General features: G+C 39.1%; 6 protein-coding genes across 6 annotated transcripts; 3 read left to right on the top strand and 3 right to left on the bottom strand.

The window, feature by feature from the left end:
• Positions 1-10178: 10178 nt before the first annotated feature.
• Positions 10179-12604, bottom strand: LOC135786181 (lectin-like). The gene is made up of 6 exons (XM_065295863.2): positions 12528-12604; positions 12110-12191; positions 11861-12006; positions 11615-11755; positions 10716-10830; positions 10179-10355 (listed from the first exon to the last, which is right to left on the bottom strand). The coding sequence occupies exons 1-6, from the start codon at positions 12528-12530 to the stop codon at positions 10270-10272; spliced, it is 573 nt and encodes a 190-aa protein (XP_065151935.2). The 5' UTR covers positions 12531-12604; the 3' UTR covers positions 10179-10269.
• Positions 12605-15436: 2832 nt separating this feature from the next.
• On the bottom strand, positions 15437-18884 carry LOC135746664 (lectin-like). The gene is made up of 6 exons (XM_065265320.2): positions 18823-18884; positions 18025-18106; positions 17806-17951; positions 17536-17676; positions 16386-16500; positions 15437-15651 (listed from the first exon to the last, which is right to left on the bottom strand). Exons 1-6 carry the CDS (start codon positions 18823-18825, stop codon positions 15566-15568), a joined length of 573 nt encoding a protein of 190 aa, XP_065121392.1. The 5' UTR covers positions 18826-18884; the 3' UTR covers positions 15437-15565.
• Positions 18885-27929: 9045 nt separating this feature from the next.
• LOC135746667 (galactose-specific lectin nattectin-like) lies at positions 27930-29944 on the top strand. Its single transcript, XM_065265322.1, has 6 exons — positions 27930-27982; positions 28707-28788; positions 28889-29034; positions 29138-29278; positions 29413-29527; positions 29757-29944. The coding sequence occupies exons 1-6, from the start codon at positions 27980-27982 to the stop codon at positions 29840-29842; spliced, it is 573 nt and encodes a 190-aa protein (XP_065121394.1). The 5' UTR covers positions 27930-27979; the 3' UTR covers positions 29843-29944.
• Positions 29945-35994: 6050 nt separating this feature from the next.
• LOC135786178 (lectin-like) lies at positions 35995-38315 on the top strand. Its single transcript, XM_065295861.2, has 6 exons — positions 35995-36048; positions 36382-36463; positions 36564-36709; positions 36815-36955; positions 37077-37191; positions 38102-38315. The coding sequence occupies exons 1-6, from the start codon at positions 36046-36048 to the stop codon at positions 38185-38187; spliced, it is 573 nt and encodes a 190-aa protein (XP_065151933.1). The 5' UTR covers positions 35995-36045; the 3' UTR covers positions 38188-38315.
• A 3046-nt stretch (positions 38316-41361) lies between these two features.
• Positions 41362-45976, top strand: LOC135746670 (lectin-like). The gene is made up of 6 exons (XM_065265326.2): positions 41362-41398; positions 42877-42958; positions 43058-43200; positions 43302-43442; positions 43571-43685; positions 44769-45976. Exons 1-6 carry the CDS (start codon positions 41396-41398, stop codon positions 44852-44854), a joined length of 570 nt encoding a protein of 189 aa, XP_065121398.1. The 5' UTR covers positions 41362-41395; the 3' UTR covers positions 44855-45976.
• A 2469-nt stretch (positions 45977-48445) lies between these two features.
• Positions 48446-51636, bottom strand: LOC135746668 (lectin-like). The gene is made up of 6 exons (XM_065265323.2): positions 51545-51636; positions 50862-50943; positions 50630-50772; positions 50389-50529; positions 49603-49717; positions 48446-48606 (listed from the first exon to the last, which is right to left on the bottom strand). The coding sequence occupies exons 1-6, from the start codon at positions 51545-51547 to the stop codon at positions 48521-48523; spliced, it is 570 nt and encodes a 189-aa protein (XP_065121395.1). The 5' UTR covers positions 51548-51636; the 3' UTR covers positions 48446-48520.
• Between the last annotated feature and the right edge of the window lie 19736 nt (positions 51637-71372).

Consider the following 71372-nt stretch of genomic DNA (forward strand, 5'->3'; position numbering starts at 1 on the left):
GTTGTTTACTGACGCTCTGAAGCAGTGTGGAATTATGGGATTTGTAGTCTTTAACTCAACCACTGATGGCCATCAATCAGACGCGAACGAGAAATCACGTAAGGTTATCAAGTCTTATAAATGTTGCGTTTGATGACATCGTTTATTTCATTATGTAAGTTTATATGTGATGTTCAAAACGAAATTGTTAGTCATATTGATATTACAGTATTAGTCCAAATTCGATGGTAAACACAGCACAGAATTAAGTTTTCAACTTACAATCTACAATGATTTTTGACATAATGTATTGACAGTACAAATCTTATTGTGAAGTGTCTTAAAATGACCATTTATATTGCTGTACAATACCTTTTGATGTGCACATCGTCCGCGGGAAGACGCGCTGATTACAATCTACACACTAATGTTGTGATCAATATAATAGCATACGTTTTTTGAAGGGTTACGAATCAAAACAACTCACCCATCGCGTAAAACACAAGCAGGATCAGAATCTCGGTCTAGTTAAATGTTGTCGTGAAGCTCTCTCCATCCAGATAATACAACAACAAATTGATCCTCCCTCGTTTTGTTCCAAACTCTTCTTGGGTCGTTTGGTTGGCCCGTACGCTTACAGGAGCTGACACAACCAGCGGCAGACGGTGCAGAGATATCCATAAGTTCATAAGCAAGCGCGTAGCCCGACAGGCGCTATCGCATAGTTCCGCATTTGTCCACAACACTGGCTCGCTGCGTCCGAAAACTCAAGGCAGTGAGGACTTGTTGCCTCGCTGCCTCTTGAGGAAATGACTTCGGCATCGGAGGCCTGAAGGCCGCTCAGAGAAAGGCTTTCCGACGCACTTCAAAGGGAGCGTGTTTGAAATATAAACAGAGAGCGCCTTTGTGATAACTAATCACATATTTGAAAACTACAATACTAATTTCTCGCTAGAAATGCAATTAAAATGCTTAAAAAGTGAAAATATACGTTTATTTTCACTAAATTTGTGCTCCAGCTGCTTCCTTGGCCGCCATTTTATTTTTTCGAGCTCGACCACTGTTGTCATGTGGTTTACGTCAGTAAAGGCGGTGACAAAGGGTCACATGGATATTAACGTCATTGACAGGAGACTGCACTGCCCCGTGTCAATGTTTTGAATGGAAATTTTCTCATGATTTACAAGTAGTTGAAAACATTACAGATATTGATAGTAATCAGCTGGACAAAATATATAACACTGGCCTAGTGGTTTTTGGACATTTTACTGCAAATATCTTACAAATTGCACCTTTAAAGTGGAGGGACAGTTAGATGCCTGTGATGTCATAAGCATCAGTTTTTCAGATTGGGCCGTTTTCTGGCTGACATTTCTAAAAGAGGAATTTCTATGAGACTCAGATGTTTAAAATGTCTAGCACTTTTTGTATGTTTGTGAATGTTTATTCAACAAAGACAAGGTAAAAATGGTTTTTCATTCTCTGTCCCCTTTAAGATACACCCCCTCTCCAACATAACATTCAAGGTAAATACAGCAAGTGCAATAAGAATTGAACACGTCACCATTTTTCTCAGTGAATATATTTCCAATTGACATGAAATTTTCACCAGATGCTGGTAACAACTAGCCTGGTATAACCAGACTCTCGTACATTCATTTCATTTGTACAGAGAGTCTGGCCACGCTCCATAGCAAAGCGTTACTTCCGTTAAGGAGGGTCCATTGTTGAAGTTTAAAACTATTGGATATGCCCAGAGTCACTCAGGATCTGCCAAAGCCAATCGCTAACATGTGGTCGTGACGTATATCATGCACCGAAACCGTCCGGAAACAACAAGTCAGAATAATCAGACAAACAAAATTTAGCAAACCTGGTTCTTGCTCCGGCTTTAACTTCTGTATATTCGGCAGTTTTGCAACAACGGACCGAATAGCTTTTCTCACGTCTTTCTCCGCTGCCATTACTGAACTACAACTCAAACTGACGCACGACCTCAACGTCATCGTTCTTAGCCACCCCCATCTGTTCGCTGATTGGTCCTGCAGATTTTTGCAGGAGAAAACGAAACTCTATAGAGAAATCCCAGACGTACTGTTGAAGCGAAATGAAAAATAAGCGGAAGCACGTAGGAGGGCGGAGCCAGGCTAGGTAACAACACAAGTAATTCATAAATACCAAGAAACCTAAACAAATAAGTTCAGAAATTAAGTTTCTTCATTAGTGAAATGACACAGGGATAAAGTATTGGACACATGAAAAAAGGGAGATGCAAAAAGGCATAGAAAGCTGAAATCTATCAGTAATTAAAAATCAATCCACCCCTCCCCCCGTCAGTGCAAATTAATGAATGAACTGGTTCAGCCCCAACTGATGCCCTACAAAAAGTGGACATGTTGGGAAAAAACAAAGAGCTATCTGAAGAGTTGCAAAACATAATGATTGCAATGGTTATTAGTCCAGGCAAAATAGCGTTTTACGACAGACTAATTGTAAAATAATTTTTTTCAGCATAGATCATTTCTATGAGGTGTCCAGAACAACATACTAAAAGTCCTAAGAAATCCTAGTTGAGGAAATATGTTAATTTCTCATCAATCCGAAATGTGTGCCAATAAGGCCAGACTACAATACAACCCAATAGGGCTATTTTTTCCTTTACTCCTATCAAAATTAAACTTTACACAATGAAAGTACCCATGAAAAGTAATTTTTTTTGTATTACAAGTTGCTTTGAAAATTAATTTTAATATGCAAATGAGGTATACACTAATCGAATATGCCCAAAATACACCCAAAAGTAGCTTTTTGGTATTACAAGTTTCTTTTGAAATGAATTGTTTCTGCCAGCTGTATAACCCCCGCCGGTATAATCTTCAGGGTCACGGAGGAACACAAGCCTCCCCACCACAACAAGGTAGCAACAGAAGGGGAGGCCTTTTTTGGTGTTTTTGTTTTTTGGTGATTTTGTTTTTACATCTTTTTTTAAATCCAGCCTGGATCCTCGACCCCTTCTCTGTGGCTCTTGGTTCTGGCACCTCCTATATCAGTTCCTGGTTTGTTCTTTGCTTAGTTCTTCCCCTCTGGGTCATATTCATCTGATAAATCAGGCAACTGTGAGTTTGTAAAGCTATTACCACAACATTCTCCACAAATGTTAGTGCAAGGGGGTCCATGTTTTTTGCATGTGCATCTCTTTGTGCTGCAGTCTTTCTTGCAACTACAGTGGACGTAACTATCAACTACAAAAGTGCAGCAGTAAGTAAACATGATTTTAAATGGTATGGATCAATCTTTCTGCGTATGTAATGATTGAGCTGAAGTTTAGAGCTACTGTGTGCATCATGCCATCCAGAACTGAAGCCCGGAAAATGCCGCTATAAAGTATAATGTGGTTATAATGTAACGCTATAGCCTATAATGTAAGTGAGCATCTTATTTATGTATTTAATTTTTTTCAATTCAATTTTATTTATATAGCGCTTTTCACAATTTGGTACCTTTTAGACCCATGCGTATGTGTTTAGTCATAGCAGTGATTAACGATCGCTACTGAAAAATTCAGCTAAGACCAGCATAAGCTGGTAACTGGTTTTTGCTGATTTAAGGTAGTAGCTGGTTTAGGCTGGTCCTCCCAGCCTGGGAAAAAATTGACATGGTGTTGGCTCGTTACGCTGCTTGGCTGATCAGTCATTATTGGCATTAATGTCCCATCCAAAACATGGCACCCCCAAGGTTTTGGGTCCATAGGTTCACTTCCCCCTTTCCACTTCATCATTTGGTAAAAGACCTGACAACTATGGAACTTTGCAGCTGCTGACGTTGGAGGGAGAGATTGAGCTTCCACTGGAGATGAGTTCTGAGTTAATTTAATAAAGAATTGCCTGTATCTTAGCATGTCCAGTGATTCATCCTTTTGCCCCCATACAGTGATACTAGAGCTTTTTCACCTGCAATGATGATGCCTTTTCCCACATTTTCCTGTGACTGGCTAAACACCTTAGCTTGTTTGAGAAAGCTAGTGTCATTCTTTACCTTTTTCAGTGCCATCCCTTTCCTATGCCAAATAGATGAGATGTAGAATTACAGCCTCAAAATGATTGTGGTTGGATTGTTTGAAGAGCTCGATGTGTCATCTTGAATGGAAAAAGTCTGAAATCATTTAGTTGCTTTTAAATAAAAATCTATAATACGGTAGTGTTTTCGTTCCCTGATTAAAATGTAAGTATGGAAAACAATCAGTTACACATTCTTAATAAAAATGTCATTTAAATTCAGAAACATAAGAGGATTTTATATAAACTGTTTCAGCACTGACCCATAATAGTGCCCCAACAAAATAAATGGCCAATTGCACTGCATTGTAATGAATGTATTTTGCAATGCAATTTTTTTTACCCATATCAATGCTGCAAGGAAACCTCAGGTACATTTATGCTGTTATACTATTGACCTTAAGAAAAAAGGAATCAGTCTTTCTTGTGTTTTGTTAATGCATTTACTATATTGATCTATTTTCTTAACTTAACATGCATTTAAATTGTACAGATTTTGCTAGTGCTGCAATTCAGATGAGGCAATTTATCAGATGAATATAACCCAGAGGGGAAGAACCAAGTAAAGAACAAACCAGGAAATTATATGGGGGTGCCCGAACCAAAAGCCACAAAGAAGGGGTTGAGGATCCAGGCTGGATAAAAAACATAAAAAATGTAAAAACAAAAACACACACAAAAAAAGCATAACCCTCCCCTTCTGTTCAGGCTTGTGTTCCTCCGTGACCCTGAAGATTATACCGGCGGGGGTTATACAGCTGGCAGGAACTACCAAGCCAGGCAGTTTTCAGGTTAGAGGCCAGTCTAAAAGCAGCAGATGATTGGATGAACATTGGGCCGATATATTTATCAAACATATGAATGGTGTTTCTGCCTATGCAAATTAGGACATATTAAATAAGTGTAAAGCTCATGTGGATATTCAAATTCATTTCAAAAGAAACTTGTAATACCAAAAAGTTACTTTTGGGTGTATTTTGGGCATATTCGATTAGCTCATTTGCATATTAAATTTAATTTTCAAAGCAACTTGTAATACAAAAAATTTTACTTTTCATGGGTACTTTCATTGTGTAAAGTTTCATTTTGATAGGAGTAAAGGAAAAAATAGCCCCATTGGGTTGTATTGTAGTCTGGCCTTATTGGCACACATTTCGGATTGATGAGAAGTTAACATATTTCCTCAACTAGGATTTCTTAGGACTTTTAATATGTTGTTCTGGACACCTCATAGAAATGATCTATGCTAAAAAAAAATCTTTTACAATTACTTCTATTTTTTGCTCCAAAATGAGTTAGTTTGCCTGGACTATATAGGCACATTTCTACGCTTCTGAATGTTCACTGTTAAGTGTGCACTTGGGGCCATAATAAGGAAGTGGAAAGACAATAATTTCACCACCAAAGTTACTTCAGATCAGGCGCGGAACTGCCACAACCGGTGCCAAAACCGTCTATACCAGATTCACATGGGCTGCTGTATCGCCTAAAAATAACAGAATTACACCTATGACTGTTTGCTTCGGTTTCTAGGGTTTTGTTTCCAATTAATATGTGCTAAAATTCAAACGAAGGTACCTCTCTCCGTAGTTAAGACGTAACCACTGTCCCAAAGAAGTGCTAACAGCAAAAAGCAAACAGATTTCACTCCTCTTTTATACTGTGAAAGAGAAAATGTAATCATGCTCTAGTAATGCTTTCTTAAAACTATAGCACTAGAAATTGAAGTAATATCTCTGAGTATGAAATATGGGGCCAATTCCAAACTGAGGCTTTAAAGGATCATCCCAGATATAAAAAGAGACAGGTTCAGTGTGTAACATCCAAATAAGTCTAATTATCTAGATTCAAGGAATGTATTTGTCAGAAAAGGACTTACCATTGCAACTCTCTCAGGTTTGTCTTTTTTCTCTTCCTTATTGAACCATTTGGATTTGCCTCACCTAATACCACCCATTTTATACAGTTTATTTATTAATAACTCCTCCCTCCTTAACAGTGCCCATCACACAAGATTTTTTTTCCACAGTAGCTCTGTTGTAAATTATTTTGAGAGGATTAAAGAAGAGTTGACACAGCGTAATATGGAGGATATAATAAAATGAGAAATCAATTTAATAATTCAAACATAAAAATGTAAATAAATAAAAAATAATATCGACAAATTAAAAGACAGTTTTTTAAATGTATATAATGTATGATATGAAACATAATTAAAACAATAAATAGTTTAATTAAATGATGTTTTATAAAAAAGGTTTGGGAGGAGACGATCAGTCAATGAACACGGCTGACTCTCGATCACTCATCACCATAACAACACAACACCAGCTCTATAAATAAACAAGATTCCTTACCCTCATTCTCCGGATCTATCGGAAAACACCCCTCACCCTACATACAAATCAACAATAACCCGCGTCAGGGCAGCCCCAAGCCCGGGGATCCTTCCCCGGTCAAGGGACGAGCATCCCGAAACTCGGGGGTATTTTCTGAGCTCAGAACCCTCACCCGGGACAGCACGCCAAACACGCATATCAGCAGTCCAACTATTTGTCAGTGAGGAGAACTTGTAAATAAATAACTTAAATGGCCATTTAAAATGTGTTTTTTAAAAATCATTTGCCAATTGCAAATACAGTTACACAGAGTACACAGTTACAAGTCAGTTTTAAGATACAAACCCTCTCCAACACGACATTTAAGGTAAATACAGCGAGTGCAATAAGTATTGAACACATCACCATTTTTCTCTGCTATTGACATGAAATTTTCACCAGATGTTGGTAACAACCCACGTAATCCATACATACCAAGAAACCAAAACATATAAGTTCAGAAATGAAGTTATGTGTAATAATGTGAAATGACACAGGCAGCAGCGTAACGAGCCAACACCCAGCCCCTAAGCAGGATTATCAAGGCGGGCCCTTTACTACACCACGTGATGACGCAATGTCCACAAGCAGGCTAAAATTTATAGGACAGGATCATAGAACCTTAGATGACTGACAATATCAGAAATAGCCTACGCGCACCACAACAAAAACATAGCACTGGTGACAGCGCACCATAACATATGAAAAAACACTGCTGGTGACAGCACACTATATTATATTGTTACTCACTGCTAGGACTACACACACATACACCTAGGTTTACTAACATAAAAAAGATGCTCACTTACATTATAGGCTATAGCGTTACATTATAACCACATTATAATTTATAGCGGCATTTTCCGGGCTTCAGTTCTGGATGGCATGATGCACACAGGAGCTCTAAACTTCAGACAAAACACAGCTCAATCATTACATACGCAGGATCGATCCATACCGTTTAAAATCATGTGTTTACTTACTGCTGCACTTTGTGCTTTGCTTTAGGTGTCTGGTGTAGTGTTTGGGTACTTAAAGCGTTATCGTTTCTTGTTTGTGCTAAGAAACCAAAAGATACAAACCAGCCGATTCAAACGTGAACAGAAACTCTTGGCTGTGGTTGGTTGGGCTCTATCGCTAGCTGTGATTTCATTGGGCGATGGCTTGTTCGACTTCATGCGACGCATGAATTGACAGCCGGGTGACGTCAAACTACCGCGAAAGTGATTCGCGAAACCATATGAAGGAGTTTGCTTTTAAATTGCTCTCGCGGAACTTTGACATCATCCGGCTGCGGGTTCTTGTGGCGCCGCATGAAGTCGAACAAGCCTATTGAAAACCCATGAGAAAGCCTGGGAACACCGGATAGTAACGAATATGTGATAGGGCCTGCCGACTGTCAATCAAATTCTTCCAGTCGGGCGAGCCCCTGATTGGTCCGGGCCCTTAAGCAACGCTTACCCTGCTTACCGATAGTTACGCCCCTGGACACAGGGAAAAGTATTGAACACATGAAGAAAGGGAGGTACAAAAAAGCATGGAAAGCTGAAAACTACCAGTAATTAAAATCCACCCCCTGTCATTGCAAATGAATATCAGCTGGTTCAGCCCTACAAAAAGGTCTCATTGCCAAGGTGTCACAGAGGACAAATCTTATGATGGGAAAAAACAAAGAGCTGTCTCAAGACCTTTGCAACCCAATTGTTGCGAAACATGATTGCAATGGTTATAGGTGCATTTCTAAGCTTCTGAATGTTCAATGTGCACTGTTGTGGCCATAATACGGAAGTGGAAAGACAATTATTTCACCACCGAAGTTATTTCAGTTTAGGCGCGTAACCGCCACAACATGTGAGCATCTGATAAAACCGTCTATACAAGAGATATACCAGAGCAGTTTATAATTATATTACATAATGGAGGATTTTGGTCCAGAATGACTTATTTGATGCAATAATCCAAAAGATGTCACTAGCGATGAAAAACTCCACTGGTAAATGACATTGCCAGAGGGGCAAAAAATACTTTAATACTATGATGTACAAAAATCGCTGCAAAAGATGCTTTCCAACAGGGTTTATCGTAGTTTTTGTCCAACTCCATTGACTTGAGATGTGCTGTGAGGAACGGTATTACTCCGCGGCGGGAACTTTGTTTGTATTCCTGCAATTGGCAAAGGCGGATTATCGCCACCAACTGGGCTGGAGTGTCTATTAGTTAATCTCACAGCGGAAGAATGTACGGGTGTGAGGCGTTTGGAAAAATAGGTCCACAAGTTTACAACGAATGCTAAAACACCTGTTGGAAAGCATCTTTTGCAGCGATTTTTGTGTGAGCATATCAGTGAACACCCCTGACCACTCGGTGAGCTTCACGTCTTTGTAAACGAAAGTTTAATGCATTTTAGGAAGGATTGTTCCAGTGCACCTATGCAGCCATTGTGAGGGTGGGGGCTGATACAACAGAAACCGAAAATTCTCGGGCCAGCATCATATGTCCAAATTTCAGTCAAAACCATTCTATTTCATCATAAACAATCTGAAAACAGGGCTTTAAGTGCAAAATACCGAACCTGTCCTTTAAGTGTGTTTTTTTCAGGTGAAATTTCCAAAAACAGACGGAACTCACACTGAAGTGTTTTCAGATTAATACAAAGCTGAAATAAGAGACTATTTACACTCAAATGGTCCTTGGGGTCTATATGACCCCAAACAACATTTCATTCGTTAACAAAAGGTTCCCTTCATCTCAGAGATCAAAAATGTTGTGACTTTTCCTAAATAATCTATCTATACATACACAAAAACACACACACTTACATTCAGTCAAATTTCTGTGGCATTCTGTAAAACCCGACAAAATGCATCCAAAACTACAAAAAATTCTACTATTTGATATAATATTTATTTTTAATGTCCTTTCTAATGTTTATATAAACATAAATTCACAAAATGTATCACTAAAGTAGTGATGTGAGCAGTTGCCCATATCCAGTAAAATGAATGGCTTTCTATGGCCCTCTGCTGGTCAAAGCTATTTCTTTCTTAAACTGTAATTCCTTTAGGTTTATCGCTAACCACAAAAAGGTGGAATTCTACACCTAACACCTAGATCAATATACAGAAACAATTTAAATTAAATTTTGATAAACATTTAAGTGATTTTTTTATATAAAAAAACTAAATTTCACATGCAAGCTAACGGTGTAGGTGAGGATTTTTGTGGTAAATGGATACAAATGTACATAAATCTCTCAAAACACAGCTTCATTGTATAGATGAGAAGAAAAAAGATAATATTATTTGTATTATTAAAAATGTATATTTTTCTTACAATTATGCTTTCAATTTTGGGGTCACATACTGTAGAACCCAATGGCCAGTAGTGTAAACAGAAAACAAGGACTGTTTGAGGGTTAAATGATAAAGATTTGCTGTCTGTAACTGTGGAAGAATCTAAAATAGCTAAAAGATGTTTAAATTTGTGTTTCTGACTAAAATGGTCAAATTCATTTTAAGGTTGATTTGAAAAGATGGAGGAAGTTAAAGTGTAAAAACTGTAAAATATCTTTTATCATAGGCCTAGATCAACAAACTAACATTAACACATGTGTTACAAACATTGCTAGACACAGTGACAGTATTCAATCTTCAATACTCAGTAGCACGACATCAGACAAAAAGTCATTTTGATTCCAACAGTAAAAGTCTTTATTATGATTTTAAAATGTAATTTGAAGAATTTATTTTTTATTTTTGTATGTATATATATATATATATATATACATTATACAGAGGAGAAAACAGAGGAGAAAACATTTACGCTCAAGGTTTTATGGGGTGATAAATCATCTCAGTCTATTCATCTATGATCCCCTTGCGTTTGAAGGCACATATGTAGCCTTTTTTGTTGAAACAAGAGTCATCATTCCATTTGCCAGCACCTGAAAATATGAGTGAGAGATCATGGATTACATTGTTTTGTGCCTAATATAAAACATTTACATCTATCACTATATGAATACACATGAATTAAATAAAATTGTGAAGTCAATTTGTTTATGCATTTGCATTTTCTGTAAATGTATTAATTTGTGACCTGGCTTGTGAAAACCCAGCTACATAAAATTACTAAGACCATTTCAAAGATGAAAATTAAAAGTAAAAATCAACTTTTGATGTTCCTAATCTCATACATATATGATCAGGCTTTAGCCCAAACAGGGTCATATTTACAAACTAATCTGGCTCCACATATAAGTCTACCACTTTTTCATTGAATTTCTTTTCCCTTCCCCTCTTACCTTTCCAGTTCATCTCCACACATTCTTCTAAGCTAGAGTAGAGGTTTATGGGCTCACCGGGTGTCCAAACAGCATAGTCCCAGAAGGAACCATCCGTCCAAAGAAATTTACCAGACTGAAAGAGTGAAAGAAACAGATTATTCTGTATATGCATCTTTTATGTAAGGGATAATGTAGAGGCAGCCGGTAGTTATCGGGAAATAAGCCCCGACAGTGTGATCAGGACCCGTCACGAAGCGCTTATTACACGGCTACTTGCCACATAAGAAAAAAACTGGACATGAATATGAATTTGAAACATTTTATTGGCATATTTGTTTTAAATTAACATTTTTATCCTTCCGCGAAACTTTGCACAGATGCATAAAATAATCGTAATACCTTATTAAGATCCTCTGCTTCATACTTGTCTGTCTCCATTTTTTTCTCTTTTAGCCAGTCTTTGAGAAGTTTTAATGCCCATTCTGTATTTTTTTGTGTGTTGGCTTCGTAGCTGTCATGCTCTATTTTGTCAAGTTCAGTCTCAGTAAGCTCTCTGTGTCTTGTCGTTGTTCATTCTTCTATCCACTGTTTAAATGTTTTGTTTTTTCCGTACATGTTAAAATTAAAGTCAAAATGTTCCATTCTTAATTGTGGTTGTCCAGTGTTTGTCACAAGATGGCGGCAAACACTAATCTTTATTGGCGTGGAGCGATTTTAATCGTACAAGTAGTACCGGCTATGCGTTATTACTTTGGAGCGGTTATTATTTGAAAAGAACGAACCTGCAAATGTCTCAACTGACCAATCAGAATCAAGCATTCCAGAGAGCCGTGTAATAAAATGAATTAACAGAGATAATAATTTGACACTGAAAATATTTTATTTCTCCTAACTTCTGAACCTTCTGAAATTTTTACCTGAAAAAATTCATATCCCCCGAGCCACATGCGCAAGTTTTTTGGGTTCATCTTCTTCACAATGGAGAGTAAGTCATTATTAGCTCCGGCATTGTGCACTGACACCAGGTGTCCACCTGGGACTGTTTTTTTACAGCTGTTCTGTGTATAAAAACAGAAATAAACTGATGCATTATACAGTATTAAACTAAAGTTATATAAAAAAAATCTATGATAATCACATTATTTGCAGAATAAAAGTGTTACCTCTGCGTCAGTGAAGTTTAGAGGTTTGCTGAAGTATTTGACACAGTACTTGTCCACTTTGAACCAATCTTTATTAAAGCCATCCACGTTACATCGGTTAGGTAGACGATGAAATGCTGTGAGATTCACATGGGCTGCAGTATCGCCTAAATGACAGAATTACACCTATGACTGTTTGCTTCTGTTTCTAGGGTTCATATCATCACACTTTTTCAATGAATATGAACATTAAATACAAGTAAAAAGTACCTCTCTCCATAGTTATGACGTAACCACTGTCCCAAAGAAGTGCCAGCAGCAAAAAGCAAACAGATTTTGTTCCTCTTTTATACTGTGAAAGAGAAAATTTAATCATGCTTGTTTTTTGAACAACTAGATTGCTGTTCAGATTATGTACTGTACTTTATGTATTATTATTTCTGCTACACCACAGAGTTTGCAGTGATATCACTGTTACAGATTTGCTCAATCTTACATCTGTAGCACTACTAGAAATTGAAGAAGTATCTCTGAGTATGAGATATGGGCCCAATTCCAAACTGCGGCTTTAAAGAATCATCCCAGATCAACAAAGAGATCAGACCCCAGGTCATTGTGTAACATCAAAATAAAATAATTCTAATTATTTTCAAGATGCAAGGAATATATTTGTCCGAAAATGACTTACCATTTCAACTCTTTCAGGTTTGTCTCTTTTCAATTCCTTACTGTACCATTTGCATTCCCCCCCCCTAATACCACCCATTTTATACAGTTTTATTTATTAACAACTCCTCCCTCTTCTCTGAATCAATCACACTGTCTTTAGGGCATAGAAATGTTTTTCTTAACATAAGAAACACGTTTTTTTCCCCCACAGAAATAATAGAGATTAATATAACAAATGAGTGTTGTAAATTATTTTGTCCCCTGTAAATAATGCAATGAATGAGCTGGTGAGGTGTCCTATTTTTTTATTATTATTATTATTTAGAAGATATATACAGAAAATTCACAAACATAGAGAATAGTGCACTTTATGTGTCTTCTATAGAAAGTAAGTGAAAGACATATTTTGTGTGTGTTGTGTCTGCTATACTGTTTACTACATTTGCATATATTGTCACCTTATGCATGATACCACATCCTTCATCATCTATAGAACTTCCCCTTTCTTCTCTCACTTTTTTACATCTCAGCCTCACATTTTACTGCTTTCAAAGTTCACCAGTCTTCATCACACCTCATAAAATACAAATGCTGCCAGTTTACATTTGCAGACATTTTAATGCAAAGTGACTTGCAGTGTACATTTTATCAGTATGTAGGCCTATGTGTTCTCTGAGATTGAACCTATGACCTTGGTGTTGCAAGCAGCATGCTCTACCAGATGATCTTGTAGTGTGATGTCACAATTTACCTTACATGTTTATGATAGGGCTACGCAGGGGCACCACTAGCAATTTGGGGCCCTATGAAAGAATATGAGGGTGGGCCCCCTACCACACCCATTTCGCTTCAAAAGCCAACCTAGCTATCTAAAATCTTTGTCTGAAATGTAATAATACAGACCTGTTACTATTGCTTTTGACCACTATTATCTTTAGTCAGAGACCTACCATGTCGGTATAAGGTGATTTATTGTTACAGTAACCAAATATTCAGAGAAAGTGCAACATTCTTAAACAAAGATAAAACATACACGATATAATGTCTATGAACCTTAACCCAAACACCTTTAGCTTCATACACTAGATAACTGCGACCCTGCCTGGGAAAACCTAGCTAAAGTCTTTTTTTTTGTAGTGCACTGTTTTCTACATGCAATCATTAAACATAATGTATAGAAAATTCTGTAAAAATATAAACTTGATATCTTGAACTGAGTTCATGTCAGCATTTAAAAACATAGTGAAATAAATGTTTGAAATCAAACTGTGATGCTTTTTATCTCACACTTAGATTTAAGACTTTAGTCTGTTTTTTTACAAAGTCTCGCATGTGTATGAGTCTGCTAGCATACATGGTGGTAGTTAGCAAAAAGTCTGCTAGCATAATTTGCTAACAGAAGAATGCTGGCAAGTGGCTACAAATTCTCTCTGGATCTATATATGGACAAACAATTCTCATTTTCAGTGTTGATTTACGTAACTTACTGAACTTACTATTAGATAACTGTTAGCTGTTGGCTATAACTGCCGCTAATATTACAGGTAAAGAAGGCTCCGTGAATAAATAATATACAGTATAGGGGAGAACCGGGGTGAAAGTTACGCGGGAACAAAGTAACAAAGTGATTTTCTCCAAGCCCTGACTACATTTGCATTCCAAACTATCTCTGTGTCTCAATCTGTTCACTAGCTTCCGCGGTCGTGAATCAGTATATCGTCTACGCAGATTTGGGAACCGGTAAGGACTATAGGGCTGCATCTGAAACCGCCTACTTCCAAACTAAATAGTAGACAAAAAGCAGTAGGCGAGGCGAGTAGTGTCCGAATTCATAGTATTCCAAAAACAGCATGCGAAAAGTAACCGGATAACCTACTACTTAAATCAGAGACTAGGATAAAGCGGTAACGCTTTAGATTACAGCCCGGAAAGTACTACGTAAGTACAGCGAATTTACAGCGTATGTTATTGTAATTATAGTTTACTTATGAAGTACGTACGTGTAATTATAGGGGAACAATTTATAATATTTGGGGAATAAAGGGGTAACAACCAGGAACAATACAAATAATATATGCAGTAAAGTACTGCGTAAGTACAGCGAATTTACACCGTATGTTTCTGTAATTATAGTATATTTATGAAGTACGTACGTGTAATTATAAGGGAACAAATTATAATATTTGGGGATCAAAGGGGTAACAACCAGGAAAAATACAAATAATATATGCAGTAAGTATTTTAGATTACTAAACAACAAAAATTAAAGTGGCACTTGTTACCCCCTTGTTTCACGTAGTTAAAGAGTAAATACAACATCTGCGGGCTGTAAATTAAAGTGGCACTTGTTACCCCTTTGTTCCGAAAATATTATAAATTGTTTCCTTAAAATTACATGTATGTACTTTATAAGTGCACTATAAATACAGAAATCCATGCTGTTAATTCGCTGTACTTACGCAGTATTTTACTGCATATATTATTTGTATTTTTCCTGGTTGTTACCTCTTTATTCCCCAAATATTATAAATTGTTCCCTTATAATTACACGTACATACTTCATAAGTAAACTATAATTACAGAAACATACGCTGTAAATTCGCTGTACTTAACCAGTACTTTCCGGGCTGTAATCTAAAGTGTTACCGATAAAGCTACTGTCTGCAACTGAGAAAAATTTAAAAGTTAAAAGATGTTTAAGTTTGTGTTTCTGACTGAAATTACCCAATTCATTGAGGTTGATTTAAAAAGATGGAGAAGTTGAAGTATAATAACTGTTGTTTAGCTTCTAACACAGGCCTACACTAACATTCTAACACTAACACATGTGTTACAAACATTGCTAGACACAGTGACAGTATTCAATCTTCAGTACTCAAATGATACGACATTAGACAAAAAAGAAAATCACAAAGTCATTTTGATTGCAATGGTAAAATTCTTTATTATGATTTTAAAATATTTATTGAAGAAATGTTTTTACTTTTGTACATTTTTTTTGTTGATGCAGAGGAAAAAACACACCAAATGTTTTATTGGGTGATCAATCGTCTCAGTCTATTTATCCATGATGCCCTTGCGTTTAAAGGCACATATGTAGCCTTTTTTGTTGAAGCAAGAGTCATCATTCCATTTGCCAGCACCTGAAAATGTGAGAAAGAAAAAAGAAGTTACTTTGTTTTTTGCCAGTGGTGGCCAGTGACTTCTCTTCCATGGGACACAAATTTAAAATATGTGTTTGTTGCGTCATGTGAACCTATGTCATTATGTGTAATGTCAAAATACGTGCCTGCTGCATATGCGTCGAAAGTGTTTATGATGGAGATGCTCACGTTCACAAAATACTTGCAAGACACCTAACTAAACTCTGATTACACATGAGATTAAGTGAGTATTTTGTATATCAAATATTTTGACATGACACCTGATGTATAGGCTTACATGAGCTCAACACGCCAACATATATTTTGACATGACGAGCCATACACATGACAGGCTAAATACGAGCTTCGCATCGTGCACCCTCGAAAAAGAAGTCACCAACCACCACTGTTTTGTGCCTTATATAAAAGACTAACTTCTATCACTATGAAATAAAAAAAACCATGACGGAAATAAAATTGTGACGTCAATTTGCTTATGCATTTTCTGTAAATGTATTCATTTTTGACTTGGCTTGTGAAAACCAGCTACATAAAATCATCTTTCATAATGTAAAAATAGCCTTGATATATTTAACATTGCCTCAATAAGACCATTTCAAAGATTAAAATTAAAGCAAAATCAACATTTGATAATTAGATTATGTCACTTAAGCCTGAATTACACAGACAGGGTCACATTTACAAACTATAAGTCTTCCATTGTTTCCATTTACCTTTCCAGTTCATCTCCACGCATTCTTCCTTGCTAGAGTAGAGGTTAATGGGCTCACCGTCAGTCCAATCCTCAAAGTCCCAGAAGGAACCATCCGTCCAAAGAAATTTACCAGACTGAAAGAGTGAAAGAAAGATATTATAACCAGCAAATACAGAGCAATCGGTTTTTGGTTCCCTTTTGGTTATTTTATCTGAGAACCAAATAATAACATTCTGAGAACGTTGTTTTTAGGTTTTATTTTTGCATCCATAAAATAACGTTAAATAACCTAAAAATAACTCATACAGAACGTTCTGTAATGCTGGATTCACACCAAACACGGTAGAGGCAGCAAAACCGCACTATTCGCACACATAGTTGTACACTTGAACATTTTGAGTTTACTTGCCTCATTTGCGCCTAAAAGCCATGCGTGAAATTCTATAATCATTCGAGAAATTCACATGGAAATTCGCATCATGGGAGGGACTTCTGTGACTCCGCTCACTCCCTTTGATCACCTCACTACTAGAGCAAGCTCCTGATTGGTTAATGCGGCGAGAGTATTCGCCAAAGTTCAGATTTTTCAACTCGCGCGTTTCCAGCGGCAACGCTCAATTCGCGCGGAAAACACGGCATTCGTGTGTACCGCACCGCAAGATGCCAATTCGCGTCTTTGCATTGACTTTCAGGCTCTTCCGCGTCTGGTGTGAATGCCACATAATGCTATGTACACACCAAATCGTTACAAGCGTTACTTGTCTAGATTACTCCCGGGATTCAACTTCGTGTGATGCAAATTTTTCTCTTGAGTTGAATATTTTCAACTTGATCGGAGACGCGTTTGAGGCGAATAGCGCGTGTTTTCGTGACAAACGTGCCACTTATATCGCATCATTCGCATCGCCCCACGCAAGCACGCATCTGATTGAATCTTTGCGTTGACTTTGTATGCAATCTACTCGTGCAAATCGTTGAACTCGCATCTGGTGTGAACCCACAGTAATGTTTTTTTTTTTTTTGAAACCATAAAATAACATTCCCATAATTTTGCCGGATGGTTATGGATGGAATTCTGTAATGATTTTTTGGAACCATAATGTTCCATATGTTGGATAATAATTTGACATTTCTATTTCTGAACCTTAACACAATTCTGAAAATTTTACCCGGAAAAATTCAAATCCTCCGAGCCAGATGCGCAAGTTTTTTGGGTTCATCTTTGTCACAATGGAGAGCACGTCATTATTAGCCCCGGCATCGTGCACTGACACCAGGTGTCCACCAGGGACTGTTCTTTTACAGCTGTTCTGTGTATAAAAATAGAAAATAACTGATGCATTATACAGTATTAAAAACTAGTTATTAATAAATGAATTAATAAATAAACGATTAATAAGTGAATGATAATCAAATCATTTGCAGAAAAAAAGTGTTACCTCTGCGTCAGTGAAGTTTAGAGGTGTACTGAAGTATTTGACGCAGTACTTGTCCACTTTGAACCAATCTTTATTAAAGCCATCCACGTTACATTGGTTAGGTAGACGATGAAATGCCGTGAGATTTACATGGGCTGCAATATTGCCTAAATGACAGAATTACACCTATGATTGTTTGCTTCATATCATCACCGATGATACAAAATAATGAAAATGTACCTCTTTTTATAGTTAAGACGTAACCACTGTCCAAAAGAAGTGCCAACAGCAAAAAGCAAACAGATTTCGTTCCTCTTTCATACTGTGAAAGAGAAAATCATGTATGTTTTTTGACCAGCTATCCTTTGTGTGCTGTTCAGATAATGTACTGTACTTTGTTTTTGATTATTATTATGACAGAGTTTGCAGTGATACCCCTTTGATATGGGTTACCATACATTGGTCATTGGGTAACTTTCACTTCACTTTCACTATATGTGACCCTGCCTGTGAAAACCCAGCTAACCTCATTTTGTATGATGTATTGTTTTCTAAATAAAATCATACTAAATAATGTAAAAAGCATTCTGTGAAAATACAACCTTGATATATTTAACATTGATTGAGTAAGACTATGACAAATTTTTTAATTAAAGTGAAATCAGACTTTGATTAATTAGATTTTGAGACACATATTATGAGTCCCAATGGCTTCCTCCCTCCTCAGAGAGAAATAGTGAAGCTCACTTCTGATTGGAATTCACCCTGTTAACTTTTGTAATCTGATCTTACCTACAATTTGGTAGTTACCTACATGTAGTTGTGATAACTTTAGAAAGCCTTTTTCATGATATTTGCTTATGTGTTAAGATTCAACCTTTGCTGTCAAGTAACAAATTAGTATAAAAAATAAATTTTAACAGCTATGATTTGCTATTAGTCTTAACAGAATTTTGTATGCTGAAAGAGACAGGTTCAGATGCCAGGTCATTGTGTTACATCAAAATAAGTCAAATAATTTATTGGAGAATGACTTACCATTGCAACTCTTTCAGGTTTGTTCTTCTTTTCTCTTCCCTACTTTACCATTTGCATTTTTCTCACCTTATACCACCTATTTTATACAGTTTTATTTATAACAACTCCTCCCTTTTCTCTGAATCAATCACACTGACTTCAAGGCATATAGGTGTTTTCTCACATCAGAAACTATTTCACACAAACTGTACACGTACAGTGCCTGAACAAGCAATGATTTGCACTGTTGCTATTATTTCAATATAACTTCTATCACTATCTATTATGTATACCAGGGGTACCCAAACTGGAGGGCCAGTGTCCTGCAGTGTTTACTCGAACCTTAAACACCTAAAGCAGCTAATTCTATGCATATTAAAAACATTCAGGCAGGTGTGCAAGTTGGAGCTAAACTCTTCAGGACACTGTCTTCCAGGACCCAGTTTGGGTATCCCTGATGTATATTGTTTTTCATCTTCAAAAGAAAGGTCTTCTGCAATGATAGAAATCTATATTTTTATTTATATAGCACTTTTCACAATTGTTTCAAAGCATTTGTTTCAAAGCAGCTTTACATTAATAAATGTCCTCGGGATCGAGGACGAGACAGGGAGAGATAGAAACAAAATCCTATTAGCGTAGGGGCCGTTCGGATGTAATGACAGTGTCAAACAGTATTGTGGTTTAATATCGATTCCAGACAGACTAACTATTGCGGCATAAGTATATTACTTAGACGAGTTATTAACTATTGCGTGATAAGTACATTTACTAGAAAAATTATGTGAATGCTTTGTTAAAGAGAAATGTCTTTAGACTTAAATTGATTGACTGTGTCAAATTTTTGAAAGGTTTTTTTTGTAAATCAGCCTGGGATACACTGCACAATTATTGGCTGTCCCAGCCGAAAGATTGCCATCGTGAAACAATCGCTGCGATTTCTGTTATCGTGGCTCTTTATCGGTGGTCCTATGTTGTACAGTGAGAGAGGTTCAAAGACGGCCGTTTTCCCGGTCTTGCGTCCAAAGATAGCCTACGATAATTTTCAGCAATTTCAGAAATTCAGCATGATAACCGCACAGTGTGTTTGCTGCTACGACCTGCTTACTGGTATTTGTTTACCACGAGCGCATGCTGGTGACGTCGCGCAACGTGTGATGCTGCCGCCGAAGCTTCTGTGTCATCATCATACAGTCTACATGCCTGTCCTACCCGAGTTTAAACAATCCATGTCGCACAGTGGGATAAGTTAATGATCTTATAAGAGGTCAAAAAATCCTGCAGTGTATTCCGGGCTTTAGGGGCTAAGTAGGAAAACGATCGACCACCTTTAGGCATTTTTGATATACTAGGGATAATTAAGTAACCAGAATTTTGTGACTGTAGTGTACATGATGGGTTGTATTCTGGCCATTTAAGGCTTTATAGGTGATTAGCAATATTTTAAAATGTATGCAATATTTGACTGGTAACCAGTGTAAAGATGCCAAAATAGGGCTTTTGTGGTCATACTTCTTAGATCAAATGAACACTCTTGCGGCTGCATTTTGAACCAGCTGAAGCCTGTTTACCTGATTTGCGAGACATATCTCCCGAGTAATGAGTTACAATAGTCTATTCCTGGGGTCATTAAAGCGTGGATAAGCTTCTCTGCATCTGATACAGACAGCATATGGCGTATTTTTTAAATATTTTTAAGATGGAAGAATGCTGTGTGGCAAACATTAGAGATATGGCTATGGAAGGATAGACTGCTGACAAACATCACACCTATCTTGACTGTGGAAAATGGCACCACAGTGCAGCCATCTATGGGCAACTTGTAATCTGACATATTTAGTTTGGAGCAATTCGGTTCAATAATAAGTATCTCTGTCTTATTGGAGTTTAGCATAAGGAAGTTATTTGCCATCCAGTCACTAATATCGCTAATACAGTCTCTTGGCTTAGAGAACTGGTGTGTTTCATTAGGATGTGAGGAGATGTAAAGCTGGGTATCATCTGCATAACAGTGAAAACTTATGTTATGTTTCCTGATAATGTCTCCTAGAGGTAACATATATAATGAGAACAGGGTAGGACCTAGAACTGATCCCTGCGGTATGCCGTATTTAACTGGGGAGTGATATGACTCTTCCTCACTTACATAAACAAAGTGATAGCGGTTGATTAGATACGATCTAAACCAGATCGCCTAACGCCTGACCGCTGATCTATTGTGTCAAAGGCTGCACTAAGGTCTAGTAATATAAGTATCGAGATTTCACCATGATCGAATGTTAAAGGAGGTCATTTGTAACTCTAAGCAGTCCTGTCTCTGTGCTATTGTGGGGCTTGAATCCTGATTGGAACTATTCACACATACTATTATTCACTAAGAATGTGCATAGTTGGCTTGCCACTACTTTTTCTAATACTTTAGAACGGTAAATGTTCAAAAGGGTTCAAGTCAGGGCTCTGTCTAGACCAGGGATGGGCAACTTCGGTCCTGGAGGACCGGTGTCCTGCAGAGTTTAGCTCCAACCATAATTAAACACACCTGAAGCAGCCAATTAAGGTCTTCCTAGGCATACTAGAAACTTTTAGGCAGGTGAGCTGAGGCAAGTTGGAACCAAACTCTGCAGGACACCGGCCCTCCAGGACCGAAGTTGCCCATCCCTGGTCTAGGCCACTTTATCACAGAGTTGTCCCTACTGTATATAAGCCACTCTGGTGTCGTCTTATCCGTGTAATTAGGGTCATTGTCTAGTTGAAAGGTGAACTTTGCTATTTGCATCAGAAGATTTTAACGTGGTCATGCAATGGGATATATGTCCAACTTACTTCTGCATTCCTGTTAACCATAGTAGAGATTGCTTCTGGTTCTGTATGCTCTACCTACGCTTACATGGTGCTGTTTTCATACATGAAGCATTCAGGTGCTTCCAAAGATGAGAATAAACCTTAGTAATCTTAAACCTAAGTAAAAGAAAATGTACTAACTTTTTTGATAGCCTACTTTATAGCTTAAAGGCATTTTCTTATCACATACATTCAGATATTAGAATAAAAAAAAACATAACACAAATAATTATAATATTATGAATAACAATAACAAGCAACAATAGCACATACTGGTAAGACTAAATTTAAGCTTTCTGTTGGTAGTGAAATGGTTAAACACTGCTAACACAAGAGTACATACCAACAAAGGCTTTTGTACGATGTATTAAATACATTTCAGTAAGCATTTTATTACTTTATCCATACAGTACACACAACTTCATGTTCATTTTCATGTACATCACAAATTCATGTACATCTATGTTTTGATTTCTTGAATTTGTGGATTGTGGTTGTCAGTCACCAACATCTTGTGTAAATTACATTAATTGTCACCTTGTCAACTTTAGAAATATGTTAACCGAGAAAAATGGTGACTTGTTCAATACTTTATTTTACCTGCAGAATAACTGTAGAATCTATTTTCATGAGAGATTGAGAGGCCTTAGATACTAAAGCTTTTATCTGTATTTTAACACAGTGAATATATTGTCACCTTATGCATGATACCACATCCTTCATCATCTATACAACTCCCCCTTCTTTTCTCACATTTCTTACATCTGAAACTCACATTTACTGCTATTAAAGTTCATCAGTCTTCATCACTCCCCATAAAATACAAATGCTGCCAGTTAACATTGCATTTTGCAGACATTTTAATACAAAGTGCAAGGTACATTTTATTAGTATGTAAGCCTGTGTTTCCTGAAAGTGAACCTCTTGGTGTTGCAAGTAGCAAGCTCTACCAGATGATCTACAGGAGCACAATGATATCTTGATAGATATCTGTATTTATATTTTTAGCCATTTTTTATTCTCTTCTTGAAACATAAACATTCAAGAACCAAAAGACAGCTAATGCCAAAAAGCCAACCAAGTTTTTGGCCCGTGTTTTTATTATAGATGCTTCGTCTGTTAGTGTGCATTAAAGTCACAGTCATTTTCCTACTCAGTAAGAACGTTTATGTGTGAACTGAAACTGAACATAATGCTCTAAATGCATTTTAAAGCTTTTGTGTTGTCTTATCTAGACATTAGTAAGAGTTTTTAAAAAAAATTTATTAAGTGCACTTTATTACTTTAAAGGGGTGACCCATGTTGATGCATGTAAAGGTAAATCTCCTTTATGTTGATTTTTATGGCAGGTCCTCAAACGTGCATATTTTTTTTATTTTTATTTTAAAACATCTTATGTTAGAAAGTCAGATTACAACTAAGTTAACTGGTTCTTCAACATTGTTTAAAAGAACTTGTAGGCCATTTCAACAAACTAAAGACATAACAGCTTTGGTATTAAACTATCCTGTTACCATATAAAGACAATAAAGACACCACAGTGGTGTCCCCAGTGTTGTGTGTGTGAATCACAAGACCTCAAACACCACATTAACAAGCCACACAGTAGCTTTGTCTTTTTAAGTGTCTAATTTTAAATACTTTGCAAGACCCTATATTTTAATAAATAACAATCAAAGTATGTTTGTGCCTGGTTGGGGGTGTTTAAAATAAATTAAGGAATGAAAGTTAAAAGTGAATGAAATCAAAAGTCCACCTAAAAATAATGAATTCATGAGTCAAAACTAGTTTCTGTCCTCCCATCTAGTGGCTGATTTAATAATTGCAGATGAGATAAAGCCACCACAAATTAGAAAGTTACACATTTCTGTCAAACCCCATTGAAGAATAGAATATTTAAATTTCCTTTTTTTATATAAATTTACCATTTGTATGTCCCCATCATGTGCTTTCATGCTAATGTAAAAATACAAATCATTAACGATTTTTTGTCCAATCTTTTTCATAATATATGTATACCGCTAAGTTGTAGAGCACTGCGTTCATGCACTGTAAAAATACTTTGCTGCCTTAAAAAATTTTGTTAAATCAACTCAGATTTACAAGTCATGTCCACAGAGATGAGATGTCACAACTTATAAAATATAGTTGAGAAAAGTCAACTTAATTTTATAAGTTATAACAACTCACCTGTAGTTATAACAACTCATCTCTAGTCAAGATAAATTTTTTAAGGCAGCAAAGTATTTTTTACAGTGTGGGTTTGAACCCAGAGAACACACACACTTATAAAAAATGTATACTTTGTAAGGCACTGCAAGTCGCTTTGGATTAAAGCATCTGACAAATGTATAAATGTAAAAGTATTGTGTACCTGTTTCATGTCCTCACATCAGCTGACCGTAGTAGCAGTGTAAAATTAAAGGAGCACAAAGCGTGCAATGCATTTTTTTTTCTTCAATGGGGTTTGACAGAAATTGCTAACCTTCTAATGGTGAGTTTATCTCATCTGCATTAATCAAATCAGTCACTAGATGGCAGGACAGAAACTAGTTTTAAAACTTTAATAAGACAACACAGCTTTGCAAGGCATTTGGAGCTTTATGTTTAGTTTTACACTATATGTTCACACAGACTTCTTTTTGAGTAGAAGAAAAAATGACTGTGACATTAATGCATGTAAGGCAAATTATAACACCACACTATTATATCCCTTGCATTGTAAAATAAAGAAAAAGTGACAAAGTGAAGATTGCAAACAAGACAATGATGATTATAAAGTAGACATAATGTTTTATAAGTTATAATACAGATATTTATCATTATATAATTGTGCTCCCAACTGGTAGACCATGCTGCAACACCAAAGTCATAGTTGTCATGATCCTGTCCTCCTTGTCATAGTTTTCCATCTTATTCTTACAGGATCATGGCAGTGCCACGAGTTATGTATGGAGCATGTGCTTTCCTGTCTTGTCTCCAGACCCCGCACTCTCGTCTCCTCCTTAATTGACTGATTCTCTTTGAAAGCAGTAAAATGTTATGTTGATATTTAAGAAAAGTGAGAGAAGAAGGAGGAGTTGTATAGATGATGAAGGATGTGGTAAAGGGTCGTAGCAGCTATTTTAAAAGTGTGGGGGGGGCAGTTAAATCATAACATGAAAACTTTATCGCGTGATTAATGTCATCACGACATACTGTAACATTATGGGCTCTATCTTACACCCGGCGCAATGCAGTGCAATGCGCGACGCAAGTGTCTTTTGCTAGTTTCCACCCTGCGCAATTATAATTTTCACGTTTAGCGCCACGTTGTTTAAATATCAAATGCATTTGCGCCCCCTTTTGCGCCCATGGGCCTCTGGTCTGAAAACGAGGTGTGTTCAGGCGCATTGTTGGCGCGTTGCTATTTTGAGGCAACTAAAATAGACAACGCCATGACCAACAAAAACCAGTCAATGCTGCAATATGTTTTTTTTTGTTATTTAAAGAGCACATTATTAATATGCGCCTATAAACGAGACGACGACGCGGGTTTGCTTATCACATACATAAATGCGCAGTAGCACAAAAACGCTTTTAAATATGAAAGATTAAAGGATTGAATGTAAAAGATTACTATTAAGTCTTGGACATAAATGAGGACTAAATATGAGACATTAGAAGACAAAAAGAGCTGCTTCACCTGCAGCCTGGTAAGTAAATAAATGCTTTGCTTTACACAAATGCATCTCTTTTTAAATGTTTTTTTTTTAAATGATACCTCACGGATTTATTGTATATGATGACTCTGTACCTGCACTGTAAAAAAAATGCCGGTAATTTACCATAGATTTAAATTTATGTTATTTACTGGCAAGAGTTCGTTCAAAGTTAAATACATTTTAAATATTAACAAGTCTTTATCTTTACAAAATAAAACTATACAATAACAGCCTCATGCAAAGCATTCTGGGAACCAGAAATCATCATCAACCTTTTTCTGTTTTTTGCTTTAGATTTTGTTTCCCAGAATGTTTTGCTTGATGCTGCTTTTTTAGTTTTACTCTGTAAAGACAAAGACTTGTAAATGTTTAATGTTTATTTAACTTTGAACAAAATGTTGCCAGTAAAAAAACATAAATTTAAATCTACGGTAAGTTACCGGCAACCCAGCTGCAATTTATATGGAATTTTTTAACAGTGATGTGGATATGGTGGGATGAGAAATATTTTTAAGTAACTGACGCTGTCCAAGTGCTGAAACGTGCAGAGAGCCGTTTGTAAATTCTTTATCTTCTGTTTGTTACAAATAAAGTATTTTTAGAGTACAAACCTTTTCTTACATACTTGTAAATAATTTTTGATGATATTGGATAGCCATACATTTAAAGCAATTAAAAGCCTGCTTTTTTACTTCCATGACTAAAAGAAAACAGGTTTTAAAAGTTTTAATAAAAAAAATAACAATTTCAATACAAGTGAAAAACAACACAATTATTTAACATTATTCTTAAACTGGTGGTCTTCTTCCTCCGCTTAGTTTTTCAGTTTACAAAGTCCGTCATCTAAATAGGGATTAGACATAGCGCCAGCGCAACTAGCTTTTAAAGGGGATGCGAGCTGAGACTCTCATTGGTTTATTGCACGTTACGCCCAAAACACACCCATTACTCGTTAGGAAAATATGTACAACCCTTTTTGACCCTGTGCTCGGGACACAAACTTTATTTCCCGTTGTTAAATTAGCAAAAGTGGCATCGGACACGCCCATTTAGACCGTGTGCCGTGCGCTTAAGACGATGCGCTTAGATCCTTAAAATAGGGCCCTATTGTGTGTTTGAAAAAATGATGTAGGCTAATCATCCTTTGCTTTTTCTGGGGTGCATTTTATCCCAGACTGCGTAATAGTAAAGGTGAATAAAAAAAAAACGAAAATTCACAAAAGCAACAAGAGATTTGAAACTCATGCAGACGCGCCCAAGAGATGATTCGCTCTGTGATTGGCTGAATGTTAGTTCACTCAAATCTAAGTAACAAATCAGAGAGCACTGAACACATGATGCGTGGCGCTGCTGCTCGCCGGAGCTCTCATTAAAAATTATGACTTCTGGCCACTTTGACGGTGGCCTTGTGAACGCAGACTCCCGGTTGCTATGCCCTGCATAAGGTGATATTTATCGTGTTAAAATACTGATAAGAGCTTTACTATCTAAGGCCTCTTAATCTTTTATGAAAATAGGGTAAAATAATAAGGTTGTATTTGTTAACAATTAGTTAATGCATTAGCTAACATTAACTAGCAATGAACAATACTTTCACAGCATTTATTAATCTTAGTTTATGTTAATTTCAGCATTTGCTAACACATTAATAAATCAAGCTTTGTAACCGTTCATAGATATATACACTAGATGTCACCTTGGGGTTCTAAGCATGCGTCAAAACCGCCGCCATCTTGAAACAGGGGTCTTGTCATAGGAAGTAGCTAGGTAAAGCTGCTATCTCCGCCTGTACTTTGAATTCATGGACGATGCCGGACTTTTGTGCCTCGTATAGATGTTAGGCCTACTAGCACTATGCATTATAGTAAGAAAAAGTAGATTTTCATAATATCAAAACTTTATTTTTTTCTGGACTCAATGCTAAACACATGTCTGACTGTAAAAATGAACCAAAAGAAAACCAAGAAAATCGCATTCATGACAATTTATGATGATTTTATTTCCGTTACACCATTGCCTACTATGACGCTGATGCTGGGCTTCCCTGTCTCAAGATGGCAGCTCTGTTTAAAGCATTCGGTTCAATGAACTGCCGTAGCCAGGCGACTTCTGAATTTTGTCATCATTTTCTTATCCTCATGTTGTTCTAAACCTGTATGAGTTTCTTTTCTTTGATGAACACAAAAGAAGATATTTTGATAAATGATGGGAAGCACACAGCTGATTGTAACCATTGACAATTCAATGGGTCCCGTCAACTGTATGCTTACCATCATTTATCACAATACTTCCATAATATTTGTTGTCCTACTACGAAAGTCAGAGGTTATCAGCTGTGTGCTTACCATCAATTATCAAAATATCTTCATTGCCTTATTTAGAGAGGACAAAATAATGGACAACACCCATTTGTTGACCATATTGGTCAGTATTATTTGTGTAGGCTACTGTGAAAAAAATGTGTGATGGACAATGTTGAGAAAAACACTTCTATGACCTAAAGTGTGATTGTTTCAGAGAAAAAGGAGGAGTTGTAAATAAATAAAACTGTATAAAATAGGTGGTGTTAGGTGAGACAAATTCAAACGGTACAGTAAGGAAGAGAAAAGGAGGAAAAACCTGAAAGAGTTGCAATGGTAAGTCATTCTCCAACAAATAATTAAACTTATTTTGATGTAAGACAATGACCTGGCATCTGAACTAACACAGCATACAAAACTTCTGTTAAGCCTTATAAAACCATACCAGCTGATAAAATGTATGTTTTTAGATTTACTTATTTGTTATAGGCTCTGAACACATGAGAATAAGACTTATCACAACTACTTGTGGGTTAGGCTACTACCAAATTACAGGTCAGATCGGGTAACGGGGTGAATTCCAGTCAGGAGTGAGCTTCACCATTTCTCTCTGAGGAGGGAGAAAGCTATCGGGACTCATATATATTTCCCTGAAATCCAGTCTAAAGTCTCAACTTTTAGGCATGACACTTGAACAGGCAACACTCAGGATACAAGCCAGACTTTCTAACCATTAGGACATGACTGCCCCATATAGCCATTCAGAATGATCTCAGAGTTATAAATTATGGGAGTAACAATAAAAAACATTATTTTCTGTTTATATGTGATGTCCCTTTAACGCCGCAGTTTGGAAATGGCTATATCTCATACTCAGAGATATTACTTCAATATATGCTATAGATGTAAAATTAAGCAAATCTGTAACGGTGATATCACTGCAAACTCTGTGGTGTAGCAGAAATAATAAAAAACTAAATACGGTTCATTATCAAACAGCATTTAAAGGATGTAGTTGGTCAAAAAAGTAAGCATGATGATTACATTTTCTCTTTCACAGTATAAAAGAGGAACAAAATCTGTTTGCTTTTTGCTGTTGGCACTTCTTTGGGACAGTGGTTACGCCTTAACTATAAAAAGAGGTAATTTTTCATTTGTATTTTAATATGTTCATATTCATTAGAAAAATGTTGATGCAACCAAACAGAAGCAAACATTCATAAGTGTAATTCTGTCATTTAGGCGAAACTGCAGCCCATGTGAATCTCACGGCATTTCATCGTCTACCTTACCGATGTAACGTGGATGGCTTTAATAAAAATTGGTTCAAAGTGGACAACTACTGCGTCAAATACTTTTGGAGACCTCTAAACTTCACTGACGCAGAGGTAACACTTTTATTCTCCAAATTATTTGATTATCATTCATTTATTAATAACTTTAGTTTTAATACTGTATAACGCATCAGTTATTTTCTGTTTTTATACACAGAACAGCTGTAGAAGAACAGTTCCTGGTGGACACCTGGTGTCAGTGCACAATTTCAGGGCTAATTATGATTTGCTCTCCATTGTGAGAAAGATGAACCCAAGAAACTTGCGCATGTGGCTTGGGGGATATGAAATATTTCAGGTAAAAAATTTTGAAATGCGTGAAGGTTCAGAAGTGGAAAAAGGAAATATTTACTGTGTCAAATTATTATCCCAGTTAATTCATTATACTGTAAAAGATGCATATACAGAATAATCTTTCTTTCACTCTTTCAGTCTGGTAAATTTCTTTGGATGGATGGTTCCTTCTGGAACTATGAGGATTGGACACCCGGTGAGCCCAGACACATCTACTCCAGCAGAGAAGAATGCGTGGAGATGAACTGGAAAGGTAAGAGGGGAGTGGTGACGAAATTCAGTGAATAAATGGTAGGCTTAAATGGAGTCAGATAAGTGTGTAAATTTGACTCTGTCTGTGAAATAAAGGCCAAAGTCGCTTTTAATTTAATAAAAAAAGTCAGTCAATATTATATATCCATAGTTATTGTTTTGTTTGTAACACAAAACACAAGGTTCAATAATCTCTCTTTTCTCTCTTTCACTCTCTCTCATATTTTCAGGTGCTGGCAAATGGAATGATGACTCTTGTAGCAAAAGAAAAGGCTACATATGTGCCTTCAAACACAAGGGCATCATGGATGAGTAGACTGAGATGATTTATCACCCCATAATACATTCAGCGTAAATGTTTTCTCCTCTGCATAAAAAAACAAACAAAAAAATCTTTAAATCATACTTCAAAATCATAATAAAGACTTTTGCTTTTGCAATCAAAATGCCTGTGTGATTTTCTTTTTGTCTGATGTCGTATCACTAAGTAATACAAATGTAATATTGTTGCTGTTTCTAGCCATGTTTGTAGCACATTAGTGTTATGTTAGTCTAGATCTGTGTTAGAAGCAGGGGCGGACTGTGACTAATAAGTGGCACTGGACTTTCTCACCCAGAGTGACCCACCACACCCTGTTCGCAATCAATGTGATGTCAAAGCACACTTACTGTGCGGTGAAAAAATGACAAATTCACAGACATTTCTAAAATTCTGTTTTTACTTTGTCATTATGGGGTACTGAGTGTAGATTAATGAGAAGAAAGATGAATTTAAACGATTGTACTGTAGTATCACGGTGCAAGTATCTAGTAAATGCGAGCGTCTCTTTATTTATAAACTCTGTTTAGGCATCTGCAGCAGGCACGTATTTTGACATGAAGTGTAATGCAGAAATGCACATAGGTTCACATGACGCGCTGAACACATATTTTGACATGACGAGCCACACACACATGATGGGCTAAATACATGTTGTGAAGAAATTCACACGCATTCTTCTCTTCAAGAGCAGATGTTGCTGGGCTCACCGTTTTTAAGTTTAATCTGTAAATAAGTTTTTATAAGATGTCAACCCCAAAAAACAAGCGTTTGAAGACACAAAAGTGGAAACAGACAACTTTTCATAAATGTAAATGTAAAAGCATTGTGTACCAGGCTGTTTCATGTCTTCACATCAGCTAACTCTATAGGAGTTGTGTAAGATTAAATGAGCACAAAGCGTGCAATGCATTTATTTTCTTCAATGGCTAACTTTGTATTTTGTGGTGGGTTTATATCATTTGCATTAATCAAATCATTCACTAGATGGCAGGACAGAAAACTAGTTTTGTTTCATGATTCATGTTTTAGGTGGACAATTTGATTTCATTCATTCCTTAATTCCTTTGTAAATACCCCAAACCAGCCACAAATAGACTTGAATTCCCATTTATGAAAATGTAAAGTCTTTCAGATTTGCAAAGTGTTTAAAAGTAGCAACCCTACTAGAAAACCAAATAACTATAGATTTCAAACCATGTCAGTATGAATTTATTCATTAAGCTGATGCTTTATCCAAAGCGACTTACAATAGGTTGCACGCCTCTGGAGCAACTAGGGGTTAAGTGTCTTGCTCAGGAACACAATGGATTCGAACCCAGGTCTCTCACATCAAAGGGGAGTGTCTTATCCACTGCGCCATCATCACCACTATGCAGATAGTCTCAGCCTCAGATGTCACGCCCATAGAATGTTGGCTAAACGTCTGATGTTTATTGTACACTTTCCCGGAAACCCTGTGGGAATGTCGAAGTCGTCTTTTGATTTGTTGAAATAAAACGGATTTCCAGGAGATGCAAGTGCCGTGATTAGTTTCGGTCCATAGGAAACAAAGCTCTGACGTTCCATTGAGGAAGAGAATCGTTCACGTGGATAATAATGACCAGTTATCATGATCAGCTAAACATTGGATGCTCAAAACTATGCAAAGTTCGCACCATAGACTCTCTAAAAGACGTCCAAGAGTTTTGGTTGAGGCAGTTTTATGTGTAGTGTTATTGAATCATTTATTTCTTCTTATTCTTTCTTTCAATCTATCTATTAGGGATTGTCCTAAGGATTTACATATTTGAATCAGAATTGTCGAATCTTTCTTTAGTCGACCGATAGTCCAATCATATATGTGTTTGCATGGGTCGGGAGGCGCACTAGACCAGGTATGGTTAACAAATGGTTATTTTCTTTCACAAGTCAGCACACACAAACAACTTTGTGATAAAGTGACCAAAACTGCCTGTAAGTGATAGACGAAACTGACGATGCATTTTTATATTTTTGAAGTCAAAATGAAAGGCAAGGCTAAAAACGTCGTTAAATGATTCCTCATAACATTTTAAAGCCAAGATGAACAGAATTTCACACAAACATATAACAAAAACATTTTCAATAACTTAATCAAAAAAATAACAAACGTGATCATGCCTGGGAAGCCCCATCTGCAGTTCAGCGATTTTAGGCTTACTTAATTTTGAGATTAAGCGCATTTTTATGATAAAAAAAGGACAAATTACGTAGGCCTATCATTTTTCATTTCATCACTGAAATTTAAAGAAACTACTTACCTGTTTTGTTACTAACCACCCTGTTTCAATTACTTTTTAAAACGTATACCTGTCGGAAAAAAATTGTTTTTGATGTCTAGTTTGATAAACTTCTAAATATAAACTTACAGTTTTTTTCGATTGCTAAACGCCAGTGGGCACAACTGGAGTCACATGTGCAAAACTCTAACTACAGTCTGCACAGCAGCAGTTCATGTGGACCAAACTCTAGTTCGTTTTTCATTGTTTGAACACAGTTTTCAAAACTTTACACACTTATTCCATGACTTTACAGTTTTTTTCGATTGCTAAACGCCAGTGGGCACAACTGGAGTCACATGTGCAAAACTCTAACTACAGTCTGCACAGCAGCAGTTCATGTGGACCAAACTCTAGTTCGTTTTTCATTGTTTGAACACAGTTTTCAAAACTTTACACACTTATTCCATGACTTTAATCACAACCTGCACAACACTGTGGATTTACAGCACTTTGTTCAAATGCTAACACACTGCTGTCAAAACTGTGAATCACACATTCAAAACACAATTGATTTCAGCCTTGTGCCTTTCAAACACTGCTGATTGCAATTTCATATAAATATAAATTCCAATTTCATATATATATTTCATTTATATATAATATTACCTTTCATGTACTTTAAGTTTCTACCTTTTTTCTCATTACTGTAATTCCGTAAATTACTACAGACAACTGAAGCAAACTGCTAATTTTCATTTACCCTAAAAAATTATGATGTTCTAAAAAAAATATTGTGATAAATCAATAAATAAATCATTCTTTAAAGAAAACATTACTTGGTGTGACATCACTGAAATTGTTAAAACTGTAAAGATATAAAGTTAGTATTTTGTGTATTGGTGTTTGATGTTAGTGTTTTTCCTCTCAGTGTGTTGTGAGTGACAGTGTGTGTTATCTCAGTGAGGGTTGTGTTTAGTGTTTGGCTGCACGGAGCTGTTTTGAGCCATATGTTAAGAGTTGTGCTCAGGTGACTTTTGGTAGTGCAGACTGTAGTTAGAGTTTTGCACATGTAGCTCCAGTTGTGCCCACTGTCGTTTAGCAATCGAAAAAAACTGTAAAAATGCACAAAAATGCAGAGCACCTAGCGAGTTCCGATAAACATCGACACAGCGAGAAGCAATCCAAAATTAACTTAAAGGAATAGTATGTAGGATTGTGGCCAAAACTGGTACTGCAATCACCCAACTGGTGGCCAATACACAACATGACAACATAAACATCAGTTGAGGGCTGCAACTCCACTTTTTAGATGACAATATCCTGGCCAGACCACTGTTGTCAGTGATATAAGTATTTTAAATGAAAATGATTTCTTAATGTCTAGTGACATATCAGGGCCATTTTATGATTAATTGATAGAAATTTCTTACATACTGTTCCTTTAAATTAGAGCAGATTGGTCCTCTCTGAATCATTTTGACATAATCTTACTTAATGGGGTGCAGCTCAGAACTGTTGGCCTGTGACATCACACTACCGCGAGGTCGCTTTTAAACATACGCCCCATTCAGACAGCCAACGACAAGCAGTAGCAGAGCTACGCAATCTCATTAATTTCAATGGAAACCTGGCGACTTCCGGCGACACGAGCGAGAGTGACCGTTGGCGACCGTATGGGCGTGTCCAACGACGCAAGAAAGTTAAGAAAAGTTTAACTTTATGCAAATGTCGAGTGACTTTCGGGAGCGACTACCAATGAGAACAAAGCAGTGGAGTTCACGTCATCCTTCTCTCGTCAGTTACTGGCGTGGATGGTACTCATTTGTTTATGACAAGCAGATTTAGAAACGCCTCATTTAAAGAGACGGGCAACACACAGCGATAACGTCGCTGGCTGTCTGAACGAGGGGATACTGAGTCATTTCAGACAGCCGGCGACGTTATCGCTGTGTGTCGCCCATCTCTTTCAATTAGGCATTTCTAAATCTGCTTGTCATAAACAAATGAGTACCATCCACTCCAGTAACTGACGAGAGACGGATGACGTGGACTCCACTGCTTCGTTCTCATTGGTAGTCGCTCACAAAATTCGCTCGACATTTGCGTAAATTTAAACTTTTCTTAACTTTCTTGCGTTGCTGGACACGCCCATACGGTCGCCAACGGTCACTTTCGCTCGTGTCGCCGGAAGTCGCCCGGTTTCCATTGAAATGAATGAGATCGCGTCGCTCTGCTACTGCTGTCTGAATGGGATGTTGCTGTTGAATCGCTTACGCGGTTCTAAGATATCACATGCCGATCGGCCTGTGCAAGAAACCAAACAAGCGCTGGCCATTGAGTCAAATAAGACGAGCGTCAGAAAATCCCCGAGGACCTCAATGGTGGGCCATGCCTACTACTAGTAAATCATATGCGACTAATCTTCACTATGGGTCAGTGTGTAAGTTGGAGGCTATAGTTTAGCACAGATATATTTTTAGCTAGTTTTACACATAGTTTTACACTATGTTCACACATAGACTTCTTTAAGAGGAAAAAATGACTGTGACATTAATACACACTAACAGATAAAGCATCTATAATACAAACATGGGCCAAAAACTTTGGTTGGCTTTTCTGCAAGGTTTCTGAATGTTTTGTCAAGTTGTAAACATGATGAGAATACAAAATGGCCAAAAATATTGAGCTAAGCCCTATAAACATGTATTTGCATTAAATAAAGAAAGTGACAAAGTGAACATTGCAACCAAGACAATGATGATTAAAAAGAAGACAGCATAATGCTTTGTTATAATACAGATTTTTATTATGATATCGTTGTGCTCCCAACTGGCAGACCATGCTGCAACATCAAAGTCATAGTTGTCGTGATCCTGTTTTCCTTGACATAGTTTTTTATCTTATTGTTACAGGATCATGACAGTTTCACGTGTTTTGGTGCAAGCACATGGACATAGTTTTTTTGTGTGCTCTCCGGTCTTGTCTCCAGACTCCACACTCTCATCTCCTCCTTAATTGACTGAAGCTCTTTGAAAGTAAAATGTGATGTTGAGATGTAAGAAAAGTGAGAGTAGGAGGAGTTGTAGATGATGAAGGATGTGGTATCACGTATAAGGTGATGTTTATTGTGTTAAATATACTGATAAGAGCTTTAGTATCTAAGGCCTCTCAATCTTTCATGTAAATAGGGTAACACTTTACAGTAAGGTTGTATTTGTTAACAATTAGTTAATGCATTAGCTAACATTAACTAGCAATGAACAATACTTCTACAGCATTTATTAATCTTAGTTCATGTTAATTTAAGCATGTGCTAATACATTAATAAAACAAGCTTTGTAACCGTTAACGTTAATTAAAGGGATAGTTCACCCAAAAATAAAAATTCATTTTCTTATCCTCATGTTGTTTTAAACCTGTATGAGTTTCTTCTTTTTTTTAATATATTTTGATAAATGATGGTAAGCACACAGTTGACGGGACCCATTGAATTGTCAATGGTTACAATCAGCTTTATTTATCAAAATACCTTCTTCATCATTTATCACAATACTTCCATAATATTTGTGTTCCTAATATGGAAGTCAATGCTTACAATCAGCTGCGTTAGTCAATCACACAGTTTGATACAATGAAATCATCTCACAGGCAATTTTTTTTAATGTTTAAATGGGTCACCTGACCCCCGCATTCATTGCCTTATTTAAAGAGGACAAAAAATGGATAACACTCATTTGTTATATTGGTCAGTATTATTTGTGTAGGCTATTGTGAAAAAAAGTGTGATGGACAATGTTGAGAAAAACACTTCTATGCCCTAAAGGCAGTGTGATTGATTCAGAGAAAAAGGAGGAGTTGTTAATAAATAAAACTGTATAAAATAGGTGGTATTAGGTGAGGCAAATGCAAATGATAAAGTAAGGAAGAGAAAAGGAGGACAAACCTGAAAGAGTTGCAATGGTAAGTCATTCTCCAACAAATAATTCAACTTATTTTGATTTATAAAGTAAGGGAGTAACAATAAAAAACATAATTTTCTGTTTATATGTGATGTCCCTTTAAAGCCACAGTTTGGAATTGACCACATCTCATACTCAGAGATATTACTTCAATTTCTTATATTGCTATACTGTAGATGTAAGATTGAGCAAATCTTTAACAGTGATATCACTGCAAACTCTGTGGTGTGGTAGAAATAATAAAAAACTAATTTCGGTTCGTTATCTAAACAGTATTTAAAGGAACAAATTGGTCAAGAAAGTAAGCATGATGATAAAATTTTCTCTTTCACAGTATAAAAGAGGAAAAACATCTGTTTGCTTTTTGCTGTTGGCACTTCTTTGGGACAGTGGTTACGTCTTAACTATAAAAAGAGGTAATTTTTCATTTGTATTTTAATATGTTCATATTCATTAGAAAAATGTTGATGGAACCAAACAGAAGCAAACAGTCATAGGTGTAATTCTGTCATTTAGGCGATACTGCAGCCCATGTGAATCTCACGGCATTTCATGGCCTACCTAAAGGATGTAACGTGGATGGCTTTAATAAAAATTGGTTCAAAGTGGACAAGTACTGTGTCAGATACTTCAAGAGACCTCTTAACTTCACTGACGCAGAGGTAACACTTTTATTCTCCAAATGATTTGATTATCATTCATTTATTAATAACTTTAGTTTGTTAATACTGTATAATGCATCATTTATTTTCTGTTTTCATACACAGAAAAGCTGTAGAAGAACAGTTCCTGGTGGACACCTGGTGTCAGTGCACAACACCAGGGCTAATTATGAGTTGCTCTCCATTGTGAAGACGATGAACCCAAGAAACTTGCGCATGTGGCTCGGGGGATATGAATTATTTCAGGTAAAAATTGTAGAAATGCGAGAAAGAAAATATTTTCTGTGTTGAATAATTATCCCAGTTAATTCATTATACTGCAAAAGATGCATATAAAGAATAATCTTTCTTTTACTCTTTCTTTAAGTCTGGTAAATTTCTTTGGACGGATGGTTCCTTCTGGGACTATAATGTTTGGACACCCGGTGAGCCCATAAACCTCTACTCCAGCAGAGAAGAATGTGTGGAGATGAACTGGAAAGGTAAGAGGGGAAGAGCGAAGAAATTCTGTGAATAAATGGTAGACGTACACTGAAAAAAATTATTCATTCAATTTACTCAATTTTTTAAGGTAAGTGGTTGCAATCAATTTATTTAAGCTACATTTAAACAAAAACAAAAAAATAGTAAATTAAAAAACAATAAAAAACTTGTTTAAATGTAGCTTAAATAAATTGATTGCAACCACTTACCTTTAAAAAATTGAGTAAATTGAATGAATCATTTTTTTCAGTGTATATGTAATCAGATTAGTTCCTGTGAAATGCAGGCTAAAGTCTCATAATATAATTATGAGATTAGAAGCATCAAATGTTGATTTCACTTTCATTTAAAAAAGAAGTCAGTCAATATTGTTTATATTATGTATACTGTGTGTACCGACGTTTAAACAAATCATGGTTCAACAAACACTTTCATACTAAAATTCATTTTAAATGTATGCAAAACATAAGAACAACTAAGACCACACGTACGCAATAATCATGAACAAGGAAAAAATGAACAAGGAAAAAATAAATAAAATATATAACACAGATATTTAAAAAACTTTTATACTAAAATTTCTTCTAAATGTTTGCAATAACGTAAGGACAGCTTAGACCACGGGTACGCATGCGTACCCGTGGTCTAAGCTGTCCTTAGTATAAAAGTTTTTGTTGATTCATGATTTGTTACTTAAAACGTCTGAACGCATATTTCATGAACAAATTTGTGCATACGCATGCTTAGTGACTGAGACCCAATTACTAGCTGGGTTTTCACAAATTAATACAAAAAACAAATGCATAAACAAATTGACATCACAATTTTATTTCTTTCATGTTGATAGATGTTAGTCTTTAGGTACAGAAGGGTCAGTAATCTCTCTTTCTCTCTCTCTTACATTTTCAGTTGTTGGCAAATGGAATGATCACGGTTGTAACCACAAAAAAGGCTACATATGTGCCTTCAAACACAAGGGAATCATGGATGAGTAGACTGAGATGATTTATCACCCATAAAACATTCAGCGTAAATGTTTTCTCCTCTGCATCAAAAAACAAACAAAAAAAGTTTAAATCATACTTCAATATCATAATAAAGACTTTTGCTTTTGCAATCAAAATTCATGTGTGTTTTTTTGTCCAATTTAATATAACTGAGTATTAAATATTGAATACTGTTACTGTTCTAGCCATGTTTGTAACACATTAGTGTTATGTTAGTCTAGTAGTAGAACCAGGGGTGGACTGTGACTAATAAGTGGAACTGGACTTTCTCACCCAGAGTGGCCCATCATACCCTGCTCGCAATCAATGTGTGGGTCACATTGATCTAAAAGTGTAACCACACTGCACACTCACTGTGCATGGAAAATTTTCACTTTTTCTTTTTAATAAATTCACAGACATTTTATAAAATTCTGTTTTCACTGTTGTCATTATACTGTGTGTAGATCAATGAGAAGAAAGATGAATTTAAACGATTGTACTGTAGTATCAGACATAACAAAATGTAATAAAGTAAAGAGGTTCTGAATACTTTCTAAATGAAATGAATGTGTCTACGATAGAAAGTAACACGATAGATACATCTTATTTGTATGCTGTGTCTGCTATAACACTGCTAACACAAGAGTTGCTGAATCTGCAGCCCATAAACTTATATTTACATACAAAAATAAAAAATTAGCCCAAATAAAGTATATAACTTACACCTTGTTCTCATGCAAACTATTTGTTATCAGGCTTATGCCTTTTGTTTCATACTGTAAGCTACAGTTGCACTGTCTGGGGCAACTATCCTTTACTTACAAAGAACAAACAACTGGACTTCTATATGGTTTAGATGCAGTTGTTGATTATTGATTGCCCTTTAATCCTCCTCTTAACATTGCAAACCAAAGTGACTAAACAAACGCCTTGCGTCACAAAAATGTAGGATGACAGGAGTCTTTTGGGTTACATTTGGGATAGGGCCTTTATTATTCAAAGGGCTGACCCCATAAAGGTAAAACTCCTTTATGTTGATTTTTTATGCAAGTTCCTAAAGCACTCATCTTTAAATATTTTAAAATATACATCCTATGTCAGAAAGTTAGATTATAACTAAGTTAACTGGTTCTTCAACATCATTTTAAAAGAACTTGAAGATTTTCTTATAGTCCATTTCAACATTTAACAAACTAAAGATATAACAGCTTTGGTGTGAACCTATACTGTTCCTTTATAACAACAGTGTGTTGTGTTGTGTTGTGTTTGTGAATCACAAGATAATAAACACTCAACAAGCCACACAGCAGCTGTGTTGGAAATGGACATTTCTGAGTGTTAAATTTGTGTTTATGTGGGGGGGGGTTCATTATGGACCTGCATTTTTACCAATTCAGTCATAATAACAATTTCATTGTGTATATAATCATTTATATAAGGAATAATTGTAGACGGGCCATTGAGGTGGGCATTATTTTTAAATAATTCATAGGACCGGATTCAATTATTCTGCTTATACCACAGTTACCACAAACGTTGCTTTGGTGCCTATTTTTTAGACATTTAACAAATTAGGTGTGCAGTTTACAGAAAAATAATCAACACCCATGGGACATTTCTCAGCCAATCAGAATAAAGCATTCAACAGCCCGTGGTATAAATAATTGTAAATGAGGAAAGTGAGACACACCCAATATCCAAGTGTGCATTATTATTATTAAGCATTTTTTTTCAGGTGAAATGGTCCAAAACAGACTGAACTCACACTGAAGTGTTTTCAGGTCTGCAATCATCAATTAAATTCACTGTGATATTACTTTTTTCATGCTTTCCCACCTCCATCATAGATTAATACAAAGCTGAAATCAGAGACTATTACAAGGAAAAAGATTTACTGTCTGTAACTGAGAAAGATGTTTAAGTTTGTGTTTCTGACTGAAATTACCCAACTCATTGAGGTTGATTTGAAAAGATCAAAGAGGAAGTTGAAGTGTAATAACTGTTAGTTTATCTTCTAACATAGGCCACTAACACATGTGTTACAAACATTGCAAGAAACAGTTACCGTATTCAATCTTCAATACAAAAAACCCACACAGTCATTTTGTTAGTAAAAGTCTTTATTATGGCTTTGAAATATAATTTGAAGAATTTTTTTATTTGAAGAATTTTTTTGTTGATGCAGAGAAGAAAAAACAACGACAAATGTTTTAAGGGGTGATAAATCGTCTCAGTCTACTCATCCATGATTCCCTTGCGTTTGAAGGCACACATGTAGTTTTTTTTAAGTAACAAGAGTCATCATTCCATTTGCCAGCATCTGAAAATGAAAGAGATTACCGATTACTTTGTTTTGTGCCGGTGTCGGCCAGTGACTTCTCTTCCGATGGACAAACATTTAAATATGTGCGCACCGGCGCACAAACCATTTTTCCTGTCGTTAAATTAGCAAAAGTGGCATCGGACACGCCCATTCAGACTTAGATTGTTAAAATAGGGCCCAACGTCTTCGACAATTCTCCAACCAAAAACGCAGAGATCAACACAAACCAGAAACCAGACAAAACTATAAAGAAGCACTTGGGGATTACAAAAATACAATCCACTACAAAAAACAACACCTCAATTATAATCTCAAAGAAATCCAATATGCCAATAAAGTTTTTTAAATTTAAATTGAAGTTAGCAGGAGAGAGAGATAAGAGGGTAGAGAGTTTCTGGAAAGTGCTGCTTATGTAGTGCAGTTTGCACATTCAGGTCAGGTTATGTTTTATTGATATAAATTGCTTTGACCTTATGTTATTTGTGCAGTTATATTCTGTTGCATCTAAGTGTTTTTTTTTTTATATTTTCTTCCCACTAATTCTGAGGGACTGTCATGACTGGCATCTTAATAAAAGCACTTATAACCAAGACCAACTGTTTCCTCTATCAATTGGAGCCTCCAACTGCACAAGGCGTTCCTAAAAGTTGGTGTCAGACAGCTGAGGCTAGCAGTAAAGGAAACCAGTATGGCCTACTGTGAAAAAAAAATTTGTGGTGGTGGACAATGTTGAGAAAAACACTTCTATGCCCTAAAGAAAGTGTGATTGTCTCTGAGAAAAAGGAGGAGCTGTAAATAAATAAACCTGTATAAAATAGGTGGTATTAGGTGAGGCGAATGCAGATGGTACAGTTAGGAAGAGAAAAGGAGGACAAACCTGAAAGAGTTGCAATGGTAAGTCATTCTCCAACAAATAATTAGACTTATTTTGATGTAAGACAATGACCTGGCATCTGAACCTGTCTCTTTCAGCATATAAAACAACTTCTGTTAAGCCTTAGAAAACCATACTAGCTGTTAAAATGTATATTTAATGATGCTCAAATTTCTAATTTGTTACTCGACGGCATAGGATCTGAACACACAAGCCTTTTAGCCATGAGACTCGAGAACAAGGATACAAGCGAGACTTTCTAACCATTAGGCCATGACTGCCCCATATAGCCATTCAGAATGATCTCGGAGTTATAAAGTAGGTGACTAACAATAAAAAACATTATTTTCTGTTTATATGTGATGTCCCTTTAAACCTCAGTTTGGAATTGGCCATATCTCATACTCAGAGATATTACTTCAATTTCTAATATTGCTATAGATGTAAGCACGGGCGATTCTAGGATTTTCATTTTATGGGGGCTCAGTCCCCAGTAAGGGTATGATAAAAAAATGTATTTGACTATTAGGGTAGGGTTGTAACCTTATTGCAATCCACTATTCCATTGTTTTCCCTATATTTCATATATGGGTCTAGAAAATTTTGGGAAGTTGGGAATGTAGATTTTTTACAATGAAGACTTCCTGATTCATTATTCACTGTACAAATACACGTACACATGTTTCCAGTATACTAACACATAATTTTATTGGTCCAGTAACATTATGTAAACTGCAATTACAAGAACTGCACCGATGCAGATGTCATATCATAGCAATCTATCAATACATGGACACACAAACCCAGAGGGAAAATGGACAATAATTCAGGCCGGGAATTTAACACCATCCCAGGCCACCTTCTGCCGGCAGCATGTTCATGTAATCCACCGGATTTGCTAATCTAATAGGTTAATATTATTAGTTGATAAAGCAACTGTGTTCATCTGACTGGGAACAAATTTATACAGATGTAAAATATAGAAAAGGGACAGATCAACAAGTGACCTACCTTAATACTGAGTTGTCAAGATGCAGGATGACGTGATTTCCAGGACCGGGTTTAGATTAAGACAGGACTAGCCCTTAGTCATATTAGGATGTTTATGTAGTTTTTACAAACATACCTTATTACAGGTGTGCATCTTGAGACAAAACAATGGGACTTATGTATTTTAAGATATATTAGTGCAAGCCACTTTTAGTTAAGAACTAAACCAAAGACAAATACACAGCTGACTTACACTTTTAAAAAGGGAGAGTTCAAATGTTGAAATATTAATATATTTAATGAAATGAAAGAAACATATTTAATAAACTACTAAACCCTTAAAAAGGGCCTACAGGTATTGAGCAAATCTGTAACGGTGATATCACTGCAAACTCTGTGGTGTAGCAAAAATAATCAAGAACTAAATATGGTTCGTTATCTAAACAGCATTTAAAGGATCTAGTTGGTCAAAAAAGTAAGCATGATGATTACATTTTCTCTTTCACAGTATAAAAGAGGAACAAAATCTGTTTGCTTTTTGCTGCTGGCACTTCTTTGGGACAGTGGTTACGTCTTAACTATAAAAAGAGGTAATTTTTCATTTGTATTTTAATATGTTCATATTCATTAGGAAAATGTTGATGAACCAAACAGAAGCAAACAGTCCTAGGTGTAATTCTGTCATTTAGGCGATACTGCAGCCCATGTGAATCTCGCAGCATTTCATCGTCTTCCTTACCGATGTAACGTGGATGGTTTTAATAACTGGTTTAAAGTGGGCAAGTACTGCGTCAAATACTTCAGCAAACCTCTAAACTTTACTGACGCAGAGGTAACACTTTTATTCTGTAAATGATTATCATTCATTTATTAATAACTTTGGTTTTTTTAATACTGTATAATGCATCAGTTATTTTCTGTTACTATACACAGAACAGCTGTAGAAGAACAGTCCCTGGTGGACACCTGGTGTCAGTGCACAATGCCAAGGCTAATCATGACTTGCTCTCCATTGTGAAGTTGAAGAACCCAACAAACTTGCGCATGTGGCTTGGGGCATATGAATTATTTCAGGTAAAAGTTTTAGAAATGCGTGAAGGTTCAGAAGAAAAAAATATTTTCTATGTCAAATTATTATCCCCGTTAATTCATTATACTGTAAAAGATGCATATACAGAATAATCTTTCTTTCACTTTTTCAGTCTGGTAAATTTCTTTGGACGGATGGTTCCTTCTGGGACTATGCTGTTTGGACACCCGGTGAGCCCAGCAACCTCTACTCTAGAAGAGAAGAATGTGTGGAGATGAACTGGAAAGGTAAGTAAGAAATTCAGTGAATAAATGGTAGACATGATATGGGTGATTCTCACAAAATCCAGATTTAGAAGGTGTCCAGCATCAGAATTTTTAAAAAGCCCTTGAAGCCATTTTTTTTCCAAAATTATTTCCTATAGAATTATTTACATTTTTTAGATTATCACTATCAAAAATTATCATTACCGCAACATGATATTACATTAAATATATGCATTTACAAACTCATGTTTCGGTAGTGAGAACTAAAAAGTTGTCTAGGTACTATGACAAACAAAATTTAAACCTTTATCTAGAGAGAAAAAACTGCTTACCTGGCAGCCATCTTGAGTGTCACAGTCAATTTTGTCCCTTCCAACAATTTTTTGGAAAATGTTAGTTCCTTGAGGGCTTAAACAATGATTGAAATTTGTTGCGGAGGACGAGAAAATTGGTCTTGGACACATTTATATTCCTTATTATTGTCTCTATTTACCAATGATCACCACATCTTTCTTTACTGTAAATGTAATTTATTATAAATATTTCCATGTCAAAGAACCCAAAATTTAGTCATGGACACGTTGCTCTAATGAAAATTTTCCCCTTAAATGTGGAAAAAACAACAAAATTGGTTTGTATGATGTCATTTGAAATCATGTGTAAAGTAGTACATGAAGAGATGTTTGTAACTGTATGCTTCTTATTTTAATATTCTTACTTTGCATTTCCTTTTTTTAATCAAAATGTTTCATGAAACCTCATACATGTACGTCAAAATTTGCGAGAATCACCCATATATGGAGTCAGATTAGTTTGTAAATTTGACTCTGTCTGTGAAATCCAGGCCAAAGTCTCATAATCTAATTATGAGATTAGAAGCGTCAAAGATTGATTTCACTTTAATTGAAAAAATAAATCAGCCAATATTGACCCATGAATGAGACCTATTGACTAGCTGGGTTTTCACAACTGGGTCACAAATTAATACAGAAAACAAATGCATAAACAAATTGACATCACATTTTTATTTCATTCATGTTGATAGATGTTAGTCAAAACAAAAGTGTCAGTAATCTCTCTTTTCTCTCTTTCTCACATTTTCAGTTGTTGGCAAATGGAATGATCACGGTTGTAACAGCAGAAAAGGCTACATATGTGCCTTCAAACGCAAGCGCATCATGGATGAGTAGACTGAGATGATTTATCACCCCATAAAACATTCAGCGTAGTGGCCCACCACACCCTGCTCGCAATCAATGTGTGGGTCAATGAGAAGAAGATGAATTTAAACAATTGTACTGTAGTATCAGGGTGTCATGATTCTGCCCTCTTGTCCTTGTTCTACTCTAGTTTTGAGGCAGGATCATGACAGGTCTATGTTTTGTTTGCTAGCACATGGCCTTTTGCTTGGGCTGTGTGCTTGCGTGTCTCGTCTCCTGACCCCACCCCCTCGTCTCCTCGTAATCATTCTTTAATTGTTTGATCACTGTCACCTGGCTGTTCCCCTCTTGATTTGCTCCTTTTATTTAATGCCTTTGTGTTTGCTGTCCTGTGCTCGTTCGTTTTGTACGTTTCATGTGAGAGGTTTGCTATAGACCTTTCTCACAACTTCCGTATTTATGACCGGAAATACGCAATCGTCGCGGAAATCTACTTCCTCCGCAGTCAAGGCAATGTAAAAAGCCGTATCTGTTCCATCAATTCCCTGTTGATGGTGAAGTTATACAGAAGTGGATTCAGGCTATCCGGCGAGACTTATAATATGTCGTTTTAGTTAACAGTTCAGTAACAGTTAGACTCGCTCTCTACTTACCTAGAAATTTATGGACAAATTCTTCATGGAAAAAGTTTTCCTCCATTAATCGTGTCACATCAGCAAATGTAATATTTGGCAAATCCGTTAACGAAGTTTTGTAGACTCTTTGATCCATTTTAAACTTGCCCGGGTTTATGTTTTTCTAGTGTGTTGACGCTTGACAGGAACTCCGCTTACACGACGATTACGTATTTCCGGTTACTGTGAGAAAGGTCTATGGTAAAGTATAACTTTTGAATGCGACATGCTAAAGAGTAGTGATGGGGAAATGAAGCTTCGAATGAAGCACCGATACTTCTCTTACTGTTTCGAACCATGATTCGAAGCCTCATCGAGGGTGTCGAAAACATCGCCATCTTTTGGCTAATATAACATATAGCAGTTGCTTCTGGAAGCAACAAGCTGATGAAATTCAGATGAATATTAATATTATGTATACAGATAAAGCTTAGACAACATGTGTGTGAATGGTCAATATAATAAATGTATTTACTTATTAAAGTGTGGCAATAAAGTATGAGTACGAGTTAATATTCATATGATTCAATATTGTATTGTACAAAATAATGTTCACACGCACATAATAACACACGCGAACACAAGTATACGTAAATACAATACTATATATACAGTATAATGTGGGACCAAAATGTGAATAAGGCAAATAACTCATAAAAAACCTCTAGGGTTCGAACCTTCTGACACGCAAAGCGAAGCGCGCACGTGACTGTGCAGAAAGTATAGCTTCGTTTGTCATTGGTCACGTGATTTCAACGTTAACAACACAAGCTTCGAATCAAAGCTTCATGCACGCCCACTTTTGCCCGACACAAGCTCCGAAGCCTCGCTTCAAATGTAACATCACTACTAAAGTGTTAATTCTTTTTTTAGGTGTTTACTGTCGCTAACAACCAGAACTGTCTGCAGTCTGCTAGAGCACACAGAACCAGAGTTATTATTTATTTCGGAAATTAAATACAAAAAGGGTATTATTCCTCATTTAGTTGGAGTAAAATAACTTTTGCAATTATTATGATAGAGAAAAAATTCCTGCTGGAATCAAACAAAACTGTCTGCAGGTTTCGTTACCACTCAGGGCCAGAGTTATACACTTTTAAATACAGACTTTAGAAAAAAACATCAAAAAGCGCCTATTTATTTTTGTTTTTATTAGAGGACTGACAACACATACAACCATGTTGAGCACTTTTAACAATGTTTTATTTAATTTCAAAGGGTTTCCTGTAAAATGATACCAAACTTTTGTATGTGCACCTCTGCTTGTGGGTATGGGAAGCTTTTGAAATTGGGTAGGCCAAATCCAGGCGGAAATCCCCAAAATAGCCTCAGAGATATTTTAAAATATACATCCTATGTCAGAAAGTCAGATTACAACTAAGTTTACTGGTTCTTCGATATTGTTTTAAAAGAACGTATAGGCCATTTCAGCAAACTAAAGACACAACAGCTTTAGTGTGAAATTATACTGTTACCTTATAAAGACAATAAAGACAACACAGTGGTGTATTCAGTGTTGTGTGTGTGAATCAGAAGACCAAACACACCACATTAACAAGCCATGCAGCAGCTGTGCCATTTTTTTAAGGGTAAAGACCCAGGCATAGAACCCTTTTGTTAGTTTTCTTATTCCGCTTCTTCTACTTCTGCCATTGTAGAACCATAGGAAAGTTATGAAATTTGCCACACTGATAAAGCACAGTCCAAATAGTTCCCACAGCAAATTTGGAGTCTCTAGCTTAAAAATGTTCTTATAGTCCATTTCAACATTTAACAAACTAAAGATATAACAGCTTTGGTGTGAACCTATATACTGTTCCTTTATAACAACAGTGTGTTGTGTTGTGTTGTGTTGTGTGTGTGAATCACAAGATAACAAACACTCAACAAGCCACACAGCAGCTGTGTTGGAAATGGACGTTTCTGAGTGTTAAATTTGTGTTTATGTAGGGGGGGGGGTGTCATTATAGACCTGTATTTTTACCAATTCATCAAAATAACTATTTCATTGTGTATATAATCATTTATGTAAGGAATAATTGATGACAGGCCGTTGAATTATAAGAAAATAATGCACACCCAAGGGAATGTGGGCATTATTTTCAAATAATTTAACGGACCGGAGTCAATTATTCTGCTTATACCACAGTTACCACAAAGATTGCTCTGGTGCCTATTTTTAAGACATTTGACAAGTTAGGTATGCAGTTAACAGAAAAATAATCAACACCCATTGAACATTTCTCAGCCAATCAGAATAAAGCATTCAAAAGCCCCGTGGTATAAATAATTGTAAATAAGGACTGTAAGTGAGACTGTGATTCTACTGTTTTCATCCTTTTCCACCTCTATCGTATATCGAATATTTACTGTCTGTAACTGAGGAAAACACTTAAAAGTTAAAGATGTTTGACTGAAATTACCCAATTCATTAAGATTGATTTGAAAAGATGGAGATGTTAAAGTGTAATAACTGTTATTGTATCTTCTAATACCAACCTACACTACACTCTTAAAACAAACGGTGCTAAATAGCACTAAAAGTGGTTCTTGACTCATAATCATGCTGTAGAGGAACCGTTTTTAGTTCTATAGGACCTATGAAGAACCATACGGGAGTCATATACAGTAGCACCATTATAGCACCACATATGGTTCTACATAGCTCCTTATGGTTCTTCACAGGTGCTACACAGGTACATCTGTGCTATATGGCACTTTAAATAGTTCAGATTACGAGCCAAGAACCACTTATAGTGCTATTTAGCACCGTTTGTTTTTAGATATAACATACTAACAGTAACACATGTGTTACAAACATTGCTAGAAACAGTAACAGTATTCAATCTTCAATACTCAGTGAAAAAAAGAAACTCACACCGTAGATTTTATTGCAATAGTAAAAGTCTTTTATTATGATTTTGAAATATAATTTGAAGAAATGTTTTTTGTAATTTTTTTGTTGATGCAGATGAGAAAAAAATGATGACAAATGATTTAAGGGGTGATAAATCATCTCAGTCTACTCATCCATGATGCCCTTGCGTTTGAAGGCACATATGTAGTTTTTTTTAAAGTTACAAGAGTCATCATTCCATTTGCCCGCATCTGAAAATGTAAGAGACCGTGAAAGAGAAAAAAAGAGAGATTACTGACTACTTTGTTTTGTGCCAGTGGCGGCCAGTGACTTCTCTTCCAATGGACACAAATTTAAAATATGTGTTAGAAATGTCACGTGAACCTAAGTGCATCATGCGTTGTATCAAAACACGTGCCCGCTGCACACGCATCAAAAGGGTTAATGATGAAGAAGAGGCTCACATTCACAAAATACACCAATGTTTTGTGTCTAATAAAAAAACTAACATCTATCACTATGAAATGAAACATGAAGCAAATAAAATTGTGAAGTCAATTTGTTTATGCATTTGCATTTTCTGTAAATGTATTAATTTGTGACCCAGCTTGTGAAAACCCAGCTACATAAAACCATTTTATTTAAAGGGGACATATTATGAAAATCGGACTTTTTCCATGTTTAAGTGCTATAATTGTGTCCCCAGTGCTTCTATCAACCTAGAAAATATTAAAAAGATCAACCCAATAACTTAGTTTTGGTAAACCATTTTCTGCAAGCATGTGAAAAATAGGTCATTGTAATTTGGCCCTTATTGTGATGTCAGAATAAGGTAATACCGCCCCCTTTATCTGCACTATCCAACCACAGCACAACCATTTAGTATGGAGAGAAAGAGAGAGATAAAATATTTCACAGCACAATTGAGTTTCAATTGCAACAAACCACCATCATTGTGATCAGTGGTTGCACTTCATCCGCTCATTTGCATTTTAAATGACACACCCAAAACGGCACACTTTTGCTCAGACCTATTTTAGACTTAGTTTTCATCTTTAAAAAAATCTCATAATATGTCCCCTTTAATATTGACCATTTCAAAGATTATAATTAAAGCAAAATGATGCGCCTAATTGACACTTTAGCCTGAATTACACATACAGGGTCACATTTACAAACTAATCTGGCTCCATATACAGTAGGTTAACCATTTTTTTCACTGAATTTCTTCGCCCTTCCCCTCTTACCTTTCCAGTTCATCTCCACGCATTCTTCCGTGCTAGAGTAGAGGTTGCTGGGCTCACCCGGAGTCCAATCCTCATAGTCCCAGAAGGAACCATCCGTCCAAAGAAATTTACCAGACTGAAAGAAAGAGTGAAAGAAATATATTACACCGTATACCCAGCAAACATGGAACGATCCCCTAATGTAGTTTTTGGTTCCCTTTTGGTTATGTTTTTAGGTTTTATTTTTGCATCCATAAAATAACGTTAAATAACCTAAAAGTAACTCATACAGAACATTCTCTAATGGTTATTTTTGTTTCTTTTCTTTTTGGAAACATCAAATAATGTTACCATAATGTTGCAAGGTGGAGATTAAATAACCTAAAAATAAGTTTTACAGAAAATTCTATGATTTTTTTTTAACCATAAAATAACATTCCAAGAACGTTGCAGGGTGGTTATTTTGATGGAAATTTAGTGAAAACATAATTAACCCCATTATTCTTTTCGTGCACACTTTTGTTATGCACACACTCATCTGCACGTGCGCTTCTCTTGGCCCTGCTCTTCACCAGTACACGCTTTCACCTGTGCTCAGCAAAAAAGCTGCGAATTTGCATCATTAAAAAATAACTCGTTTTGTTTTACCTCAGAGTCTAATAACTTCAACTTTATGTGATATGCAAATTTGTCCCTTGAGTTGAATATTTTCTTTTATAATGAATTAACTGGGATAATAATTTGACAATGCGAATATTTTATTTCTACTCACTCATATGAACCTTCACACATTTCTGAAATTTTTACCTGAAATAATTCATATCCCCCGAGCCAGATGCGCAAGTTTTTTGGGTTCATCTTTGTCACAATGGAGAGCAAGTTGTTATTAGCCCCGGCATTGTGCACTGACACCAGGTGTCCACCAGGGACTGTTCTTCTACAGCTGTTCTGTTTATGAAAACAGAAAATAACTCATGCATTATTCAGTACTACAAAATTAAAGTTATTAATAAATGAATGATAATCATTTACAGAATAAAAGTGTTACCTCTGCGTCAGTAAAGTTTAGAGGTGTACTGAAGTATTTGACACAGTACTTGTCCACTTTGAACCAATCATTAAAGCCATCCACGTTACATTGTTTGAGTGGACAACAAGATGCCGTGAGATTCACATGGGCTGCAGTATCGCCTAAATATCAGAATTACACCTATGACTGTTTCTAGGGTTCATATATCATATTAAAATACATAATAAAATACAAAAAAATGAAAAGTTACCTCTTTTTATAGTTAAGACGTAACCACTGTCCCAAAGAAGTGCCAACAGCAAAAAGCTAACAGATTTTGTTCCTCTTTTATACTGTGAAAGAGAAAATGTAATCAAGGTCATCGTTTTTTGACCAACTAGATCCTTTGTGTGCTGTTCAGATAATGTACCGTTATTTGTTTTTGTTTATTTTTCTGACACACCACAGAGTTTGCAGTGATACCACTGTTACAGAGATATGAGACCAGAAGTCAAATTCCAAGTACGGGTTACCATACATTGGTCATTGAGTAATTTTCACTTCCCTTAAACTGTGTGACCCTGCCTGTGAAATCCCAGCTAAAGTCATTTTGTGTGATTTATTGTTTTATACTCTGAAATACTGTGAAAATACAACCTTGATATACTGTTCATGGACCCCATTGACTTTCATAGTAGGATAAAAGAATATTACGGAAGTAAATGGGGTCCACGAACGGTTTGGTTACAAACATTTATCAAAATATCTTGCTTTGTGTTCATCAGAACAAAGGCATTTATAAAGGTTTGTAACATAATGAAAGTTAGGAAATGATGACAGCACTTTCATTTTTGGGGTGAACTATCCCTTTAACAGCTGTGAATAGGCTTAATAAAAGTTGTTTTATATGCTGAAAGAGACACAGGTATAATTATTTGTTGGAGAATGACTTACCATGGCAACTCTTTCAGGTTTGTTCTTCTTTTCTCTTCCTTACTTTACCCTTTGCATTTTTCTCACCTTATACCACCTATTTTATAAAGTTTATTTATTAACAACTCCTCCCTTTTCTCTGAATCAATCACACTGTCGTCATATAGGTGTTTTTCTCACATCGGAAACTGTTTCACACAAACTATACACGTACAGCGCCAGAACAAGCAATGATTTGCATTGTTGCTATTATTTTATTCTAACTTCTATCACTATCTATTGTGTATACCCGTTGTACCCAAACTTACTCCTGGAGGGCCAGTGTCCTGCAGCATTTAGCTCCAATCCTAAACACCTAAAGCAGCTTTTCAGGTCTTACTATGCATACTACAAACTTTCAGGCAGGTGTGCAAGTTGGAGATAAACTCTTCAGGACACCGGCCCTCCAGGACCCGTTTGGGTATCCCTGATGTATATTGTTCTTTATCTTTAAAAGAAAGGTCTTCTGCAACGATAGGTTATAGGTAGATGTTCAATAGGGTTCAAGCCAGGGCTCTGTCTAGGCCACTTTATCACAAAGTTGTCCCTAAGTCTAGTTGAAAAGTGAACTTTCAGCCCAGTTTGAGCCCGAGCCCAAGAGCCCTTCAGCCATATTGTTTAGAATGAGGCCAAACAGTACAATTTTGCTTTCATGTGTTTTGCACTGAGGAGAGAAGGCGGCCAGATGGGTGGAGGGTTGTAGTCATGCTTGTCCTTCAGGGACTTTGTCCCATCTCCACACATGATTTCTGGAGCTCAGTCAAAATTTTGGTCACCTCTCTTGCAAAGGCTCATCTCCCCATATTGCTTTGTTTGGCCGGGTAACCAGTTCTTGCAAGAGTCCTGGTTGTGCCAAACTTCTTCCATTTGAGAATAATGGAGGCCATTGTGCTCTTGGGAACGTTCAGTGCAGCAGATATTTTTTTTACCTTGCAACAATCCTGTCTCTGCAGGCAGTTCCTTTGAGCTCACAGCTTGGTATTTGCTCTTATATGCGGTGAGGTCTTTTATAGAGAGGTGTCAATAAAATTTACCGCAGGTGGAATGAAAAGAAAGATGCATTTATATCAGGGCTGCAACATAAGAAATTGCATAAAGTAAAGGGGTTGAATACTTTCTGAATGCGCACTGAATAGGTATAGAAATTAACAGGTTCAAGATATCTAACATGTGTGCTGTGTCTGCTATACTGCAAAGACTAAATGTAAGCTTTTGTTTGTAGTCAAATAGTTAAACACTGCTAACACAAGAGTTGCTGAATCTAGTGTGACCCATAAACTTAAGGTTATTAGTCATTTTGCATTAATGTTGTATACAGTGCATGCAGACATGCAAGAAATTGAATTTAGCCCAATCTCACACTTATTCTCATGTAATCTCTTTGCTATGCTTTCAGGCTTAGTAAATTACAGCTGCACTGGGTGGGCAACCTTTTACTTACAAAAATCAAACAACCGGACTACCATACCACACTAGGTTTAGATGCATGTGGCTGTATTAACTGTAGAATCTATTTTCATGAGAGATTGAGAGGCCTTAGATACTAAAGCTTTTATATGTATTTTAAAACAATGTATATATTGTCACCTTATGCATGATACCACATCCTTCATCATCTATACAACTCCCCCTTCTTCTCTCACTTTGCTTACATCTCAGCCTCACATTTGAAAAATCACACCGCATAAAATACGCTGCCAGTTAACATTGCATTTTGCAGAAAAGTGACTTGCAGTGTACATTTTATCCTACTCAATAAGAAAGTCTATGTGTCAATTGTAACATAAAAACTCATTTCAAAGCTCTTGTCTTATCTAGACATTACAAAGAGTTTTTCTATTAATTTTCTATTAAGTGCACTATATTATTCAAAGAGATGACCCCTTATGATGCATGTAAAGCTAAATTTTCTTTATGTTGATTTTTATGCCAGGTCCTAAAACATGCATATTGTAATAAGTGTGAATGTATACTGTTACCTTATAAAGACAATAAAAACATCACAGTGGTGTATTCAGTGTTGTGTGTGTGAATCAGAAGACCATAAACACAACACATTAACAAGCCATGCAGCAACTGTGCCTTTTTTAAGGGTAAAGACCTGGGCGTAGAACCCTAGAACCCTGGGCGTAGCCCCTAGAACCGAAACATAGGAAAGTTATGAATTGGAACACTGAAAAAGCACAGTCCAAATAGCTCCCACAGCAAATTTGGAGTCTCTATCTCAAACCCAAAAAGGGTTTGGACCAACAGTCCAAAGTTGCACTTACGTTTTGATTTCGAAATTATACATCATATTCCTACCATTTTAAATTATTCGTAAAACCTACTTTTTCAAACTCGTCCTAGAGCTTTTGCCCGATTTCCATGAAAATTGGTATGTAGCATCTAGACACTCATAGCAAAAGTTATCAAAAGAATTCCAATACAACAATTTGTTGTCGTATACAACGTAGAGTGCAAAAGACGGATTTTAGGCTGTATCTTCGTCAAATTTAGGCCGATTGACACGACACTTGGTACATGTGATGGCAGTCAGGAACTGAAGTGGCATGCACAGTTTTATCACAGTGCCACCTAGTGGTGAGACGAATGTTTTACATGCCTTTAACTTTGGCTGCCATCGACATATTTTCATGGGACTTGGTATAGGAGTGCCGAATTGTTGCTGAGTCCAATTATACCAAACATGCCAGGATTCGCCTTATGGCAGTGTTCTTCCTTGCGCGGCTCGACAAGCTTTCATTTGTGGCTCACATGGCAGTAAATAATACGATGATATGATCATGCAGGCATGAGCTTTTTCTTTCTTTTGCGCTCTGGACGCTTAAGCCCAATTTATAGTCGTGCGTAAGATCTACGCCGTAGGTTATCCGTAGCCTGTGTGTAGCTCTGCGTAGCCTGACGTGCACTTCGTCAAATTTTTAAAAGCGTGTCAGTTCTACGCGGACCACATGCGCAGTGATTGGTCCACCAGAACCCCTCCCATCAGGTACAAAAACTGCGTCATAGGTATTTCCATTTGCAACGGTGAAAACAAAGATGGTCCAAGTTGAGGACTGATTTAACTCAAACTGCATCATAAGTCACTGTTTATTTACTTCCATCTTAGCTGGTCTTCTCAAATTATACACAACAAGTTGCTGTTTCTTCTTCATTTTTGTGGGTTAACTTGCCAAGCTGCTTCTTCATTGACGGTCGCGCTGCTACTGTGGTTACAGGTGTGGATACTGCCTATCAGCGGTCGGTGTGTGTTTGCACGTGAATGCGGACGATGATGCAAAAGTATTAATGAAAACCGACACGGAACCTAATCCGTCACGGCTATGCCGTATGATCTACGCACAACTATAATGAGCCCTTTACTTTGTTAGAATACCATACCCATTATATCAAGATGCACGTCAATAAGCGTGTTCAATTGCATGCAGCCGTTGCACAGAGAGATTGTCATATGACATCAATGTGATATCAGCTTGTTATGCAAGCACAATGCTCTCGCGGGACAGTACTGTCATTCGCCGATCGCTCGGTGCAGCGCCGCATAAAATTAAGAGAAAGGTGGCCCCCTAGTGATTCGGGGGGCACTGCATACCCACATTATAAGAATGCTTAGTATTTAGGCAATTTTGTCAATAAGGGAAATCATCTTGTTTTAGTTACAAATTTGACTGGTAAATGATAAAGAAAGATTTGCCCATTTCTTTTTATTGCATTGCATATCCCTGTAAAAAAGATGCAGCATGAAGTTTAAACAACTTAGTTTTGCAAGTCAATTCAACCTACTATTTTAAGTTTTGCCTTTAAAAAAGTTGACATAACTTATAAAATCAAGTTGAAATTGTTTAACATAATTTTTAAGTAAAAATTAATGCTGCATTTTTTTGTTAAAGTGTATGTTTAGGGATGACATATTGATAAGCAGACATACTATAATAACTGGGTGTAACTTTTGATACTTTGCGGTAAAAGTGGCTCTCCTATTGACCTATGGGTAAGCCACGCCCCCAAACGCAATGAGCCAATCACAGTGTGCATAGCTAACCCAATACACTCGGACATTCTCTGCTTACACTTCCATTGAAATGCAGTCAGTTTTAATCCGTTTTTATATGTTTTTTCTTGTCATTTTAAGTTTAAAATGGTCAAACGGTGTGTATGGGGTACATGCAACTCCGACATAGGTATCCTAAGAGGCTGGGCACCGTTGTGTATTTTTTACCCTTTCCCAAGCCACATTTCAACCGAGATAACGTTAAGCGTCTTCTTTGGATTAAGTTATGCGGTAGACCCCAACACCAACTAAACGTGGATAAATTAAACAAGGATGTCTACATCTGTTCTAAGCTAAGTCAACAACATATTTGAACGTTAACATCTCTAAAGTAACATTAGCCTAACATTAGAAAATGTTAACGTTAGCTTCTAGCTGCATTGTACATCATGTCACTTAGCTTCATTAATGTATCTGTAAATAACCGAGAAAATAAATGTTTCTTGTAATAGCAATGTTGTGCTGAATGATTTATGTAAATACTGTAACACCAAACTAATGGATAGGTACTCTTGGTAAAGATTGTTAAAAGACTTGTCCTGGAAACGTATGCAACTTAGACCTTTACATATTTAATTTAATCATGATGGAAACGAGATGCGGTTTATCGCGTTTACCTGTGAAGCTTTTCATTGACCTTCTCAACAATAAATGTATTAAAGGAATAGTTCACCCAAAAATGAAAATTCTGTCATCATTTACTCACCCTCATGTTGTTACAAACCTGTAAAATTTCTTTGTTCTCATGAACACAAAGGAAGATATTTCGAGGAATGTTCATAATTAAACCGTTCATGGACCCCATTCACTTTCATAGTAGGAAAAAAGAATACTATGGAAGTGGGTGGCAGTGGCTCAGTGGTTCATGTAGGTTGTCTACAAACCGAAAGGTTGGTGGTTCAATCCCCGGCTCCACCGGACCAAGTGTCGAGGTGTCCTTGAGCAAGACACCTAACCCCAGCTGCTCCCGACGAGCTGGATGGCGCCTTGCATGGCTGACACCGCCGTCGGTGTATGAATGTGTGCGTGAATGGGTGAATGTGAGGCAAACTTGTAAAGCGCTTTGGATGGCCATAGGTCTGTTAAAAAGCGCTATATAAATGCAGTCCATTTACCATTTACCATTTTATTGTGGTAAAAGTGTAGTATCCATGGTTTTTTGGTCAATTGATTACTATGAGCAAAACCATGGTTTTACTACACTAACCATGGTTTAAGTATGGTTTTTGAAAACCATGGTTGTAAAAACCATGGTTATTTGGTGGTAACCATGGTTTTACTATAGTAACCATGGTTTTTTGGTCTTAACTGTAGTAAAACCATGGTTAATTTTCGTAAGGGCATGAGGCCACACACACACACAAAAATGGTATGCCTGTGTCACGGGGTGACGATCTTTCAGGGCGGAACCAAAAGTTGAGGAAGTTTTGGTTCCGCCCGGATGTTTCCGTCCAGACCGGAAAACGGAAACACCGGACATCCGGCAGATTCACGGAGGCTGTAATCAGCCGATTGGGCACAGCTGTGCCTAGTTGAAGAGATCGCCGGGCAATTGGATGATTATAGTACAGAGAGGAGTATATAAAGCACAGTTAGAACACAGTTAGGGGTGCTTAGTGTGTGCTGGGAAACGGAGCTGTGCTCATTTTTGGACGTGGTGGCTGTCTGTGTTTCTCTCTCTCTCTCTCGTTTCAGTCTTTATTGTGGACCTGCTGGAGTAAACAGGAAAGTCCTGTGGGTAAGAAGGAACTTTGTTCTAACCAATACTGAAGGAGTAAAGCAGGAAGAGATATTGACCGTCTGGTACAACGTAAATAAAGGCTATCCGCCGTGAGTATACCCTTTTTGTGTGGAGTAACTGGCAAAAATTAACTTGTGTAGCCATTGGAAACCTCCAGGAGAAGGAGGGCGGCCCTACCCCTACAAGAGTGTGGTGGGCGAGCCGTTAGAAGTACACATTCAAACAGCCGCCGCAACGAGACTTATTGTGGTCGTATTTCCCATCGCCTTATCGTAGCCCAAGCGCAGTGGAGGACACCGGGCGCTTCCCTTGTTGTGGTGCACTTATAGTGTGGTGAGTGAGACTGTGTAATAAATCTTTTCACGTTGGAGTGGTGCTGTGTATTTGCTGTGGGTTGCTGTGTGTCTTGTAGACGAAGCCCCGCATCATCCATTTTCTTCCACTGGGCAGAGGACGGAGAGGCCAACGACCTCAGAAACTACTGTTACTATTTGTAGTGTGCTGTTCGGAGTACGAAGGGACGCAGACTAAGAGCTGTCCGTGACCGTGAGTAAACCATTGGAAACATTCGTGGTGTGAACTTACCTGTGTCTGTTTTGTCGCAGAGTCAGAGGCGAAAGGGTCCGCCGCCCCGTGGTCTCTACGAAAAGGGCGCCCCCGTCTAGGAATCGATCGGCATTGGAGATAGGGCAGCGCCCGACCCGGTGAGGTGGTGTGCGACCTTCGCCCCTCTGCTGACCTACGGAGGAGAACCATACCTACCCAGAAAGCTGTAGACAGCAGAGTCGGTGAGAAATACTCGAAGTCTCAGTAACAGTGTCTTTGTGTTCTAGCGGCCACCTGTGGAGAGAGAGCAGAACGAGAGTGAATCATTGAAGAGCAAACTGTGAACGTGATACCTACCCAGAAAGCTGTAAATAGCAGAGCCGGTGAGAATTACTCGAAGTCTCAGCAACAGTGTCTTTGTGTTCTAGCGGCCACCTGTGGAGAGAGAGCAGAACGAGAGTGAATCATTGAAGAGCAACCTGTGAACGTGATACCTACCCAGAAAGCTGTAAACAGCAGAGCCGGTGAGAAATACTCGAAGTCTCAGCAACAGTGTCTTTGTGTTCTAGCGGCCACCTGTGGAGAGAGAGCAGAACGAGAGTGAAACATTGAAGAGCAAACTGTGAACGTGATACCTACCCAGAAAGCTGTAAACAGCAGAGCCGGTGAGAAATACTCAAAGTCTCAGTAACAGTGTCTTTGTGTTCTAGCGGCCACCTGTGGAGAGAGAGCAGAACGAGAATGAATCATTGAAGAGCAAACTGTGAACGTGATACCTACCCAGAAAGCTGTAAACAGCAGAGCCGGTGAGAAATACTCGAAGTCTCAGTAACAGTGTCTTTGTGTTCTAGCGGCCACCTGTGGAGAGAGAGAGCAGAACGAGAGTGAATCATTGAAGAGCAAACTGTGAACGTGATACCTACCCAGAAAGCTGTAAACAGCAGAGCCGGTGAGAAATACTCGAAGTCTCAGTAACGGTGTCTTTGTGTCCTAGCGGCCACCTGTAGAGAGAGAGCAGAACGAGAGTGAATCATTGAAGAGCAAACTGTGAACGTGATACCTACCCAGAAAGCTGTAAGCAGCAGAGCCGGTGAGAATTACTCGAAGTCTCAGCAACAGTGCCTTTGTGTTCTAGCGGCCACCTGTGGAGAGAGAACAGAACGAGAGTGAATCATTGAAGAGCAAACTGTGAACGTGATACCTACCCAGAGCGCTGTAAGCAGCAGAGCCGGTGAGCAATACCCGAAGCCCAAGTAACAGTGTCATTTGTGTCCTAGTGGCCGCCTGTGGAGAACAAGGAGAAACAATTGGAGAACAGACTGTGTAACGTGATACCTACCCAGAGAGCTGCAAGCAGCAGAGCCGGTGAGAAACACCCCAAGTGTAAGCTAACAGTGCTTTTGTGTCACAGCGACTATCTGTGGGGCACAAGGAGAACGTGGGCGGACGTACGACAAGGAACGTAAAGGCACGTGGGGCGAGGACCCCCTGCCGACCCGAGGAAAGGTACACCTACAGTGGAGATCCTCCTTACCAGTCACACCAAAATTATTCTGCCTCCAGGACGGAAGAAGGAGGGCGCCACGGTTAGCAGGGTCCAGGCCGGAGCCTGACGTTTCCCTTTCTCCCCCGGCTTATGGTGGTTGGCACCCCTGTTGTCCTTGGCCTGTCTGCCCGTGGCTGCAGTCTCCCTGGAGGGAGAAGAAGAGACCTATTAGTTTTAATTTCCCCTTTCCCCAAATTCCCAGTTCTTTTAAATATTTAAACTAAATAAAGCTTGTTTTAAATTTTACTTACCTGTTCCCGTGTTTGTCTGGTCATTGGGTTGGCTTTGGGGACCTCCTCGAGGTGGGAGTTGCAAAGGGGCGTGGCTTTAGTTTAAAATAGCCAGCCCCTGGTGGTGACAGATTTTGGCGTAGTCGGCAGGATCCCACCTCGAGTTGAGTAACCAAGGTCACCCAATGACTGACAACGCGGGGCCTGCAGCCCCACCCCGTGCCACATCTATTATCATGGGAAGCCCATGGATCCAGAAATATGGAGGAGCAGAGTCGGAGGTACGACTGACCGAATGGAAGGCCCAATTAGAGTACTTGGCCGACTTACAGGGCCTTAGCGCCGCTCAGCGGCTCCAGTTTGTGTTGAACTCCCTAGAGGGAGAAGCACGGCGAGAGGTACAAGCCGCCCCCGAAGCAATCCGAGCCACCGCCCAGACTGTGTTCCAGTTCCTTACTGAGCAATATGGCGACCATACCCCCGTAGCTGTCCTCCGTTCACAATTTTTTAATTGTAAGCAAGGCCCCCGACAACCTATTAGAGCTTTTGCCCTCAGGCTGCGAGAGCAGTTCACTCGCCTGCAGGCCCGACGAGACCATGGGCTAGGAGACGGAGAGACATTGTTACGTGACCAGTTCCTCCTGGGGATGAAAGAGGGCCCCGTGAGACAAAGTCTGAGGGTCCAGTTTCGGAGGGACTCTGGGCTCACCTTTGAAGACCTAAAGAAGGAGGCGCTGGCCTTGGAGGGTGATGAGGTCGAAGTAAGTGAAACCCCTGTATGTGCAGCCGTAAGTGGGAACACCGCAGCACCACCTGAACATGCAGATTGGAAGCAAGCCCTGAGAGTAGAATTGTTGAAAGATGTCCGAGAGCAGATGTCGGAACTATCTAAGACTCTTCTGGGAGAACTTCGCCAAGGTAGGGCGCGAGAGGAACCGAGGCCGGCACCCCGAGAGCGAGTCTACTCTGAGAGGGGCCGAGAGCCACCGGGGCGCCCAAACCGTTTTAACCGGCCCCGCTTCGAGTGGGATGACCAAGGGCGACCAATCTGCAATCGTTGTGGAGAACCAGGGCATTATAGCCGTCAGTGTGGGCCTCGCAGGGCATCGGAAGGGGGTTTTTAGGACGACCGGCCACAGTGGGTCGTGTGGCCGGGACCCCTCGAGGAGACCCGGAAAGACGTGATAACTTAAGAGACCAGATGGTTGGGCATAGCCCAATGGCGGAGGTGAAGGTATGTGGCAAGACAATACAGTGCCTGGTAGATACGGGCTCTCAAGTGACATTGTTTGCCGAAAGTCTCTCGCAGGAAGTATTCGGGAAGCAGAGAACCCAAGGAGGAGAGGCCCCCTGGCTGACGTTGCGGGGCGCCAACGGCTTAGAGATTCCTTACATTGGCTATCGGCTGACGGACTTAGAAGTTCACGGGGTGTTAGTTCCCCAAAAAGGGGTGATCATCGTGGAAGACAGGTGTTTGGGTGTCCATCGAGCCCTATTAGGGATGAACGTGCTCTCCGAATGTTGGGAGGAGTTATTTCAGGCTAAGCCCGGCCCTAGGATCTCCCCTGTTGAGAGGCCCTTATGGGAGCGAGTAGTCGCCGACTGTCGTCGGGTCCAGATGACCCAGGTCCGCAGAGGCCGAGAAGAGGTAGGGAGAGTGATGTGTCGCTATGCTTTATCTATCCCCCCTAGGAGTGAGGCCATGGTGTGGGTGAGAGTGGCCCCCCGAGGAGTTGGCCCCGAAGAGTGGGTATTGGTTGAACCCCACGCTGATTGCCCCCAAGTGGAAGTAGCACGAGGCCTAGCGGCGGTCCACCGGGGGAGGGTCCCTGTAAAGGTTCGAAATGACCACCCCTACCCAGTACATTTACACCGACACCAGCGGCTGGCCCGACTCACGGGGGTTGCACCCCATCAGGTGAGGGAAGAGAGAGATGTTAGTTTCCGTCAGGTGTGCCCCACTGTCATCGAGGTGGCCCTGACGCAGATGGAAGCCCCTTCGAACAACGGGGAGAGGGACGTGCCAAGACACCTGGCAGGTGAGTCCCTGCAAGGGGAAAAGCTGGAACAGGCGCAGACACAAAGACTCCAAGCCCTCCTTCAGAAATGGCAACATGTGTTTGCAAGACACGAGGAGGATTACGGATGCACTAAGGTGGTAGAACATCATATTCCGACTGGAGATGCAGGACCCAGTAGGGAGAGGTACCGGCCGATCCCACCCACTTTGTATACAGAGGTACGCTCACTATTGCAGGGCATGCTGGGGCGGGGCATCGTCCGGGAAAGCAGTAGCCCATGGGCAGCCCCCATCGTACTTGTGCAGAAGAAGTCGGGAGCTTGGAGGTTTTGTGTGGACTATCGTAAGCTCAACCTGGTGACTAAGAAAGACGCTTTTCCCCTACCCCGGATCGAAGACTCCCTTGCGGGTCTCACGCGGTCTGCATGGTACTCCACTCTGGATCTGGCCAGTGGGTATTGGCAGGTGCCAGTGGCCGAGGCCGATAGGGAGAAGACCGCTTTCACGACCCCGTTTGGATTATTCGAGTGGGAACGGATGCCCTTCGGGCTCTGCAACGCCCCAGCCACGTTCCAACGCCTGATGCAGCGCTGTCTGGGAGGTCAGTTAATGGAGTCAGTCTTGGTATATCTGGATGATGTAATTGTGTACTCCCCAGATTTCGATTCCCACCTCCGGCACCTCGAAGAGGTTTTCCAGGCAATGGAGAAATATGGGCTGAAGTTGCAACCCGATAAATGCCATCTGTTGAGGCGAGAGGTCCAGTTCCTGGGTCACGTGGTCAGCGCTGCTGGGGTGGCTGTAGACCCTGGGAAAGTCTCTGCAGTAAGAGATTGGAGTGCGCCCAAGACTGTGAGGCAAGTACGTTCATTTCTAGGGTTTGTGGGATACTACAGACGGTTCATAAAAGATTTTTCCAAGATCGCTAAGCCACTTAACCAGCTGCTGGTCGGTACAGGGCGGAACCGGGGACGGGGATCACCCCCGATTGACTGGGATGAGTCCTGTGAGGGGGCATTTCAGAGGTTGAAACAGGAATTATTACAGGCTCCTATCTTAGCCTATGCAGACTTTACTCAACCATTTACCTTGTATACAGACGCTAGCAACCTGGGGTTGGGAGCGGTCTTGGCCCAACGACAAGCGGGAACAGAACGGGTGATTGCCTACGCAAGCCGAAGCCTCCACCCAGCTGAGAAGAACGACGCAAACTACAGCTCATTTAAACTGGAACTGCTGGCCCTGAAGTGGGCCCTGAGCGAGAAGTTTAAGGACTACCTCTGGGGTGCTAAGGTAACGGTGATTACGGACAATAATCCTTTGGTACATTTACAGACAGCGAAGTTGGGAGCTGTGGAGCAGCGCTGGGTGGCACAACTTGCCAATTTCGAGTATCAACTGCAGTATCGGCCTGGGCGAGAACACACGAACGCGGACGCCTTGTCCCGATTGCCAGAGGCGGACAACCCCGGTTGCCGGGGAGGCAAGGAAGAAGAAAGCCAGAGGGAGGGCTATCTGATAGGGGCCGTGGAGGCCCCAGGAGGCCAGCAGGAGGCGGTACCGGAGAATTGGGGCTGGGACCCCTGTCGGTGGAAAGCGAGGCAGGCCCAGGATCAGGATGTGTGTCAGGTAAAGATGTGGGTGGAGCAGGGCCGACGGCCAACATCGTCTGAGAGGCTGACCCAAACAGAGACGGGAAAAAGACTGCTGGGACAGTGGGACAAGCTGGAACTACAAGAAGGGGTGCTTTGCCGGAAGGTTAGTGACCCGAAGCTGGACGAAGAGGTGCGCCAGATCGTGGTGCCCGCCGATCAAGCAGCAGCCTTGGTGTCCGCCTACCATGATCAGCTGGGGCACCAGGGACAGGAACGGACAGTATCGCTGCTGCGCAGGTTTTTCTACTGGCCGGGGCTGGAAGCATCAGTACGCAGCTTGGTCCAAGCTTGCCCCAGGTGTATGTTGTTTAAATCTCGACGAGAGGCTCGAGCGCCGATGGTGCCCATACATGCCAAAGCCCCCCTCCACATCATGGCGATGGATTTCCTGACACTGGGCCGGCCACAGGACCGCTATCCGAACATCTTAGTAATCACCGACCTGTTTACAAAATACGCATGGGCAGTTCCCACCCTTGATCAGACGGCAAACACCACCGCAACGGCTCTATGGCGGCACGTCTTCCAAACGTTCGGATGTCCAGAGTTCCTGCACTCAGACCAAGGGGCAAATTTCGAATCAAAGGTGATCCGAGAATTATGCCAGCTGTATGGGTGCACGAAGACCCATACGACGTCGTACCACCCTCAAGGAAATGGCTGTTGTGAGAGGTTTAATCAGACCCTGTTGGGGCTCCTAGGGACCCTGGACCAACGGAAGCAGAGCGATTGGGTGAGTGCTCTACCGAACCTTTTGCAAGCTTATAATAACAGCGTTCATAGTACGACGGGGTATGCCCCCACTTATCTGATGTTCGGCAGACATGTGCGGATGCCCACGGACCTGGTCTTGGGAGTGGCCGCTGGCCAAGAGGAAGGGAGCGTGACGGAATGGGTGGGGCGCCACCACCAACGGCTGCACTTTGCTTACGAACAGGTATCCCAGAAGATACGGGCTACAGGGGAAAAGAACAAGCGGCTGTACGACCGGACGGCCCGGGACGCCCCCTTGTTACCAGGAGAGAGAGTCTTGGTACGAGACAATTGGCGGCAAGGCAAAGGAAAGCTGAGTGACCGTTGGGAGACCACCCCGTACGTAGTCTGCAGGCAACAGAGGCCGGGACAGCCGGTGTATACCATCCGGCCGGAAGGAAAGGCCGGCCCTGAACGTGTGGTGCACCGAAACATGATTCGCCCTTGCCCAAATTATCCCGAGGTCGCGAAGGAGGTAGTGGCGGAACCGGCACCGACGGCCCCCTGGATGGAAGGATGGGCTGTGGTACCAGGCCTACCCGTGGTAGCACCACCCCCGGCCGCCCCAGGAGAGCCAGAGCTAGCACCTGAGCCAGTTGAACCCCCGGCCGCCCAGGGACAGCCAGAGCCAGTACCAGAGCCAGCCGAACCCCCGGCCGCCCAAAGACAACCTGAGGTTGTGCCCGAGCCCGCCGAACCTGACTCCCCTGTGAGGCGCTCCCAACGGGAGAATCGAGGCCGACCCCCTTCCCGTTACGGTGAGTGGACTACTCAAAGGCATTCCAGGGACTGGAATGCATTGGCGGGGGAGGATGTCACGGGGTGACGATCTTTCAGGGCGGAACCAAAAGTTGAGGAAGTTTTGGTTCCGCCCGGATGTTTCCGTCCAGACCGGAAAACGGAAACACCGGACATCCGGCAGATTCACGGAGGCTGTAATCAGCCGATTGGGCACAGCTGTGCCTAGTTGAAGAGATCGCCGGGCAATTGGATGATTATAGTACAGAGAGGAGTATATAAAGCACAGTTAGAACACAGTTAGGGGTGCTTAGTGTGTGCTGGGAAACGGAGCTGTGCTCATTTTTGGACGTGGTGGCTGTCTGTGTTTCTCTCTCTCTCTCTCGTTTCAGTCTTTATTGTGGACCTGCTGGAGTAAACAGGAAAGTCCTGTGGGTAAGAAGGAACTTTGTTCTAACCAATACTGAAGGAGTAAAGCAGGAAGAGATATTGACCGTCTGGTACAACGTAAATAAAGGCTATCCGCCGTGAGTATACCCTTTTTGTGTGGAGTAACTGGCAAAAATTAACTTGTGTAGCCATTGGAAACCTCCAGGAGAAGGAGGGCGGCCCTACCCCTACAAGAGTGTGGTGGGCGAGCCGTTAGAAGTACACATTCAAACAGCCGCCGCAACGAGACTTATTGTGGTCGTATTTCCCATCGCCTTATCGTAGCCCAAGCGCAGTGGAGGACACCGGGCGCTTCCCTTGTTGTGGTGCACTTATAGTGTGGTGAGTGAGACTGTGTAATAAATCTTTTCACGTTGGAGTGGTGCTGTGTATTTGCTGTGGGTTGCTGTGTGTCTTGTAGACGAAGCCCCGCATCATCCATTTTCTTCCACTGGGCAGAGGACGGAGAGGCCAACGACCTCAGAAACTACTGTTACTATTTGTAGTGTGCTGTTCGGAGTACGAAGGGACGCAGACTAAGAGCTGTCCGTGACCGTGAGTAAACCATTGGAAACATTCGTGGTGTGAACTTACCTGTGTCTGTTTTGTCGCAGAGTCAGAGGCGAAAGGGTCCGCCGCCCCGTGGTCTCTACGAAAAGGGCGCCCCCGTCTAGGAATCGATCGGCCTATGGGCATTGGAGATAGGGCAGCGCCCGACCCGGTGAGGTGGTGTGCGACCTTCGCCCCTCTGCTGACCTACGGAGGAGAACCATACCTACCCAGAAAGCTGTAGACAGCAGAGTCGGTGAGAAATACTCGAAGTCTCAGTAACAGTGTCTTTGTGTTCTAGCGGCCACCTGTGGAGAGAGAGCAGAACGAGAGTGAATCATTGAAGAGCAAACTGTGAACGTGATACCTACCCAGAAAGCTGTAAATAGCAGAGCCGGTGAGAATTACTCGAAGTCTCAGCAACAGTGTCTTTGTGTTCTAGCGGCCACCTGTGGAGAGAGAGCAGAACGAGAGTGAATCATTGAAGAGCAACCTGTGAACGTGATACCTACCCAGAAAGCTGTAAACAGCAGAGCCGGTGAGAAATACTCGAAGTCTCAGCAACAGTGTCTTTGTGTTCTAGCGGCCACCTGTGGAGAGAGAGCAGAACGAGAGTGAAACATTGAAGAGCAAACTGTGAACGTGATACCTACCCAGAAAGCTGTAAACAGCAGAGCCGGTGAGAAATACTCGAAGTCTCAGTAACAGTGTCTTTGTGTTCTAGCGGCCACCTGTGGAGAGAGAGCAGAACGAGAATGAATCATTGAAGAGCAAACTGTGAACGTGATACCTACCCAGAAAGCTGTAAACAGCAGAGCCGGTGAGAAATACTCGAAGTCTCAGTAACAGTGTCTTTGTGTTCTAGCGGCCACCTGTGGAGAGAGAGAGCAGAACGAGAGTGAATCATTGAAGAGCAAACTGTGAACGTGATACCTACCCAGAAAGCTGTAAACAGCAGAGCCGGTGAGAAATACTCGAAGTCTCAGTAACGGTGTCTTTGTGTCCTAGCGGCCACCTGTAGAGAGAGAGCAGAACGAGAGTGAATCATTGAAGAGCAAACTGTGAACGTGATACCTACCCAGAAAGCTGTAAGCAGCAGAGCCGGTGAGAATTACTCGAAGTCTCAGCAACAGTGCCTTTGTGTTCTAGCGGCCACCTGTGGAGAGAGAACAGAACGAGAGTGAATCATTGAAGAGCAAACTGTGAACGTGATACCTACCCAGAGCGCTGTAAGCAGCAGAGCCGGTGAGCAATACCCGAAGCCCAAGTAACAGTGTCATTTGTGTCCTAGTGGCCGCCTGTGGAGAACAAGGAGAAACAATTGGAGAACAGACTGTGTAACGTGATACCTACCCAGAGAGCTGCAAGCAGCAGAGCCGGTGAGAAACACCCCAAGTGTAAGCTAACAGTGCTTTTGTGTCACAGCGACTATCTGTGGGGCACAAGGAGAACGTGGGCGGACGTACGACAAGGAACGTAAAGGCACGTGGGGCGAGGACCCCCTGCCGACCCGAGGAAAGGTACACCTACAGTGGAGATCCTCCTTACCAGTCACACCAAAATTATTCTGCCTCCAGGACGGAAGAAGGAGGGCGCCACGGTTAGCAGGGTCCAGGCCGGAGCCTGACGTTTCCCTTTCTCCCCCGGCTTATGGTGGTTGGCACCCCTGTTGTCCTTGGCCTGTCTGCCCGTGGCTGCAGTCTCCCTGGAGGGAGAAGAAGAGACCTATTAGTTTTAATTTCCCCTTTCCCCAAATTCCCAGTTCTTTTAAATATTTAAACTAAATAAAGCTTGTTTTAAATTTTACTTACCTGTTCCCGTGTTTGTCTGGTCATTGGGTTGGCTTTGGGGACCTCCTCGAGGTGGGAGTTGCAAAGGGGCGTGGCTTTAGTTTAAAATAGCCAGCCCCTGGTGGTGACACCTGCAACACTAGTTGGCCTTATAATTGAACAAAACCTTTGACATTAAGCAAGCCCTATTGTCATCCAACTGTTTCTTCACTAAACTAAAGTGTATAGTCATGAAACTAGCTAGATTAAACACAGCCATGACCTGAGGTTGCTCGATTTTGTAATAGCCCCACCTAGTGGTTTTGAGATAGGAAAATTGCTATTTTTGCTAAAAACTTTTTTTAAAAGTCATGAGTCATCGTGGATTATTCCTGTCATGGCTTGAAGTATAATCATTGGTGGATGCTAATTCAATCCCTAGTAACCGATGGAAAATCCTAGCAACTGTTTTGCTTTGCTCTGCATCAGAACATCATAGAGACATGGGTGTGGCCTCTTTTGACTCATTAACACTATTGTAACATTTTGTTTAAAATGTTTCTAGTTTAAAATACTTTACAACACTATATATTTTATTAAATGACAATCAAAGTCTGTTTGTGCCTGGTTGGGGTATTTAAAATGAATGAAGGAATGTAAAATGAAAAGTGAATGTAATCAAATGGCCACCTAAAATAATGAATTCATGAAACAAACAAGTTTCTGTCCTGCCATCTAGTGGCTGATTCAATTAAAGCAGATTAGATAAACCCACCACAAAATAGAAAGTTGTCCTTTTTTGTAAATGTACCATCTTTATGTCCCCATCATGTGTGCTGTCATGCTTATGTTCTTATGTGCTTAGGTCCTGACTCTCTGTGGTCGTTAAAAATCCCAGGATGTCATTCGAAAAATAGGGGTGATGTGCCCCAGCATCCTAGCCAAACTTGCCCATTGTCCTTCTAATCATCCCCATATATACTAATTGGCTATATCACTTAGTCTCCTATTCACTAATAAGCTGGTGTGTGGTGGGCATTCTGGCACAATATGGCTGCTGTCGCATCTTCCAGGTGGATGCTGCACATTGGTGGTGGTTGAGGAGATTCATATGTAAAGCGCTTTGAGGTCTGCAGAAAAAGCGCTTTATAAATGTAACAAATTAAGTTAAAATTACTATTTGTACAATGTTTTTCAGAATATACTGTACAGCTTAATTGTAAAGAACTCCATTAGCAGCACAAAAGGTCATGGGTTTGAACCCAGAGAACATACTGATAAAAATGTATACTTTGCAATGTAAATCGCTTTGGATTAAATCTGCCAAATGCATAAATGTAAAGTATTGTGTATCTGTTTCATGTCTTCACATCAGCTGACCGTAGGAGCTGGGTAAATTTAAGGAGCACAAAGCGTGCAATGCATTTATTTTCTTCAATGAGTCTTGACAGAAATGGCTAACATTCTAATCTGCATTAATCAAATCAGTCACTAGATGGCAGGCAGAAACTAGTTTTGTTTCATGAATCATGTTTTAGGTGGACAATATGATTTCATTCATTCCTTAATTCATTTTAAATACCCCTAACCAGGCACAAACATACTTTAAAGCAACAATGCAGTTTTTTACCTTTAAATAATGTCTCTAAAATTATTTCAGTGATAGAACAACTTTTAACTGGACAAATTGTACTGTTGCTGCAACCTGAGCAGCCTCCTAGCTGTTACAAGCACACTCTGAAAGTGGCGGTGGAGGGTAGGAAACACAGCCCCGCAACTCCCCCTGCCTGCAGAAGAGTATCTGATACCAGGCACTGTTGCGCTTTTCAACCACATGGGGGAGCTGTAAGTCATTTTTACATGGAAACTACATAGTGTTGCTTTAATTGCCATTTATGAAAATGTAAAGTCTTTCAGATTTGCGAAGTGTTTAAAAGTAGTCACATCATATGCGACTAATCGTCACTATGGGCGACTATTAACAATGTTCTGGTTTGGTGTGGTCAGTCCCTATTAAAAGTGGTCCAAGGAAGGAAAAGTGGTGGACTGGTGACAGGGTCTAGTGGAGTCCATGCCTCACCGGGTCAGGGCTGTTTTGGTGGCAAAGGGGGACACAATATTAGGCAGGTGGTCATAATGTTATGGCTGATCGGTGTATACTAGTCAACATTTGAAATGGATAGAACAGTTGATCAAAGTTGTCCTCAGAAAAGATTAAGAATTAGTATTTACCATTATGTGCATCAAATAGGGTCACATTATAACCCCTTTGAATAATACAGTACACTACAGAAAATTAACAGAAAAAAACTTTGCAAGGCATTTGGAGCTTTGGGTTCAGTTTTACATTGTTCATACACATACATCTTTTTGAGTAGAGAAAAAAATGGTGCAATATAAACTGCCAGGATTTGTATTTTATGTAAGGGATAATGTAGAGGCAGCCGGTAGTTATCGGGAAATAAGCCCCGACAGTGTGATCAGGACCCGACGCGAAGCGGAGGGTCTTGTATCACACTGAAGGGGCTTATTTCCCGATAACTACCGGCTGACTCTACATTATCCCGCTTATTACACGGCTACTTGTCACATAAGAAAAAAAACTGGACATGAATATGAATTTGAAACACTTTATTGGCATATTTGTTTTAAATTAACATTTTTATCCTTCCGCGAAACTTTGCACAGATGCATAAAATGATCGTAATACCTTATTAAGATCCTCTGCTTCATACTTGTCTGTCTCCATTTTTTTCTCTTTTAGCCAGTCTTTGAGAAGTTTTAATGCCCATTCTGTATTTTTTTGTGTGTTGGCTTCGTAGCTGTCATGCTCTATTTTGTCAAGTTCAGTCTCAGTAAGCTCTCTGTGTCTTGTCGTGGTTGTCCAGTGTTTGTCACAAGATGGCGCCAAACAGACAGTAATCTTTATTGATCTTTATTGGCGCGGAGCGATCTTACTCGTAAAAGTAGTACCGGCTATGCGTTATTATTTTGGAGCGGTTATTATTCGAAAAGAACAAACCTGCAAATGTCTCAACTGACCAATCAGAATCAAGCATTCCAGAGAGCCGTGTAATAAGAGGTGTGATGAAGACTGATGCGCTGTGAATGAAGTCAAATGTGAGGTATATGGTGTAAGAAAAGTGAGAGTAGAAGGAGTTGTATAGATAATAAAGGATGTGGTATCATGCATAAGGTGATACCACATATATATCAGTATTTATCAGGTTAAGATACTGATAAGCGCTTTAGTATCTAAGGCCTCTTAATCTTTCATGTAAATAGGGTTTAACACTTTACAATAAGGTTGTATTTAGTTAATGCATTAGCTAACATTAACTAGCAATGACCAATACTTCTACACGTTTATTAATCTTAGTTCTTGTACATTTTGGCATTTCCATATTAATTAACGCATCATGAACTAACATAAATAACTGTATTGACAAAACATTCAATCACAATCAACTTGCCCATGTGTGTCAAACTTGAAAAATATGAAATATGTGAATATTAAATCATATAAAAAATGTTTGGGGTGATAGTGTCAATAATGTAAATAACTTTCTTACAGTAAAATATGTCAAAGTGATGCATCTGCAGAAAGTAGAGATTCTAAGCTTTCAAACAGTATCTCATATGGGGTAGGGTCTACAACAGACCATTAAATATTAAAGAAATATTTTATATTAAGTCATATTAAGTCATTTTGTACCTGGTACAGGGTCCACAGAGTTTAAAAATTCTTACTTTTATTTTCATTAATTAATTTCAACTTAG

This window comes from Paramisgurnus dabryanus, chromosome 4 (assembly GCF_030506205.2).
Source record: "Paramisgurnus dabryanus chromosome 4, PD_genome_1.1, whole genome shotgun sequence".
NCBI classification, from domain to species: domain Eukaryota; kingdom Metazoa; phylum Chordata; class Actinopteri; order Cypriniformes; family Cobitidae; genus Paramisgurnus; species Paramisgurnus dabryanus.

What these genes read in the sequence shown, in the direction of transcription:
- LOC135786181 (XM_065295863.2), bottom strand. An exon ending in TAAACTTCACTGACGCAGAG is followed by an intron (nt 11,756 to 11,860) that starts GTAACACTTTTA and finishes TTTTATACACAG; the next exon opens with AACAGCTGTAAAAAAACAGT. An exon ending in TGTGGAGATGAACTGGAAAG is followed by an intron (nt 10,356 to 10,715) that starts GTAAGAGGGGAA and finishes TCATATTTTCAG; the next exon opens with GTGCTGGCAAATGGAATGAT.
- LOC135746664 (XM_065265320.2), bottom strand. An exon ending in CGTCTTAACTATAAAAAGAG is followed by an intron (nt 17,952 to 18,024) that starts GTACATTTTCAT and finishes TCTGTCATTTAG; the next exon opens with GCAATATTGCAGCCCATGTA. An exon ending in TAAACTTCACTGACGCAGAG is followed by an intron (nt 17,677 to 17,805) that starts GTAACACTTTTT and finishes TTTTATACACAG; the next exon opens with AACAGCTGTAAAAGAACAGT.
- LOC135746667 (XM_065265322.1), top strand. An exon ending in CGCCTTAACTATAAAAAGAG is followed by an intron (nt 28,789 to 28,888) that starts GTAATTTTTCAT and finishes TCTGTCATTTAG; the next exon opens with GCGAAACTGCAGCCCATGTG. An exon ending in GGGGATATGAAATATTTCAG is followed by an intron (nt 29,279 to 29,412) that starts GTAAAAAATTTT and finishes TCACTCTTTCAG; the next exon opens with TCTGGTAAATTTCTTTGGAT.
- LOC135786178 (XM_065295861.2), top strand. An exon ending in GGGGATATGAATTATTTCAG is followed by an intron (nt 36,956 to 37,076) that starts GTAAAAATTGTA and finishes TCTTTCTTTAAG; the next exon opens with TCTGGTAAATTTCTTTGGAC. An exon ending in TGTGGAGATGAACTGGAAAG is followed by an intron (nt 37,192 to 38,101) that starts GTAAGAGGGGAA and finishes TTACATTTTCAG; the next exon opens with TTGTTGGCAAATGGAATGAT.
- LOC135746670 (XM_065265326.2), top strand. An exon ending in CGTCTTAACTATAAAAAGAG is followed by an intron (nt 42,959 to 43,057) that starts GTAATTTTTCAT and finishes TCTGTCATTTAG; the next exon opens with GCGATACTGCAGCCCATGTG. An exon ending in TGTGGAGATGAACTGGAAAG is followed by an intron (nt 43,686 to 44,768) that starts GTAAGTAAGAAA and finishes TCACATTTTCAG; the next exon opens with TTGTTGGCAAATGGAATGAT.
- LOC135746668 (XM_065265323.2), bottom strand. An exon ending in CGTCTTAACTATAAAAAGAG is followed by an intron (nt 50,773 to 50,861) that starts GTAACTTTTCAT and finishes TCTGATATTTAG; the next exon opens with GCGATACTGCAGCCCATGTG. An exon ending in TAAACTTTACTGACGCAGAG is followed by an intron (nt 50,530 to 50,629) that starts GTAACACTTTTA and finishes TTTCATAAACAG; the next exon opens with AACAGCTGTAGAAGAACAGT.